General features: G+C 39.3%; 1 long non-coding RNA gene across 1 annotated transcript; it reads right to left on the bottom strand.

Moving 5' to 3' along the window:
• Positions 1 to 14,732: 14,732 nt before the first annotated feature.
• On the bottom strand, positions 14,733 to 32,052 carry LOC134484307 (uncharacterized). The gene is made up of 3 exons (XR_010061710.1): positions 31,184 to 32,052; positions 29,083 to 29,184; positions 14,733 to 18,269 (listed from the first exon to the last, which is right to left on the bottom strand). It is a non-coding gene; the product is annotated as an uncharacterized LOC134484307 (long non-coding RNA).
• Between the last annotated feature and the right edge of the window lie 40,037 nt (positions 32,053 to 72,089).

Raw genomic sequence — 72,089 nt, 5'->3', positions numbered from 1 at the left:
CACCTCTTTACTGATAAGGGGAACTCGAGCGGGAAAAGCGCTCGCCTTATGTAGAGAAGAGACTGTGGTTATGCTAATTGTCCTTCAGGGATTGGTGGATCATGAATCACCCCACTATTACTCTGCTACTTGTCCTTCATGGATTGGCAGAGCATGAATCCCTCATTAGCACATTCCTGTCCCATCCAACTGATGCCAGGTGCAAATTCCATGCATGAGCAGTATGCAAATACCGTTGTTCACCACAGCAGGGCTCTGGATTACCTCATTATCATAAGGCCGCCCTGGCAAGTGGACAAGCCTATGCATCCTCGATAAGTCATTTACTACCACACGGGACAGGATGTCTGCGCCATCTTTGTTTTACCATGCTGCTCCCCACTTCTCCCCCTTTTTTGTTTAATAATATGAATGGTCTAGATCTGGGTGTAACATCATTCTTTTCATTGCTCCTGTCTTAGGTCATTCCTGATGATGACTCAGACTTACCCATCATTGGGTTCACATACAACCACTGGGCCTCCTGTCTCAGGTTGGACCGAACTCGAGGATATTTACCCATCTCTGGATACAATGATTCCACATGACAATGACAAAAATGATCTAGGGTGAACACTTAATCTTATAAAGAGGCCATCCCTATGTTGGGAGAAGCACCATTTTCAAAGACGATCATAGCCTGGTAAACAACCGCTTTTTGTCTGACATGTTATCTTTTTAAATGGCCAATAAGCTAGAGACATACTCTGCATCCAAGGAGGAAAATATCTCCCCAGGCAAACATACCAGCCCACTCCATAATAAAGGGAGAAAGCATTGGCAATCCATGACGTAAAGTCTTCAACTGTGATAGGGTCCAACCTAGTGCTGTTAAGTCAGCAATCTACATCAGCAATTGTCTTGATAGTTGCTCTGCTTTCATGGAATAGTTCCCTTTCAGATAATTCAAGATTTCTTTGCTCTGTTGAGAATGGTGAGAAAAGTTAACTTGCAAAGGAGTAATGCATAAGCCTCTATGGGAAGAAAAGCAGGACAGCTGCGTAATATGGTAAGGTGCTTCAATTTGTCCTTGAACTAAATCTATCCTTTGATTAACTAATAGGAGGCCAGATACCAAATGGGTATATTGCTCACATTAGAGCTTATATTATATTGAATATTGAAATGTGGCTCTACGCAACCAAATGCAAGGCAGGGAAGAGTTCTTTAAATAAAACATAAGGTTGCGACAGAGAAAAGTTAATGGCTGCATAGCATTGGGGCATTTCTCCATTTGGCAAAATACAGGGAGCATCACACAAACAGGAGGCAGAGTAAAAGTTTGGCAAAACAGATGAATTGCTCTGAACTGGCATGGGTACTGGCCAGGATCTGGCAGTAGCCCACAAGATTAGTGAATCAACCTGGATTACCATTCCCAGCTATAGTAGGGTTCGTAGTCTCATCTTCAGGAGAGCAGAAGGCAATTTTTGAGTCAAGTGCTCAGGTACAAATTGGATTTTCTTAGTTCTGCGGAAAAAGACAAACAGCTCCCCTAGACCTCGAAATCACAAGATCTGGCCCACACCATTCACCAGTTAATACTTCCTTCCACTTTTCTTCTGCATTACTCATAGGTGTAGTAGCAGCATGGCAATCCGTGACAGAGCAGCCATGCACGGACAAAATTAAGAAATTTAGAGTAAAAAGAGCTAATGAATGTTCTTCTTTTGGTGTTTGGCCCCTGGCAAATCCCCCTTTTTGCTTTTTATAAGCTCTTTTAAGGTACAATGTGCTCTTTCCACAATTCCTTGCCACTAGGGAGTATATGGTAATCCTGTAGTATGACAAACCTGCATTGTCTGGCAAAATTCCTTAAAGGACTTTGCTGTGTATGCAGACCCGTTGTCTGTCTTAACACTATCAGGCTTTCCCAGGCCACCCATGTGTCTAAGCAATGACTAATGGCATTACTAGCCTTTTCACCAGTCACCAGAGTAGCATGTATAATACCAGAACAAGTATCAACAGAAAAATGAGCATATTTTAAATTTCCATATTGAAATATGTGTGTGACATCCATCTGCCATAGTTTTAGGGGGATCAGACAACAAGGGTGAATCCCCACATGACGAGGGTGGTGAAATTGAACACAATTCTGGCAACTAACACCACATCACCAACTGTAGCCCTAGAGATGTTAAACTTTTGTAAAGGCAGGAACATGAATCTTTTGATGCAATTCTCTAGTAAGATCAACTGGAGCTGCATGAAATATAAATTCTCTACGAGTACTAGCATACACCAAGTCGTTATTATTGTCCACAGGACCAGGCGAATTAGTATGAGCTCGGATATGTTGTATGAAAAACTTATTTTTTCTGACCCAAATCAATTTTTGTAATTCGAAAATAATTTGACATACAGTATTAGTCGAAGTAATTGGCCCTGAAATTTCAAGTAAGCGTAAACTACATAAGCAGAATTAGAAATTAAATTAAAAGAATCATGAAATATTTTAAGAACTTCCAATACCATTTTATATTCTGTGATTTGGGGTGTTCCTGGACTGTACTGAATCAATACTGTTTCTTGAGAATCAAACATGTAGGCACCTACACCTGTTTTGAAGCCATCTGTATAAATATCTAATGCTCTGAGGCAGTGACCTGAGGAAAGATCACTGGATGCTCAGTAAAAAATTGTAGCAAAGGATCCTTAGGATAATGATTGTCAAACTCTATATCAAAACTACAGCGTATTATGTCCCAATAATCTATCAATTCACACAGTGTTTCTACATGAGTTGCTGTATATGGTATAATAATTTTCTTTGGTAAAATACCAAAATGCTGAAATCAAGACTTAACACCTGACATAGCAAGATGTGCAAGAGCAGAAGGATAATATTCAAGGGTCTGATTAGGAGAATATTGGGATAAATCCACAGAAGTGGTCCTTGTTGCCATAGCACTCCTGTAGGCTGACGAAAGGTTTTCAGTATACACAAAAAGAGATCTTCCTTTTCCTTGTACCTTCTTAGCAATGCCTTTTCCAGTCTTTACTCTACTTTCCTTAAAGATAATCGTGCTACCTTGGTTAAAGCACGGGGTGAAGTAAGCGGTGAATCCTCTTTCAGTATCTCATAGAATGCTTGTAAATCTACATTAGCCATTTTAATATAGGGTCGATTCCAGTATATACTTCCTAGTAATTTTTGAAAGTCATTTAATGTTTATAAATGATCTTTTCGTAAAGTGGCTGACAAAAGAATTGTAACCAGTTCACCTGGGACTTTCAGGACCTCAGTAGCAGCCCTTTATCAAAACGCCTCAGGGAGCTAAAGGCCCATGGAAAAGAAAACATTAGTCCTGACCTTGGCCACAGGCTCTAATGGGAATAAGCTGAAGAGACTGTGCGAAAACTTTCTCCTCTTATCATCTTAAATTAAAACCTGTTCTGTCTGAAAAAACAAAGTTATTCACAGTCTGTTGTAGACTTTTTCTGAAAAAACTTTAGGGGCTTCCCTGTCCCAAAACTTGGGCCATTTTGCCCATAGAGGCAGAAACTGGCTGCTGAGGGGATATCTTCAAAGACACTCTCCATGTAAATTAATGTTGACTAACGGGAAAAGTAATTTAATGTTGGAGACTGACTCCTCTCTTGGAATAATGCCAGCAGATAAAGCAGGCTCACTTAAAGAACTTCTCTTAATGAGCACTCTCTTTCTGTGAGCAAGTGTTGAAGGTCAGGCTACTAAAAGAAGCAACTGGAATTTTTTTTTGACCTTGTTCTTTGAGGGATGGATAAATTTCTTTCTAGTTCTTGTTTTCCTTAGAGTCTTCCCCCACCTCACTCTCAGCTTTTTTAGATCATTCCTCCTGTAGCATTTCCAACGCAGCCTGTCCCTTTTTTATAGCCTGTTGACAACACTTCTATTCTTCTAGGCAGCTATACACTAAGTGCCATACCTGCTGAAACTCCACCTTTAAGATTCCTTGCTCCCTAGCAAAACTTAAATCTTTTCCCAGCTTATCTCAGCTGTCCACCGTGAGATTCCCAGAGACAACGAACCCAAGGTGCAATGGCTTCACACTCACTAAAAAATCTCTCTACAGTGCTTCTTTTCATCCTAAGCCTTTTTTCTTTTAAATGGCTCCTAAAGAGCCAGAAAAATTGGGGAGACTGAGAAGTTTCCATGCTTGCTGCAGCAGCTCTGCAGCTAGTTTCGCTCCCACCTACTTTGCGGGCTGGGAGCACAAGCACAGGTAAAACACTATGCTTCAAAAATTAACTCCGGGTATCAAGCAAGACACTGCCATTAGAGTAGGTCCATAAAATTAAGTTTCCTACTCACTACATTTATCTGGAGAACTTTTATTTAAGAGCGGTTTCTTCCTCAAGGTTGTCTCTTTTCCTTTCGATTTTAAGCTTATGCTGACCAAGAAGCTCCTGAAGAGCTGTCAGGAGCGGGGTCGAGTGTGAGTTTCCCGTGCTTTTACGACCTTATTTACGATTGATTTACGAACAGGGCGAGCTGGCGTGATTATTTCCACATGATCTTGTGGCTCATCATTAGTCGGCTCTTCCCAGCAAATGCATTTGGGCCCTGGATGGTGGCACTTCAAACAGTAGCAACTCCACAACACAAAAGAGTATAAGGCAAAAGTGCTAGTCCAACCCATGAAGGATCAAATGGGAAAGACAACATTGCCGTGTTCCACAAACCTCTTTCCCTCTAAACCAAAGCTTTCATCATCTCTGCTTACTCCGGAGAACATTATTGTCCCATTAGGGAAATTTTATAATCCCTATTATACAGGAGCCTTATCCTCCCAATTCTGGGAGCCTTCTCATCCCAATTCGGGAAACCTTATCGTCCCTTATCCGGGAAACTTTTTGTCCCTTATCCAGGAACTTACTGACATCATTGCAGTCCTAAGGCTGGAAAGTCCTGAATCCAAGTCAGAACAGAGAATTTTCTCGGGTCTCCATACATGTCCACAAGTTGAAGCGCCCACCTCGAACAGCAAGGAAGACACAACACCGTTGGACTCCTTCTCAACGGCCTTTATTGCAGGAACACCTCATTCTTGATACGGGGGTACCCGGGGAACAAAGGAACTTGCCTTAAATACAAGACAGACAGTGGCTGTAAACTAATCCTCTGGGGATTGGTGGAATATGAGATACCTTATTAGCATTCGTATCACTCTGGATTGTAAATGCCAAAGAAGACTGAAGACATGGCTATAATGGTTCTAATACCACAAATGACCACTAGCGCCATCTTTAGCCGCTCCCAACACTGAAGCTCAAAGAACATATTGAACAGAAAATAATAATAGAGGAGATTTCAACACTCTCCTCTCATCACTAGACAGATCACAGAAACAGAAATTAAACAGAGACATAGACAGAATAACAGAAGTTATAAACCAAATGGACTTAGTAGATATTTTAGAACATTCTATAATAAAACAAAAGGATATAACTTCTTCTCACCACTTCATGGGACTTACTCCAAAATTGATCATATAATCAGTCAAATCCAGGCCTCAAAGGATACACAAAGATAGAAATAATCAAATAGAACCTATCAGACCACCATGGAATAAGGCTGTTCTTCAATAAAAATTAGGAAAGAACACTCACATATACATGGAAGTTGAACAATAATCTACTCAATGATAACTTGGTCAAGGAAGAAATGAAGAAAGAAATTAAAGACTTCTTAGAATTTAATGAAAATTAAGGTACAATATACCCAAACTTTTGGGACACAATGAAAGCTAAGAGGAAAACTCATATCTCAGAGTGCCTGCAGAAAGAAATAGGAGAGAGCATAAATCAGCAGCTTGACAGCACACCTAAAAGCTCTAGGACAAAAAGAAGCAAATATGCGCAGGAGTAGTAGAAGGCAGAAAATAATCAAACTCAGAGCTGAAAACAACAAAGTAAAAAAAAGGGACTAAACAAAGAATCAACACAACCAATACCTGTTTCTCTAAGAAAATCAACAGGATACATTAACCCATAACCAGACTAACCAGATGATTCAGAGAGTGTGTTCAAATTAATAAAATCAAATATTAAAAACGGAGACATAACAGCAGAATCAGAGGAAATTATAAAAAATTGTACTACAAAAGCCTATGTTCAAAAAACTTGAAAATCTGGAGAAAAGGGACAATTTTCTAGACAAATACAAGGTACCAAAAATAAATCTGGAAAAGATAAACCATTTAAACAAAACATAACTCCCAAAGAAATAAAAGCAATCATCAAAACTCTCCCAACCAAAAAGAGTCCAGGAACAGATAGGTTTAGCGCAGATATCCATCCAAAATTCATTGAAAATTTCATAACAATACTGTCCAAACTAATCCATAAATTTGAAACAGATGGAGTACTACCAAATTGCTTTCATGAAGGCACAATTACTCTTATCACTAAAACACAGAAAGACCAAACAAAGTAAGAGAACTTCAGACCAATTTCTCTCATCAATATAAATACTCAATGAAATTCTTTCAAACCTAATCCTACAACACATTAAACAGTCATCCATTATGATTAAGTAGGATTCATCCCAGGCTTGCAGGGATGCTTTAATACACAGAAAACCAACAATGTGATCTACTATACAAACAAACTCAAAGATAAAAAACACATGATCCTTTCATTTGATGCTGAGAAAGCTTTTGACAAAATTCAACATCACTTCATGATAAAAGTCATGGAAAGTACAGGAATTTAAGGCCCACACCTAAACATATACAGCAAATTCATTGCTAACATTAAACTAACTGGAGAGAAACTTAAAGCAATCACACTGAAATCAGGGACTAGTCAAGGCTGCTCACTCTCTCACAACTTATTCAATTTAGTTCTAGACATCTTACCAGAGGAAGCAGACACAGAAGGAGATCCAAGGAATATAGATTGGAAAGGAAGAAGTCATAATAGCACTGTTTGTAGATGATATGAGAGTATACTTAGTGATCACAAAAGTACCACAAGATAATTACTAAGGCTGAAAAACAATTTCAGCAAAGTGAATGTGTATAAAAATAACTCTGCACAAAAACTAAACAAGCAGAGAAAGAAACTAGGAATATGAGACCCTTCAAAATAGCCCAAATAATATAAAATATCTCAGAGTGACTTATCCAAGCAAGTAAAAGATATATGCATATGAACAGAACATCAAGTCTCTGAAGAAACTGAAGGAGATTTCAGAAGATGGATAGATCTCCCATTTCCATGGACTGGCAGTATTAATATAGTAAAAATGACCATTATACCAAAAGCAATCTACAAATTCATTTCAATCCCCATCAAAATTCCAATGCAATTCTTCATAGAGCTAGACAGAACAATTCACAAATTCATGTGGTATAACAAAAAACACAGAATAGCTAAAACTGTCCTCAACGATAAAAGGACATCCTTGGGAATCACTATCCCTGAACTCAAGCAGTATTACAGAGCAACAGTGATAAAAACTGTATGGCATTGAGACAGATACAGCCAAATAGACACGTGGAATAGAATTGAAGACTCAAAAATGAACCCACACACCCATGGTCACTTAATTTTTGAGAAAGGAGCCAAAACCATCCAATGGAGAAAAAGATAGCATTTTCAGCAAATGTGCTGGTTCAATTGGAGGTCAGCATGTAGAAGAAGGCAAATGGATCCATTCTTACTGCCCTGTAGAAACCTTAAGTCCAACTGGATCAAGGACCTCCACATCAAACCAGATACAACTAATAGAAAAAAAGTGGAGAAGCATCATAAACACATGGGCACTGGAGAAAATTTCCTTAACAAAACACCAATGGCTCATGCTCTAAGAACAAGAATCAACAAATGCGATATCAAAAACTACAAATCTTCTGTACAGCAGAGGACACTGTTGTTAGGACAAAATTACAACCAACACATTGGAAAAAGATCTTTACCAATCCTACAGCAGATAGAGGGCTAATATCCAAAATATACAAAGAAATCATGAAGTTAGACTAAAGGGGGACAAATAACCCTATTGAAATATGGCGTTCAGAGCAAAACAAAGAATTCACAGCTGAAGAATATCAAATGGCAGAGAAACACCTAAAGAAATGTTCAACATCTTTAGTCTTAAGGCAAATGCAAATCAAAACAACACTGTGATTCCACCGCACACCAGTCAGAATGTCTAAGATGTAAACTCAGATGATAAAAGATGCTGGCAAGGATGTGGAGAAAGAGGAACAGGCCTCCATTGTTTGTGGGATTGCAGACTGGTACAACCACTCTGGAAATCAGTGCAGAGCTTCCTCAGATAATTGGACATTTAACTACCTGAGGAACCAGCTATACCTCTCTTGGGCATATTCCCAAAATATGCCCCAACATGTAACAAAGACACATGCTCCACTATGTTCATAGCAGCCTGATTTATAATAGCCAGGAACTGGAAAGAACACAGATGCCTTCAACAGAGGAATGGATACAGAAAATGTGGTACATCTACACAATGTAATAATACTCAGCTATCAAAAACAATGACTTTATGAAATTCAAATGGATGGAAGTGGAAAATATCATCCTGAGTGAGTAACCCAATCACAGAAAATCACACATGGTATGCACTTATTGATAAGTGGGTATTAGACCAATTACCCTAGATGCACAGAACATGTGAAACTTAAGAAGGTTGACCAAAATGTGAATGCTTTGCTCCTTCTTTAAATGGGGAACAATAATATACTTGGGAGAGGATGGGGAGGTAAAGTTTACAACAGAGACAGAAGGAACACCCATTCACAGTCTCCCACACATGTGGCCCATACATATACAGAAACCTAAGGAGATAAGAGATGATGCAAAAAAGTGAAGGCTGACAGGATCCAGATGTAGATCTCTCTTGAGAGACACAGCCAGAATACAGCAAATAAACAGGCAAATGTCAGCAACAAACCACTGAACTGAAAACGGGACACTTGTTGAAGGAATCAGGAATCAGTTGAGCTTGAAGGGGCTCGAGACCCCATCTGAACAACAATGTCAACCAAGCAGAGCTTCCATAGACTAAGCCACTACCCAAAAACTCTACATGGACTGACCCTGGGCTCGAACTTCATAGGTAGCAATGAATATCCTATGAAGAGCACGAGTGGAAGGGGAAGACCTTGGTCCTGCCAAGACTGAATTCACCATTAAATGGGATTGTTTTGGGAGGCACTAATGAGGGAGGAAGGGGAGCTAGCACGTATATAGAAGGGGATGTGTATGGGATACGGGGATGTTGGTCCAGAAACTGGGAAAGGGAGTAACAATTGAAATGTTAAAAAACAAAATAACCAAATTAATAAATATGGAGAAAAAAAGTAATTTTCAACATGTTTAATCATAAAGAAAATGCAAATCAAAACAACCCTGACATTCCACGTCACACCAGTCTGAATGGCTACAAAAAAAAATCTCAGGTGACAGCAGATTCTGGCAAGGATATAGAGAAAAAAAAGAGCACTCCTCCATTTTTGGTGGGATTGCAGACTGGTAAAAATCATTCTGTGAGCTTCTTTAGAAAACTGGGCATTGCACTATCTATGTACCCAAGTATATCTCCCCTGAGCATATACCCAAAACATTCTCCAACATACAACAAAGACTCATGCTCCACTATATTCACAGAAGAAGATGGAAATTACCCAGATGCCCTTCAAGAGAGGAATGGATACAGAAAATGTGATAAATCTACACAAAGGAATACTACTCAACTCTCAAAAAATGACATCATATAATTCATAGGCAAGTGGATGGAACTAGAAAATATCACCCTGAGTGAGGTAACCCAATCACAGAAAAAACACTCATGGTATGTAGTCAATGATAAGCGGATATTAACCCAAATGCTCTAATTTCCCAAGATGCACAGACCACAGGAATTTCAAGAAGGATGACTGTAATGTGGATGCATCACTCCTTCTTTAATAGGGGAACAAGTATACCCATAGTAGGGCACAGGATGTCAATGTTTAGAGAAGAGAATGAAGGAACAGTCATTGGGGCCCATACATATACAGCCACCAAACTAAATAAATGGATGAAGCAGCAAAGAGAGGCAGGCTGACAGGAACTGGATGTAGATCTCTCCTGAGACACAAAGCCAGATAATGGTAAATACTTAGGCAAATGCCAGCAGCAAACCACTGAACTGAGAAACGGATCCCCGTTGAAGGAATCAGAGAAAGGCCTAAAAGAACTGAAGGGGCTTGAGACCCCATGTGAAATAACATGCCCACCAACCAGAGCTTCCAGAGACTAAGCTACTACTCAAAGACTTTACATGAACTGACCCTGGTCTCCAAAATCATAGGAATCACTGAATGCCTAGTAGGGGCACCAGTGGAAGGGGAGTCTTTGGTCCTCCCAAGACTGAACCCCCAGTGAATGGCATTGTTGGGAGAAGGGCAGTAATGTGGGGGAGAATCGGACAGTAACACCCCTGTAGAAGGGGAGTGGGATGGGCTAGGAAAATGTTAACATGGAAACCTGGAAAGAAAATAACATTTGAAATGTCAATAAGAAATTCTCAAGTTAATAAAGATTGAAGAAAAAAAAAAACACTCCTTCTGGAAGAGGAGAATGTATCATTTTCCCTTCAGTATCTGTGGGAAGAATTTTGGACACTTGGGCAAATGTGGAATAACCCTATAGAACATTGGAAACATTTGGTTATTTCCGCAAAGTCTTGGGTGGGTAGGAATATCTTGGGGTAAAATGGGAGATCAAGTTCTCCATGTCTAGATAGGGAAGGATGTTGGGAACCTGGAAAGTGTGGGGAAATTACCTGTCCAAGTTTGTCAGTAGAAGAGTCAGCAGAAGGTGGCCCAGGCACAGTGTGATCTACTTTGAATCTTTCAGTGTTCTCTCCAGTACTGTGTTTTGTAGATGTTGCAGGCACTCTGGCTACCAACTCGTCAAAGTCCATATTTTCTTCAAACCCAGTAGAAATAACCCACTTTTTTTTTTCATCTTCCCAAGAATGAGCACTAAAGATGCGGCCACTCTTTTTCTGGTAGCAGGATGTAAGCACATGTTCTGGTATCCCTGGTCAGTGGGTTACTCAGTGATCTGCTATCCTTGGTCAGTGAATTACTCATGCCCTCAGGAACCCTCAGAGGAAGTGGAACTGTCCATTTCTTCTTCTCTGTCAGTTCCGGTCTGTGGTCTAGGACCCCCTTACTGACTGAAGCCTTCATATGATCTTCGAGTTTCCGTAGCTTTTCTGTAGCACGAATATCATGTTTTTTTGAATCTCTGGTCTTCATAGGGTTTTGTGGATCTGAACTTGTACCGAGTGCGTCTAAGTAGTCCGGAAGGTACAAAGTCGCTCGGGTCTCTGCTGTTCAATTGCTTCCCACACTGGTGTAGGAAGTTATAATCCGGTTGGGGGACACTGAAGGCGGTCTCAGGTGGCGAACACTGGGAACCCTTAAAGTGCTTCCCCCATTGGAGTCCGGTGTTATAATCATCTTGGGGGAATCTAAAGGCGTTCCAAGGCCGAGGAGGCTGGGAAATCGGCGGTGCATGGTCAGAGGGTAAAGTCCGGGATGAAGCTCACTGGCCTCTCTCCACACATCTGGCCTTTTAGTCGTTAGGAAATTGAACAAGAAATGGCAAATGGGCTACTACTCGTGAAGTGGCAGTGAATGTACTTCCCAGTGGTGAGGAACATCAGTTGAGCTGTATCATTTGAGTATTGCTCTCTCTCCCGAGAACTTTGGACAAGTCCGGAAGGCAAAGCAGGGAAATCTCGAGTGACCATTGATCTCAGGAAACAACCAAAGCTCGAGAGGGCCTGTCCTCGAGTTAGCACGGGGCAGTAGCGAGGACTGCATGGTGCAGTCGCGAGGTCTGCACGGGGGGTCGTGAGGTCTGCACCGGGAAGTCGCGAGGTCTGCACGAGGCAGTCGCGAGGTCTTCACGGCCCAGTCAGGAGCTGCCTCACTTGTCAATTCTGCTTGTAGTAGCGGGCGATCATCCAAGCTTCCTGAATGGGGAGGATCCCTGTCGACTCTCCTCCTTTGAATCCAGAGTGCTATCTGCTCTTGTGCACACTGTCAGGGGCCAAGACAAGGGATTCTGGAAGGATCAACATGAACGGAAAGGGCAAGGAGTGCTTAAGACACTGTGCAGTCAAGCGACTCTTAAACCAGGGTAGTTCCCTGTAAACTGGAGGCCATCAGTGGTGCAGTCATGTGTCTTGGAGCCTCAAAACCGAATGTGAAAAGCTGATCCAGACCCTTGCTCCTCAGAGACTGCAGGGACTAGAAAATCACTGGTGGACTGTGTTAGGGAATGAACATGTGATAGGATATGAATAGAGCATAGAATGCATGTGATTCATATTAGAATTCCATGTGACTTCCAGGTGTTTCTGTGATGCTTGTGACTTGGTGTTCATTATTTTTTCTCGTCCTAAAGCTCTTAATATTATTTCCATGATGATATTTTTGAAATATTGAGTATGCTACTCAATGGAATGTATTTTCTCTAGTCACATATATTGAAATTCTAAATGTCTCTTGTTATCGTACACAGTTGCCTGGCTAGAAATCCTGGGATGCATTCAATACTAGTAAGTTTATTGAACACATACTGTTCGTGTTACAAATTTTGCTTGTTATTAATTCTTTTGGTGACCCCCAATTAGATTGTAGAAATGGCTCCTGCCTTTTACAGACATACCTACAATCACCCTTGCTTGGAGAAAGGAATTAAGTGTTATGCCTTCTTTGAATGAAGAGAAAGACCTAAGGCTACACTCCTCAGAAAACAAGAAATCAGAAACTGTAGGAAGAAATATGCATCTAGGCAACAATAAATGTTCCAAGCTAACCTGTGCAGTAAAATAATGTATGGAAAATGCCACTCCTTTATTATTAGTATTATTAATCATTGTTTTTGTTTTCATTGCAAATATTAACCACTTTCCAGTCCCTGTTAATAAACCACCCCACAGTATACTCCTCCACTTTGTCTCTAAGAGGGTGCCTCCCCAAATCTCCCACTCATTCTTGCCTCACCCCTCTAGAATCACTCTTCTCTGGGACATCAAGCATCTAAAGGCCAAGTGCTTCCCCTTCCACTGATGTGAGATGAGGCAGTCCTCAGCTACATATGTAGGGTACCAGACCATATACATTCTATGGTTGGTTGTTAGGGCCATGGGAGCTCTGAGGTGTCTGCTTAATTGATATCGTTATTCGACCTCTAATTACAATCCCCTTCAGCTCCTTCAGGCCTTCCCCTACATCTTCCATTGGGATCTCTAGGCTCAGTTCAATGGTTGGCTGTGCTGGCAGAGCCTCTCAGAGGTTAGGCATACCAGACTCCAGTTTGCAAGCAGATCTCAAGATCAGCAACAGTGTCCAGTTTGGTGTTTGCAGATCTCTGGATGTCCTTTCCTTCAGCCTCTGCTGCATTTTTGCCCTGCATTTCCACTAGACAGGGATAACTGTGATTTAATAAGAGATGGGTGATTTGTCCCATTCTTGCACTGTGTACCGTGTCTATCTACTGCAGGTGGTGTCTTCAGGTTCAATATCACTGTTGTTGTGTATGTTGGCTAATGTCATCAATGTTAGGTCCAGGGAACCTGTCACATCCTTAGTATCTGAGAAATTCGAGAGATTACCCCCTTACCAGTGAGTGAATGCCATGTGCCTTTATTTGTGTTAGGGTTACTTCACTCAGGATGATATTTTCTAGTTTCATCCATTTGCCTATGAATTGCCTGAAGTCATTCTATTTAATACCTCAGTACCACACCATTGTGTAAATGTACCACCTTATCTGTTTCTCTTTTGAGGGACATGTGGGCTCTTTCCAGCTTCGGTCCTTTATAAATAAGGCTGTTATAAACATAGTGGTGTATGTGAACTTGTTGTAGGTTGGAGCAAGTTTTGGATATATGCCATCGAATGGTACAGCTGGGTCCTCAAGTAGTAAATACTACGTTCAATTTTCTGAGGAACCTCCAGCCGGTTTCCAGAGTGGTTTAAAGAGCTTGCAATTTCAACAGTGACAGAGTGTTCCTTTCTCTCCACATCCTTGCCAGCCTCTTTTATCACCTGACATTTTTATCTTAGCCATTCTGAGTGGTATGAGGTAGAATCTCAGGATTGTTTTGATTTGCTTTTCCCCAAGGACAAAGGATGTTGAAAATATCTTTAGGTGCTTCTCAGCCATTCAATATTCATCAGTTGAGAATTTTTGTGTTTAGAACTGTAGTCCACTATTAAATAGTGTTATTTGGTTCTCTGAAGGATAGCTTATTGAATTTTTTGTATATATTGTAGATTAGTGCTCCATCGGATATAGGATTTTTAAATATCTTTTCCCAAGATGTTAGTTGCTGTATGGAAGTAATGACAGTGTCCTTTGCCTTACAGAAACTTTGAAATTTTATGAAGTTTCATTTTTCAATTTTTGATCTTAGAACAAAAGACGTTGGTGTTGTATTCAGGAAATTTTCCCCAATTCTAAAGTGTTCAAGGCTTTTCCCTGCTTTTTCATCAGTTAGTTTCAGTGTATCTGGTTTTATTTGGAGGTCTTTTTTTAAATTTTTTTTATTAACTTGAGTATTTCTTATTTACATTACCAGTGTTATTCCCTTTCCAGTTTTCCAGGCAAACATCCCACTAAGCCCTCCCCCTCCCCTTTATGGGTGTTCCCATCCCCACCCTCCCTCCATTGACACCCTCCCCCAACAATCACATTCACTGGGGTTTCAGTCTTACCAGGACCAAGTGCTTCCTGTTCCACTGGTGATCTTTATGTGGAGGACTTTAATCCACATTTACTTAAACTTTGTACAAGGAGATAAGAATGGATTAATTTGCATTCTTCTACATTCTGCCCTTCAGGTGAAACAGCACAATTTTTTAAAAAATGCTATCGTTTTTTCCACTGAATGGTTTTAGATCTTTTATCAATTTCCAAGTGGCCATAGCTGTGTGGGTTCATTTCTGCATCTTCAATTCTATTCCATTTATTTACCTGCCTGTCTCAATACCAATACATTACAGTTTTTCATCACCATTGCTCTGTAACACAACATGAGCTCAGGGATGGTGATTTCCCCAAAATGCTTTTATTTTTGAGAATAGTTTTCTCTATCCTGGGATTTATTTTATTCCAAATAAATTGGCAAACTGTCATTTTTATGTCTGTGAAGAATTCACTTGTAATATTGATGGGGATTGAATTGAATCTGTAAATTGCTTTTGGCAAAATGGACATTTTCACAACATTTGTCCTGTCAATACACAAGCATGGGAGATCTTTCTAATTTCTGAGACCTTCAATTTAATTCTTCAGAGACATATGTTCTTGTCATATATATCTTTCACTTGCTTGGTTAGAGTCACACTGAAGTATTTCATATGCTTTTTGACTGTTGTCAAGTGTGTCATTTCTGTAATTTCTTTCTCAGTCTATTTCTCTTTTGAGTAGAGTACTGATTTGTTTGAATCAATTTTTTACCCTGCCACTTTGCTAAAGTTGTTTATTAGGCTTATAAATTCACTGGTGGAAATTTTGGGGCCAATTAAATATACTACCACATCATCTGCACATAGTGACATTTTGAATACTTCATTTGGAATATTAGTCTGTTTACCTACATTTGTTGTCTAATTACTCTGGCTAGGACTTCGAATACTATATTGAAAAGGTAGGGAAAGAGTGGGTGTCCTTGTCTAGTTCCTGATTTTAGTGGGATTGCATTAAATTTCTCTCCATTTAGTTTGATGCTGGCTACTGGTTTGCTGTATATTGCTTTTACTGTGCTTCAGTATGGTCCTTGAATTTAAGATATTTCCAAGACTTTTAACTGTAAAATGCTTTCTCAGCATCTAATGAGATAATTAATTGTTTTCTTTTCTTTGAATTTGTTTTTATAGTGGGATTAGTTTGATTAGTGATCAGGTTCTGTATATTAAACAATCCCAGTATCTCCAGGATGAAGCCTACTTGATCATGATGGATGATTGTTTTGATGTGTTCTTGGATTTGGTTTGAAAGAAATTTACTGAGAATATTTGCAGGGATATTCATGAATAAATTGGTCTGAAATTCTCTTTTTTTGATGGGTCTTTGTTTGCTTTAGTTATAAGCATAACTATGGCATCAGAGAAAGAATTGTGTAGTGTTTCTTCTATTTCTAGTTTGTTGAATAGTTTGGAGAATATTGGTATTAGGTATTCTGTGAAGGTCTGAGAGAATTCTGTACTAAACCTTTCCAGTCCTGGGATCTTTGGTTGGGAGATATTTAATGACTGCTTCTACTACTTTATGAGTTATGGGAGTATTTAGATGGTTTATCTGATCCTGATTCAACTTTGGTAACTTGTATCTGAATAGAAAATTATCCATTTATTCCTTACTTTCCCGTTTTTTTAAGCATAGGCTTTTATAGTAGGATCTGATAATTTTTCGAGTTTTCTCATTTTCAATGGTTATATCTCTATTTCAATTCTGATTTTGTTATTTTTAATTTGAATACTAAGGATTTACCTATTTCTGGATTTTTCAAAGAACCAGCTCCTGGTTTTGTTGATTCTTTATATAATTCCTTTTGTTTCTACTTGGTTGATTTCAGTCTGGAGTTTGATTATTTCCTGCTGTATAGTCCTCTTGGTGTATTTGGATTTGTATTGGTTCTGAGATTTCAGGTGTTCTGTCAAACTACTAGTGGATCATAGCAATTGTTTCTTTGTGGAGGCTCTCAGAGCTATGAGTTTTCCTCTTAGAATTTCTTTTTTGTGTTCCCAAGTTATGCCTTCATTTTCATTAAATTCAAAAGTGTCTTTAATTTTTTCTTTATTTCTTCCTTGAACAAGTTCTCCTCGAGTAAATCATTCCTGAGCTACCATGTATATGTGGGTTTTTGGTTGTTCTTGTTGTTATTGAAGACCATTCTTAGTGTTTAGTGATCTCATAGGATGCAAGGGATTAATTCAGTCTTCTTGTATTTGTTGAGGCCTGTTTTGTGATGGATCATATTGTCAGTTTTGGAGAAGGTACTATGTGGGACTGAGAAGAAAGTGTCAGGAGCCATGACTGGACAAGCTAATAACTGGCAGGTGATCATCCTCAGATGAACAGCATCGGATTACTTTATAATCCACAACTGGTACACCCTTATTAAGCAAGGCTGTAATGGATTCATTTTGGGAAAGTTTCCTGCTATTAAAATGCTATTCCTGTTGTTATTATTAGACATATATAACAATAATTGAGTTATAGCACCTTTGGAGCACATCTCTGCAGGCCTATGAAGTTGTACTGTCCCGTAGTGTTAGTATACAGACAAGTAGATGAATTCTTTAGTCTTAATAACGATCCTACAATAATTCTTAAAATTATATCAATGGTTATTAAGCTCTTTTATAGTGGGACTGCTATAAGTCTCTTTCTATTAGTCAAAATTCCAGTGACAACTCTGCCAGTCTCCCAGGTGTCACCATTTAATTGTTCTGAGAGGGTAAACAGACTTAATCCTACTCAGAACACATTCCAAGAGGTTCCAAAACAGTTATCAAGAGTCAAACAAAGAGATCAAACGATTTGGTACAGGTGAAAGGACACAAGATAAGATATTGACTGTGTTTTTCAATATATAACTTCACTAACAACTATGGTTTAGGATCTTCAGTGAGCCTGTGGAGCTGACACTCGTGATGAATGTTTAGCCAGATAATTACTTCTGATGGATAATCGTGATGTCATGCCCCACCACCATGATGTCATGTCCCACACCCATGATGTCCCGCCCCCTTCCCAGTGATGTCATGCCTGAGTCCCTTGCTAGAATGGTTGCATCTATTCACCAGGTAGCATTCTGAATGCTGCCCTGGAACCACACTCCTCCAGGCTCCTACCATTTATACTCCCTCCTTCTATCCTCTCCCCTTCTTATCTGAGAGAGTGGAGGACCCCTCTGGGTCACCCTCTCCCCTGGCACATCAAGTCTCTACTCAACTAGATTCATCGTCTCCCACCAGGTCCTGAAAACGCAGCCCGGGTAGGAGAACAGGATCCACAGACAAGCGACTGGTTTAGTGACCCCACCTGAAGATCATTGTGCTCCTCTTTCTCTGTCTGCCCTTCCCTCAGCCCTTCAGTGAGACTCACTGAGCTCCATTCGATATTTGGCCGTATGTCTGTGCACCTGTGTCAGTCGGCTGCTCCGTTGAGTCTTGCAGAGGACAATAATGCTACCCTCCTGTCTGCAAACATAAGAAAGGACCATTAATAATGTCAGGGTTTGCCGTTTGCCCATAGGATAAGTCTCACATCCGGCCACTTACCTTGTCGCCATTCCCTCATTTCCTCTTCCATCTCTGTACTTGTGTTTCTTATAGAGAGGACAAATTCTGGGTCAAAATTTTGGGAGTGTGTTTGGGTTATTATCCTTCCACCTTGGGTCCTCTGTGGCTATGGAAAGTGACCATTTCAGTACCCGTATCCCCACTGCTACGAATCTCAGCTAAAGTCACCCTCATGGATGCTGGGGTAGCCTCACACATCCCATATTGCAGGCAAATAATACAGATATCACCCACCCTGGACAGTCACTGATTTCAGTTTATTCTCTTGGCCCTCTGTCCCTCTTGCCCGTCTCTCCCAAGAAATGATTCTCAAACCCCATTTCCCTTCCCATCCTCTCACCACCCAATCCTTTCCTTCCATCTGCCTACTCTCATTATTTTATTCATCTTTCTGAGTGAAATTTAAGCATTTTCTTAGGCCTTTCTTCTTGTTTAGCTTCTTTGGTTCCGTAGATCGTAGCTTGTGAATTCTGTACTTTATGGCTAATACCTTCTTTTAAGTGAATATGTACATGTTATTTTGTGTCTCAATTACCTCATTCAGAACAATACTTTCTCATTCCATCTACTTGACTACATCCTCACAATGTACTTATTTTCATAGCTGCATAGTATTCCATACTATAAATGAACCACATTTTCTGTAGCCATTCTTTGGTTGAGGGGCATCTGGGTTATTTCTATTTCCTTCTTATTATGAAGAAAGCAGTAAGGAAACTTATGGAGCACATGTCCTTGAGGTATGGCAGAGGTCTTTTCAGTTATAAGGCCAGGAGTAGTATAGCTAGGTATATATATATATATATATATATATATATATATATATATATATATATATATATAGGTTTATATGCAACTTAAACAAAGTTTAACTCCATGTGTAGCTCACAAGTTAATGTGAAATGCTGAGGGCAGAAATTTTTACACTTCAGTTTGCTTATATGGTGAATCACTTTGATCGATTTTCATAGACTGGACCACTCCTGCAGCTACAGGAGGAAGCCTACTAGATGGCACTGGATGGAATATTCATGTGTCCTTGGATTTTGTTTTCTATAATTTTACCTAGTATTTTTTCCACCTATGTTCTTAAGGGAAGTTCGTCTGAAATTCTTGCTGTGTTAAGTCCTTTTGTGATTTAGGTGTCAGGGTGACTGTGCTGTCAAGGAATAAGTTTGGCAATTTTCCTCCTGTTTCTGTTTTTTGGAGTGTGTTGAGAATTCTTTGAAAATCTGGTAGGACTCTGTGCTCAAACAATCTGGCCTTGTGGCTCTTTCAGTGGGGAAACTTTTAATTACTCTTTTGTCTCTTTAGGTGTTGTAGAGCTATTTACATAGTTTATCTTACCTCAGTTTACATGTGGTCAGTGTTATCCATCTACAAAATCATCCATTTCATTCAGAGCTTCAAATTGTGTAACCACCAGGTTTCTGAAGTGAGACCTAAGGATTTTGTGACTTTCATCAGTGTCCATCGATGTGGCTCCCTGATCATTTCTGATTTGGATGCTATTTCTCCTCCTAGTACATTATCTGTCTTAGGGTTTGTCTGTCTTGTTGATGTTCCCAAGGAACCAGCTATTTTTTTTTTTGTTGATCTTTGTATTCTTTGTTTCTGATGTACCACTTTCACCCCGAGTCTGATTATTTCTTGCTGTCTCCTCCTTTAATATGTATTTGCTTCTTTTTATTTTAGAGACTTAGGGTGTGCTGGGAAGTTGCTAGTGTTGGTTCTCTCTGGTTTCTTTATGAAAGCGCCTTGTGCTGCATATGCATGTTCCTCTTAGCAATGCTTTCCTTATTTCCCTTAAGTTTGGAGAAGCTGTGCCTTCATTTTCTTTGAATTCTAGGAATGCTTTTTTATATGTCTTCTCTGAACGGATGGTTCTTCAGTTGCGAGTTATTGAATTTCAATGAGTTTATACACTTTTTCTTATTGTTGAAGTCCAGTTTTAATCCATTGTCATCTGAGAAAATACAATGGTTAGCACAGTCTTTCTGTATCCCTTGTGGCTTTCTTAGAGTGTGAGAACATGGTCAGTTTAGGATAAGGTTCCATGAGGTACTGAAAGGAGAGTGTTTACTTTTGTATTCAGGTGAATTATTATGTAGATATCAGTGAGGTCAACTTAATTGAACCCGTGTTAGTTACATCATTTTTTTTTTAATTTCTGTCTCAATGGCCTGCCCTTGGTAAGAGTAGGACATTGATATTCCCTACTACTCATTTGTGAGGTTCGATTTGATATTTAAGCTTCAGCAATATTGCTGCCTTTGTCTTTGGCATATAGACATCTAGAATCGAGATGGCATTTTGGTGGATTTTTCTTCTGATGCATATGAATTGTCCTTCCCCAACTCTATTGATTACTTTTGGTTGCATGTCTGATTTGCTGGATGTTAGAATATCTACGCCATTTGTTTCTTGTGTCTATTTGCTTGGAAAAGCTTTTCAAACACCTTTGTATGAGGTTGTGTCTATCTCAGTTGCTGTATTGTGTTTCTTGAGTGCAACAGAAGGATAGATCCTGTTTATAAATCCATTGTGATAGCCTGTGTTCTTTTACTATTGAGTAGAGGCCATTAATGCTTAAAGGCATTAATGATAAGTGATATTTAGTTCATTCTATTTTGATGTTGTCGAAGCATGGTTATTTTTTTTTGATTGCATATTTTTTGGTTTTTGTTTTTTCGATTGGGATGTTTGAGTGTGTATGTGAGTATTAGATATGTTCTGTAGGGTGCATGGCTTTTTTTGTTAACATGTTTCGTTTTTGTTTTTTGGAGGAGCTGTTAGAGTATGTGTGTGAATATGAGAACACTTCTGTAGGTTATGCTGTGCAATTATTAATTTCTAGTGGGAGGCAGGGATGGTTCAATTTCTGAAAATCCATCAATATAATGCACTACCTAATGAAAATAAAAGAAAAAAATCACATGATAATCTGATTAGATGCTGAAAAGGCTTGCAAAAATATTCGAAACCCTTTTCATGTTAAAAGGATAAGAGCGAGCAGGGATACCAGTCCTATGCAGAAACATAATAGAAGCAATGAGCTGCAAGTCGGTACCCAACATCAACCTAAATGGAGAGAAACATAAAGCAATTCCATTAAAGTCAAGGACAACGTAAGGATGCCCACTATCAGTAGAGTATTTGAAATTCTATCCATGGTAAAAGAATGGTTCAAATTTGGTTCTGACATGGAGTATGGCCAAGGCCTGAGAAGGAGAAATGGCATAGAGATTTAGAACTCCTGGGTTATGGCCCACTCTTCAGCACAGCCTCATTGGACCTTGGTGAGTAATGAACCCAACGAGGACTTCATGCAGAGTGTTGCTCAGTTATACCACTCATATCTCTCTTAATCTAAGAAGTGCATGAAAATCCTCATGGAGATTCCCACCACTCAAAAGGCAGCACCATTGGTATTGGCAATAACAGTGGTCAAGGTCATTTAGGGATTGCCTCTGGGGCAGATCAGTGCTTCCATCATTGCCTGAAGAAATGTACAATGGTCAGAGACGACCACAACCCTTAAAAAGCTTTTGGGAAAATAAAATTGTTCGTGAAGCTGGCTAAGATGTTTTCACTACTGTCTCTGATGTAAAATATATATATATATATATATATATATATATATATATATATATATAGAACAATTTGAAGTTCGGAAAGGCTGGGACCTTTTAAGGTCAGGGATCAAGAACAATGGTGGTACAGGTAATGGTGTGACTGTCACAGAAGCTGGACTGTTGATGACTCATTTCTGACCCAGTTTTACCCTCAGCTTCCTGATAAGATTTAATAAGGATTTCCAAACACAGACGTATATTCTGATCATTTAAAGCAGATATGACGTTTTTATACAGATGTTTAGATTTCTTTTTTTTTTTAAGATTCTTATTAGGGTACTTTTAATGATAAATAATACAATACTTAACCATTGCTCTAGAAATTCAAATTGCTGCCTACAGTGAAGGGAAACCAACTGAAAAAAGTACTTTGTTTGTTCTTTGTTACTTTATAACAAATTGCTTACTTATGAAGTTACTTTGGCCTTGGGAGTAATTTGTTTTCTCTACATGTATTATGTAATACTAGGTCTCATACAGTGTTGGGTACCACTTTTTTCACCATCAAGCAGGAGAAGAAAATTAGTACATGTTCACATTTGCAATTTTTAACGGCTTGAAAGATTTCACTAGGATATCAAAGCTACTTGTTGTGGTTTGCCCTGAAGTTATCTGTATTTTGATGCTAAATCCACTGGCCCAAGGATAGTTGCCTAGTCTTGTACTCAGAACTCAGGTGACTTCACAAGAACCACCTCCCATTGAATTTGTAAAGTACATGTGAGGGGCAGGAACAGGATAGAAGGAATCCTGTCATTGGAGGAGAAGGATGGATGGGCGGGAGAGATGTTTGAAAGGAGAGGAGGAGACTAGAGGAAAAGGGAGAGACAGGAAGAGGAGAGGGTGAGAAGCCATTGAAGGTGAAGTCAAGATTCTGCTCTCTGTATTTACAGGTTGGTATTAATGTTCCTAAGGGATAGATGGTAAAGTGCTTTGTTTGTTTAAGTGGGCAATTATATCTTATTAATTGGGTCAAAATTATTGTGTTGTGTGTTCTTTTACATGAGGGTTTGAGGATAGGAAAGTGTGTAGCCGCAAGAGACACTGGGCAGCCAAGGAGTGGGGATGTGTTTTCCCAAAGATATCTACCAGATATCATGGGACAATATGGTGCCAGTGCTAGCGGTGTAAAAGGCAACATTACTTTTTTCTTTTCTCTTTTTACAACAGATCATGAACCAAGGTGATGATCAAGAATCCAATAGCATTCCTTAGAGTTTACTGAAAAGTTTTATTTTCTAAGTAAGAGGACACAGGCTCTATGTTAAGGCATGTGATAACTTAAGGCCAGGAATTCAAATAATGAAAAAGTGAAGCAGCCTGTACTGACAGGCTGTAGGTCCGCTGCTCTGTGATAAGTAAGGGCAGCTCAGAGAGTTAAGAGATTAAAGCTGCTTTTTAAAGAAAGTTGTTTAGAAAGTTTTTCAGGATACTCATATTCTTTTTAAGGTGGGCTCCAAGTGAATTTTGGGATTAAATCCTAGCTACACAAGGTACTTCATTATTAAAGGTATTATTAAAAAGTGATAAAATTTGGTTTTAGAAAGAAGAGTGTAGGGACATTTCCTGAAACAGGGGGGATTTTCATAAAAGCTTCAGAACTTAGATAAGGAAAAATTAGTCACTACCGCCAAGTTGAGAGTTGTGATAAATGTCTGTAACAGCAGGCAGAGTGAATGCAGACATATATTGTAGAAGTTATTAAGGTTAAAGAAAAATCTGTGGCTCCGGGTAGAGAGCTTAAGTGATGGATATATTTTGGGCTAAAGCCCTGAGTTTTAAGTTGCATATTGATTTTAGAATTGATAGAATGTTGTGGTTTGCCTTGAAATTTTCTCTGAATTTGTTAAATAAAGGCAAGAGCGTGAGATTTGGACAGAGGGAAATGTCAGGAGCAAGAGGGGGATTAGATTCAGAGAATAGGGTTAGAGAGAACAGTTGCTGACAGTTGAGCCAGTGGAACCTGAGCAGGAGGGGGAGAGGATGGCACAGTTGGGAGTGTGAAGGGAGGAGAAGGAAGCAAGGAGGAGAAGGGAATGGTTTAGAGATAGGATGGGGAACTGAGAAGTGTTAGAAGAGACCGGAGATGGAGATAGGGGGGGAGAAGGAAGCTAGGAGGAGAAGGGAACGGTTTAGAGACAGGATGGGGAACTGAGAAGAGTTAGAATTGACAGGCGATGGAGAGAGGGGAGAAGCTAGGAGTCTTTGTAAGAGAAAGAGAAACTAAAGCATGAAAGGGTTGATATATTTGGGAGAGTGAGTAAAGAAAGAGAGAGAGAGAGGAGAAGCAAGGAGTCGTTGTGGGAGAAGCTGGAGACTTGGTAAATATAAGGTGCAAGGGATAGATGGTACCGGGCTTTGTATGTTTAAGTGGGCAATTATATCTTACCAATTGGAAATAAGATTATTGTGTGGTGTGTTTTTATATGTAAGAGTCTCACTGTAAGAAAGTGTGTGGCTGGGCTGTGTTTCTGCCAAGATATCCAGCAGATATCTGGGGCACTGAGGTGTGGAACCCAAGCAGGGTAAACCAACCAGAGAAAAACATTTACTGTTTCATTTTTATTTTTTATTTTTTATTTTTATTAATTTTTACAACAACAATAGAAGGTGCTTAAGTTTGTTTTAAGGAGAGTAAAGAGACTACCTGAATCACGTGGTGATTTTCATCTGTGGTTTGAAACTTAGGGAAAAATTGGTCTTATTTTGCAGTTTGTGTCTGACACTGATATCTGGGAGATAGAATTGTTTCTAGTTGAGACTTCATCATCTCAGTCTTTTCACTAGTAATAATCTGAGTTCCATTCCTTGACAGTGACCTTTTAGATTTCTGAATCAGTAGGTGTGATTAGGTGGCAGATTTCTTTACTTTAATTTCTTTTATTTTTTTTAGCAAATTTTATTCCTTTTTTCAATTGGATAATTCTATATTTACAATTCAAATGTTATTTCCTCCCCAATTTCCGGCCCATAAGATCCCTAAACTGTCCCTCTCCCCATTTCTACAATGTCCCTTACTGCTCCTTGACATTCCCTTGAACTGGGAGTCAAACCCAGGGAGGATGAAGGGCTTCTCCTGTTGATGCACAAAAAAGCCATCCTTTGCTACATATCCAGTTGGAGCCATAGGTCTGTCCATTTAGTCTTTGAATATTGGTTTAGACCCAGAAAGCTCTGGTTCATTGGCATTGTTGTTCTTATGGGGTTGAAAACCACTTCAGCTCCTTTAATTCTTTCTCAAAATATACCAACAAGAGGTCTGTTTTCAGTTCACTGGTTTGCCACTTGCATTCACTTCTCTGCTTGACAGGTTCTTCCTGTGTCTCTCAGGGAAGATCTATATCAGCTTCCTTGCAGAATGCACTGCTTAGCTTTATCAACATTATCTAGTTTTTGTGGCTAGTAAATATACATTTTTTGGCTCGTACAGCTGGTTAGGTGCAATTTCAAAATGGATTCTGCACAACTATGTCAAGATTTTATAATCCACAAATGAATATGACCAATAGACTCCCTCCTGTTCATATGAACATATTGGTTTTGAGGTTTTACTGGACCTAAAGCCATTCCTCTCACTGCCCATCCTCCTGAATATTATGTTTTGCCTGTAGAAATAATCATGGTAGAACATCCAAAACCCTCAAGACAGGGACTGGGAACACAGGAAGGTAGATATATGAGAACTGATATCTAATGGGACAAGAGAACTGCATTCTACACTCCATGGTGTTTTTTGCATTACTGATGTCTGGTAATTTTTGGATAAAATAAGGTTTAGGGAGTTTATCCTTTGAAGTAGGTACATAATATTTAAATTATTATACTCTATAGCTGAGTCCCCTTTGTTGAAAAAAATCATTTAAAAAATTGGAATTGGAAAACAGAAGTTTTGAGTACACATTCAGGAATATATTTATAAAGTCCCCTATCAAGGAATGTAAAATAAGAAAATGTAATGTGAAATTCATTCAATTAAAGGTCTGTAGAAAAAATACTGGCTTGTGGAAAACATAGAAAACCTAGGAAATTGAATTGTATGTCAGAGGAATGGAATTGGGAATAAAATGATTGTCCAGAAGAATCTACTTCACCCCATGTTCCTAGATCCTTTCTCTGTATGCCCAGTGCCTGACCTTCTACATTTACAGCATGTATACACTAATGAAGCAAGAAATAGTTTCTAACTTTAGGGAGATGTAGTATGTAAAGGTGTCCATTGTATAACCAATTCTATATGGGTGATCCCCTTCCCATCCTCCCCCCATTACCTCCAGCCCCCCAACAATCACGTTCACTGGGGATTTAGTCTTAGAAGGACAAAGGGCTTCCCCTTCCACTGGTGCTCTTACTAGGATATTCATAGATGCCTATGAGATTGGAGCCCAGGGTCAGTCCATGTATAGTCTTTGGGTAGTGGCTTACTCCCTGGAAGCACTGGTTGGTTGGTATTGTTGTTCATATGTGGTCTCGAACCCCTTCAGGGTCATCCAGTCCTTTTTCTGATTCTTACAACGCAGGTCCCTTTCTCAGATCATTGGTTTGCTGCTGGCATTCGCCTGTGTATTTGCTGTATTCTGACTGTGCCTCTCAGGAGAGATTTACATGTGGTAACTGTCAGTCTGCATTTCTTTGCTTCATCGATCTTTTCTAATTGGGTGACTGTATATGTATAGGCCCTATGTGGGGCAGGCTCTGAATGGGTGTTCCTTCTGCCGCTCATTTTATCTTTGCCTCCCTATTCCATGCCAAGTGTATTCTGGTTCCACTTTTAAAGAAGGAGTGAAGCATTCGCATTTTGATCATCCGTCTTGAGTATCACGTGTTCTGTGCATCTAGGATATTTCATGCATTTGGGTTAATAGACACTTATCAATGAGTGCATACCATGTGTGTTTTTCTGTGATTGGGTTACGTCACTCAGGATGATATTTTGCAGTTTGATCAATTTGCCTATGAATTTCATAAAGGCGATGTTTTTGATAGCTGTGTAATATTCCATTGTGTAGATGTACCACATTTTCTGTATCCATTCCTCCCTTAAAGGGCATCTGGGTTCTTTCCAGCTTCTGGCTATTATAAATAAGGCTGCTATGAACATAGTAGAACACGTGTCTTTTTTTTATATGTTTGGGCATCTTTTGAGTATATCCCCAAGAGAGTTATAGCTGGATACTAAGGTAGTTCAATGTCCAATTTTCTGAGGAACCTCCAGACTGATTTCCAGAAGGGTTGTACAAGTCTGCAATCCCACCAACAATGGAGGAGTGTTCCCCTTTCTCCACAACCTTGCCAGCACTTGCTGTCACCTGAGATTTTGATCTTAGCCATTCTCACTGGTGTGAGGTGAAATCTCAGGGTTGCTTTGATTTTTATTTCCCTTATGACTAAAGATGTTGAACATTTCTTTAGGTGTTTCTCTGCCATTCCGTGTTCATCAGCTGTGAATTCTTTGTTTAGCTCTGAACCCCATTTTTTAATAGGGTTATTTGACTCCCTGCGGCTGTCTAACTTCTTGAGTTTGGAGATATATTGCGCCCTCTATCTGTTGTAGGATCGGTAAAGATCTTTTCCCAATATGTTGGTTGCTGTTTTTTCCTAACCACAGTATCCTTTGCCTTCAAAAGCTTTTCAGTTTTATGAGATCCCATTTGTTGATTCTTGATCTTAGATCATAGGCCATGGTTTCTTCAGGAATTTTTCTCCAGTGCCCTTGTTTTCCACACAGCATGCACTTCTTAGCATCATCAATCTTATCTAATTTTGGTGTCTGAAATATATATAGAAAATGTATGCGCACACACACACACACACACACACACACACACATTTTGCTGGCTCCTACAGCTAGGATGTTGGGTGGAATTTTAACATGTTTTCTGGGAAACTAGGTCATGAATGTAGAATCACCAAATGACAATGTCAAATAGACTCCCTCCTGTTCTTATGAAACTATTGAAGTTGAGGTTTATCTTGACCTCAAGTGATTTTTCTCCCTGCCCATCCTCCTGAATCTTATGTTTTACCAGAAGAAAGAATCGGGGTAATTTATTTAAAACCCTCAAGTCCGTCCCTGTGAACTCAGGAATTCAGATATTAGAGTACTGATATCTAATGGGACTACAAGAAACATAATCTGTACTTCATTTTGTCCTTTGCTTTACTGATGTCTGGTAATATTGGGATAAAATTATGATTTGGGAGTTTATCCTTTGAATTAGGTACACTATATTTAAAGTCTTAGATTTACTCTATAACTCGACCCTCTTTGTTGCCAAAATCAGTGCAAAAAATGAATTGAAAAATACAGTTTTTGAGTACACAAATATATATATATATATATATATATATATATATATATATATATATATATATACAAAGGAATATATACAAAGTCTCCAATAAAAGAAGTACAATAAGAAAGTGTAATACAATATTCAGTCAAAATACTGTAGGGCAAATTCTGTCCTTTAGGAAACAGAGAAAACCTAGGAAATTGCACTGTATGTCACAGGAATTGAACTGGGAATAAAATTATTATCCAGAAGTATCTCCTCTACTCTGTGTGTCTAGATCATTTCTACCCCTGCCAAGACCCTGACTAACTTTGTCCATTCAGAACATGTAAACAGTAATGAAGCAAAGGGAAGTCTCTAGATTTAGAGAGACAGAGTACATAAAGGATTCTCCTGTGTTACAGGGCACATACCTGGAAACGGCACTCTCGAAACTGCTCAATGTAAAGAAAGCTGTTTAGAGGTAGGCCATGGAAATTCTCAGTTACATCATCATTAGGCCCTCCATGAAAAAATCTCTTGTATCTTGGAGATCCCTAGTTTCTCCTGTGATATCATGTTGTCATGTCTGCAATGCCTCTCGTATATTCCTTCAGTACCTATAGGTTTTACTAATTGGCCTCTATTTCAGAGGAAACATCAATGTGGGAGTAAGAATAAAGAGGATGAAAAGCTCAGAGATGGGGAGAATGAAGATGGACTTCTGTCTTGGTATAAAAAAAGGAAGAAATATGTCCACCCAGAGAAATCTCACTGAGTCCTTGGTAGGAGTTGAGTAGTTACCTTGAAGAGATAGAATTGATCTGAGCCTTCCACACATGGGATCAGGAGCTCGGAGCTTGGAGCATGTCAGAAGCATCTGGACTTCCCTGCTTCTAGTGGTTCCTGTTAGTCAGAGAGTTTATATCATTAATATCTTTATCCCAAAAACCAGGCGTTGTGAAGGGCACTGTTCTTTTCCTTAGAGCTGATGGCTTTTATTTTTTTTTTTTTTTGCTCAGAAGAAAAAGGTCCTAAGGAAGAAGTGAAAGACAAGTATTGTGTCTTCAGCTCAGAGTAAACTCCTCGATTATTTGGATACCTATAGTGCAGTTTGACTCTGATACTGGTATTCGGGAGAGAGACATGTTTATAGTTCATCCTATCATTTTTCCACTAATATTACTCTGTCTCCCATTGCCTGGTTGTGACCCTTCAGATTTCTCAGTCAATATGTCTGATTAGATGGCAGTTTTCTTATCTTTAACATATTTAATTCTTTTTATTTTTAGCAATTTTTTTGCTTTTTTATTTGATTTTTCCATATTTACATTTCAAATATTTTTGCCTTTCCCAGTTTCCTGTCTATACGATCCCTCCCCGTCCCCCCACACTTCTTATATAATTCCCCTTACTGCCCTTTGAAATTCCCTTGAATTGGTAATAAAACCTAGGTTAGACCCAGGGCATCTCTTTCTATTGGTGCCCAGCAAGGCCATTCTCTGCTACATATGAAGTTGGGGCCATAGGTCTATCCATGTACTATATTTGAATATTCATATATTACAAGAAAACTCCGGTTCATTGGCATTGTCTTTTTTATTGGACTGAAAGCTCCTTCAGCTCCTGTAATCCTTCCTCAAAAATCTACCAACAAGAGATGTGCTTTCAGTTCACTTTTTTGCTACTACAATTCACTTTTGTATTTGACATGTTCTAGCTGTGTCTCTCAGGAAAGACCTATATCCATATCTTCTGATCATGCAATTTTAAGTTTCATCAATCTTATTTAGTTTTGGTGGCTGATATATATATATATATATATATATATATATATATATATATATATATGTATATATATATCTGTATATCTATATCTACATCTGCATCTCCATCTCTCTCTCTCTCTCTATATATATATATATATCCATATACATATATATGTATATATATATATCTGTATATATATATATATCTGTATATCTATATCTACATCTGCATCTCCATCTCTCTCTCTCTCTCTCTCTCTCTATATATATATATATATATATATATATATATATATACATATGTAACCTACAGATATGAAATTAGATGGAATTTTAACATGGATTCTGGGGAATAATGTCAAGAAAGTAGAATCTAAAAAGGACAGTGCAAAGTAGACTCTCTCTTGTTCTTATGAACCTAATGAAACTGAGGACCTCAAGCCATTCCTCACTCTTCCAAACCTCGTGAATCTTATGTTTGGCCTTAAGAAAGAATCATAGTCAAGTATCCACAACACTCTAGTCTTGCCACGGGAATACAGTAAGGTAGATAATGCAGGACTGGTATCAAATTGGAATAGAGAACCGAATTCTACAGTCCATGTTTTTTTTTTTTTTTTTTTTTTTTTTTGCTTTACTGATGTCTGGTAATTTTGGGATAAAATTAGGATTTATGAGTTTATCATTTCAAGTAGGTATACAATATATACAATGTTATACTCATTCTAGAGCTGGGCCACATTTGTTTCCAAAATCATTGCAGAAAAAGGAATTGGAATACCGAATTTTTTAGTACACATTCAGAAATATTTATTAAGTCCCATATCGAGGAATGTACAGTAAGAAAGTGAAATACAATATTAATTCAATTGAAGGTCCGTAGTGAAAATACTGGCCTTTGGGAAGCAGAGAAAAGATACAAAATTGAACTGTATTTCACGAAATGTACCTGGGAATAACATTAATATCCAAAAGAATCCCATTCATTCTATGTTAAAAGACCTTTTCTACCCATTCCAAGCCCTTGACTAATTTTTTCTGTTCAGAGCATGTAATCTCATATAAAGCAAAGCGAAATCTATAGTTTTACAGAGATGGAGGATATAAAGGTTTCCACTGTGTCACAGGAGACATACCAGGAAAGGACACCCTCAAATATGGTCAATGTAAGGAAAGCTGTTCAGCACGTAGGCCATGGCAGTTCTCAGTGATATCATCATTAGGCCTTGCCTGAAAAATCTCTTGTAACCTGGAGAGATTTTTCTTCTGTGATGTCACAATTGTTGTCATGACTTCATCTGCATCTCAGGTATTCCTTCAGTACCTCTAGGGTTCAGTAATAGGCATCTAATTCAGAATAAACATCCATTTTGGAGTAAGAACAAAGAGGATGAAAAGATCAGAAATGGGTAGAAGGAAACTGCCATTCTGCCTTTGTCTAAAAAAGGGAAGTAATATGTGTGCTTGGGAAAACTCAGTGACTCCTTGGTAGGGGATGACTGGCATTGCTGAACAGATAGCCTTGATCTGAGCCATCCACATATGCAAATCAGGAGCTGGGACCCTCTCAGAAGCATCTGGACTTCTCTTTTCTTATGGTTCCTGTAAATCAGAGTTTTTATATAATCAATTTCTTCATTCCAAAAGCTAGTTGTTGGGAAGGGCACAGTTGTTCTCCTCAGAGCTCATGGCTTTTACTCTTTTTGCCCTGAAGAAAAATGTCCAAAGAAACAAAGAAAAGACATGTATTGTGTCCTCAACTCAGTGTAAATGCCTCCATGCTTTGTATACCTGTAGAGCAATTTGTGTCTGACACTGATATCTGGAAGGGATATAGTTGAGACTTCAACATCTCAGTCTTTCCATTAGTATTACACTGAATACCATTTCCAGACAGTGACTGTTTGGATTTCTCTGTCAATAGGTTTGATTATCTGGCAGGTTTCTTTTCTTTCTTTCATTTTTTTTTATTTTTAATACAATTTTATTGCTTTTTTTATTTGGATATTTCTACATTTGCATTTCAAATGTTATTTCCTTTCCCAGTTTCTTTTCCATAATTGCCCTATCTAAATCCGCTAACCTTCTTATATAACCCACCTTACTGCCCCCTGACTTTCCCTTGAACTTGGAGTCAAACCCAGGCAGTACCAAGAACTTCTCCTTCCATTGGACTTCTCCTTCCATTGGTGACCAACAACGCTATCCTTTGCCACAGATGCCGTTGGAGCCATAGTTCTATCCATATATAGTCTTTGAATATTGGTTTAGTACCAGAAATCTCTGGTTCATTATCATTGTTGTTCTGATAGGGTTGAAAGCACCTTTAGCTCTTTTAATCCTTTCTCAAACTCTACCAAAAAGATGTCCGTTTTCAGTTCACTGGCAGCATAGACTCCTTAGCTTCATCAGTCTTATCTACATTTGGTTGCTGAGTGTGTGTGTGTGTCTGTGTGTGTGTGTGTGTGTCTGTGTGTGTGTATGTGTGTGTGTGTGTGTGTGTGTAGAGCTGAACAATGAATTCTCAACTGAGGAATATCCACATTCTTAGCCACTAGGTAAATGGAAATAAAAAAAAATCCTGAGGTTCCACAGCACACCAATCAGAATGGCTAAGATATATTTGGTGCCTCATACAGCTAGGGTGTTTCGTTGATTTTTAACAAGGATTCTGTGAAACTAGGTCAAGAATTTAGAATCCACAAATGACTAAGCCAAAGAGACTCCATCCTATTCTTATGAACCTATTGAAGTAGAAGATTCACTGGACCTCAAGCCCCTCATCCCTCAGCCCATGACATGAACCTTATTTTTGGACTGCAGAAAGAATCATGGTAAAGCATCCAAAACCCTCAAGTCTGGCCCTTGAAACACAGGAAGATAGATATTAGAGAACTGCTATCTAATGCGACTACAGAAATGCATCATATAGTCTATGCTGTCGTTTCTTTTACTAATATCTGGTAATTTTTGGATAAAATAAGGATTTGGGAGTTTATCATTTAAGTAAATACAAGATATTCAGAACTATAGAGCTGGTCCCCTTTGTTTCAAAATCATAACAAAAAAATGGAATAGGATAATAGAACATTTGAGTACACATTCAGCAATATATATATTCCACTATCAAGGAATGTACAAAAAATTTTAATAAAATATTCACTAAACTAAAGGTCTGTAGGGAAAATACTGGCCTTTAGAAAAGAGAGATATCTGAGGAAATTGTACTATAAGCCAGAGGAATGGAACTAGGGATAAAATTATTATCCAGTAGAATCTCCTGCACTCCATATTCTTAGATCTTTGGGACACATGCCAAGGCCCTGACTAACTTTCTCCATCAGAGCATGTAACCACTAGTGATGCAGAGAGAATTCTGTAGCTTTAGAGAGATGGAGTACATAAAGGTTTCCACTGTGCCAAAGGAGACAGACCTAGAAAGGACACCCTTGAATCTGGTCAATGTAAGGAAAGCTGTTCAGTAGGTAGGCCCTGCCAGTTATCAGTGACATAATAAATAGGCACCACCTGAAAAATCTGTTGTAACTGGAGAGCCCTAACTTCTTCTGTGATGTAACAAGTATTGTCCTGACAGGAACTGCCTCTCAGATATTCCTTCAGTACCTCTCCAGTTTACTAATAGGCCACTTATTCAGAGTAAACAGCCATTTGGGAGGGAGTACAAACAGGATGAAGAGATCAGAGAAGAGAGGAAGGAAGCTTGCCTTCTGTCTTACTATTAAAAAATGAAGAAATAAGTGGTACTGGGAAAGTTCAGAGAGCCCTTGGTAGGGGTTGAGTGGTATCACTGAAGAGATAGACTTGATCTGAGCCTTACTCATATGGGAATCAAGAGCTGGAAGCTTCACTGAAGCATCTGGACTTCCCTGTTCTAATGGTTCCTGGATGTCAGAGGATTTATCTCATTCATTTCTTTATTGCAAAGCCAAGAGTTTGAGAGGGCACAGTTGTTTCTCTGAGAGCTATGGCCTTTATTATTTTTGTCCTAAGAAAAAGGTCCTAAAGAAGAAGGATGGACAAGTATTATGTCCACAGCTCAGAGGAAACTCCTCCAAGATTTGGATACCTATAGTGCAGTTTGTGTCTGACATTGATATCTGGGAGAGAGAAGTTCTTCTAATTGAGACTTCCATCATCTTTGTCTTTCCACTAGTATTACTCTGAATACCACTATAGATTTCTGAGTGAATAACTGTGATTAGTTGGCAGTTTTCTTTATTTTTATATCTTTCTTTCTTATTTTTTATAAAATTTTAGTGTTTTTAAAGTGGATGAGTCTATATTTACATTTAAAATATTATTTCCTTTCTTAGTTTCCTGCCCATAAGATCACTACCTGTCACAATCCTTTCTTATCTAACCATACTTCTACCCCTTGACATTTCCTTGAACTGGGTGACAAACCAACGTAGGACCAAGGACTTCTCCTTCCATTGGTGCCAGCAAAGCCATCCTCTGCCAAATATACATTTGGAGCCATAGGTCTGTCCATGTTCATTCTTTAAATATTGGTCTATTACCAGAAAGCTCTGTTTCATTGACATTGTTTTTCTTTTGGGGTTAACAGCACCTTCAACTCTTGTAATCCTTTCTCAAAACCTACCAACAAGAGGTCCGTTTTCCGTTCACTGGTTTGCCACTAACATTCACTTCTGTATTTGACATGCTCCAGCTCTCTCTCAGGCAAGACCTATATCCAGTTCCTGGTAGAATGCACTTAGCTTCCTAAATCTTATCTAGTTTTGGTGGCTGATTTTATATATATATATAAAAGTATATATATATATATATAAATATATATATAAAAGTATATATATATATACTTTTGTTGGATCCTACTGTATGAAGTTAGGGGGAATTTTATCAGAGATTCAATGCAACTGGGTCAAGAATGTAGAATCCACAAATGGAATTGGCAAATAGATTCCCTCCTGTTCTTATGAAACTATTGAAGTTGAGGTTTCCCTGGTCCTGAAGCCATTCTTATCACTTCCCATCCTTCTCTATCTTATGTTTGGCCTCAAGAAAGAATCATGGTAAAACATCCAAAAACCTCAAATCTAACCCTGAGACACTGGAAAAGAGATATTGAAGAACCGAGATCAAACGGGACCTGAGATCCAAATTCTATACTCCATGTGGTCCTATGGTTTACTGATATCTGGAAATTTTTGGATGAAATAGGAATTTGGAGATTGCCATTTGAAGTAGGTACACCCTATTTACACTGTTATAATCACTCTATAGCTGGGCGCCTTTGTTGCTAAAGTCATTGCAGAAAATGGAAGTGGAAAAGCAAATTTTTGAGTACAAATTCAGGAATATATATAAAGTCACCTATCAAGGAATATTCAATAAAAATTGAAATACACATGCATTCAATTAAAGGTCTGTAGGGAAAATACTGGCCTTTGGGAAACAGAGAAAATGAAGAAAATTGAACTGTGTGTCACAGGAATGAACCTGAAAAAGAAAATATTATCTAGAAGAATCTTCTAAACTCAAATTCCTAAATCTTATCGACTCGTGCCAAGACCCTGACTACCTTTGTCCATTCAGAGCATTTAACCACTAATGAAGCAAAGAGAAGTCACTAGCTTTAGAGAGATGGAGTACGCAAACATTTCCACTGTGTAATAGGAGATATATGTGGAAAGAGCACCCTCAAATCTGGTCAATTTAAGGAAAGCTCTTTAGCAGATAGGCCATGGCAGGTCTTAGAGACATCATAGTTAGTTCATTCATGAAAAATCTCTTGTATCCTGGAGAGCATTAGCTTCTTCTGTGATGTCACATGAGCTGTCGTGACTGCAACTGTCTCTCAGATATTCCTTCAGTAACTCTAGGTTTTACTAATTGGCCTCTAAATTCAGAGCAAATTGGGGAGTGATAACAAAAAGGATGAAGAGATCAGAAATAGGGAGAAAGAAGCTGGTCCTCTGTCTTTGTACAAAATACAAGGAACAAACATATGGTCCTACGGAAAGCTCAGTGAGACATATATAGGGGTTGAATGCTATGGGTGAAGAGATAGCCTTGATCTGAGCCTCCCACATAAGGGAATCAGGAGCTGGGAGACCCTCAGAAGAATCTGGACTTCCCTGTTCTTACTGTTCCTGGAGAGTTTATATCCTTCATTTCTTACTTCCAAAAGCCAAGTGTTGTGAAGGGCACAGTTGTTTTCCTAAGAGCTCATGGCCTTTACTCAATTTGTTAAGAAGAGAAGGTCATAAGGAAGAAGTGAAAAACAAGTATTGTGTCCCTAGGTCTGAGTAAACTCCTCCATGCTTTGGATATCTATAGTGCAGTTTCTGTCTGACACTGATATTTGGAATAAAGAAGTGCTACTAGTTGAGATTTCATCATCCCAGATTTTCCACGAGTATTACTCTGACTTCTTTACTATTTAATTACTTCACTATTTCACTTTACTATTACACTTCGGATTTCTGAGTTAATATGTGTGATTACTTGGCAGGTTTCTTTTCCTTTATATCATTCATTTTTTTTTTATTTTTTAGCGAAATTTATTGATTTTTTAATTGGATGTCTCTATATTTACATTTAAAATATTCTTTCCTATCCCAGTTTTCTGTCCACAAAATCCCTAACCATTCCATTTCTTTCTTCTCTAACCAGCCTTTCTGCTGCATGACATTCCCTTAAACTGGGAGACAAACTAGGGAAGACAAGTGCTTCCTTTCCAATGTTGCTCAATATCTCATCTTCTGCCACATATTCATTTGGACCCATAGGTTCAATGTACGTTCTTTGTATATTGGTCTAGTATGAGAAAGTGGTGGTTCATTGGCATTGTTGTTCCTATGGGGTTGAAAGCACCTTCATCTCTTCTAATCTTTTTTTTTTTCAAAAATTACTTACAAGTGGTCCGTTTTCAGTTCACTAGTTTGCTACTAGCATTCACTTCTGTACTTGACTTGTTGTATCTCTGTCTCTCAGGAAATATCTATATCCAGTTCATGGAAGAATGCACTTCTTACCTTCATCAATCTTATCTAGTTTTGTTGGCTGATGTAAACATATATACTTTTGGTGGATCCTACACCTATGTAGTTAAGAGGAATGTTAACATGGATTCTGCACAACTATTTCAAGAATGGAGGATTCACAAATGACAATTTTTAAAAGAATCCCTCCTGTTTTTATAATCTATTGAAGTAGACCTTTAAAAGGTACTCAAACCATTCTTCTCCCTGCCCATCATCCGGTATCTTACTTTTGGCCTTCACAACACAGGAAGCTAGAGAGTGTAGTACTGATATCAAATGGGACAAGAAACTTAACTCAATAGTCCATATTGTCCTTTGCTTTCCTGATGTCTGGTAATTTTTCAAGAAAATAAAAATTTGGGAGTTTAGCATTTGTAGTAGGTACACAGTATTTACACTTTTATATTCACCCTTTAGTTGGGCCCCCTTTGTGACCAAAATCATTGCAGAAAATGGAATTGGAAAACAGAATTTTTGAGTACACATTGAGGAATATTTACAAAGTCCCCTATCAATGAATTTTCAATAAGAAATTGAAATACAATATTCATTCAATTAAATGTCTGTAGGGAAAATACTGGCCTTTGGGAAACAGAGAATACCTAGAATATTGAAGTGAGTCACAGGAATGAACCTGGGAATATAAGTATTATCTAGAAGAATCTCCTAACTCCATGTTCCTAAATCTTTTCTACCCATGCCAAGACCCTGACTAACTTTCTCCACACAGAACATGTAACCTTTATTGAAGTAGACAGAAATCTCTAGCTTTAGAGAGATGGTGTACGTAAAGGTTTCCTCTGCATCAATGGAGACGGACCTGGAAAGGGCACCCTCGAACCTGTCAATGTAAGGAAAGCTGTTCAGGATGTAGGCCATGGCAGTTCTCAGTGACATCACCATTAGGCCTTCCCGAAAACACTCTTGTAACCTGGAGAGTCATACCTTCTTCTGTGATTTCACAACTGTTCTCATAACTGCAACTGCTTCTCAGATATCCTTCAGGAACTCTAGGATTTAATAATTGGCCCCTAATTCAGAGAAAATTGGAGAGTGATAACAAAGTGGATGATGAGATTGGAAATAGGGGAAAGGAAACTGGCCTTCTGTCTTGGTATAAAAACAAGGAAGAAATACGTGGTCGTTTGGAAAGCTCAGTGAGTTCTGGGTGGTGGTTGAGTGGTATCGCTGAAGAGATAGCCTTGATCTGAGCCTTCCACATAAGGAAATCAAGAGCTGGGAGACTCTCAGAAACATCTGGACTTCCCTGTTTTTATGGTTCCTGGATGACAGAGGGATTATATCATTCATTTTTTTATTCCAAAACCAAGTTTTATGAAGTGCACAGTAGATTTCCTGAGAGCTCATGACCTTTACTATTTTTGTCAAGAAGAAAAGGTCCTACGGAAGAAGAAAAAACAAGTATTGTGTCCCTAACTCAAGTTAAACTCCTCAATGCTTTGGAAACTTATAGTGCACCTTGTATCTGACACTGATATATGGGAGAGAGAAGTGCTTCTATTTGAGACCTCATCATCTCAGTCTTTATACTAGTATTAACCTGACTCCCACTTCTGAGTCAATATGTTAGAATATTTGGCAGCTTTCTTCTCTTTTATATCATTCATGTTTTTTTTTTATTTTTCAGCAATTTTTTTCTTTTTTACTAGATGTTTTATATATACATTTAAAATATTATTTCCTTTCCCAGTTTCCTGACCATTAGTTCCCTACCAGTTCTATTTCCTTCTTTTCTAACCAGCCTTTCTAGCACATGACATTCCCTTGAACTGGGAGACAAACTAGGGAAGACAAGGGCTTCTCTTTCCAATGTTGCCCAAAAAGGCTATCCTCAGCCACATATGCATTTGGAGCCATAGGTCAGTCCATGTACTTTCGTTTTATATTGGTCTAGTATAAAAAAATCTCTGGGTCATTGGCAACGTTGTTCTTATGGGTTTGTTAGCACCTTCAGCTCTTCTAATTCTTTTTTCAAAATTTACCAACAAGAGGTCCATTTTAAATTCACTGGTTTGCTACCAGCACGCACTTCTGTATTAGACATGCTATATCTGTGTCTCTCAGTAAATATTTATATCTGGTTCCTGGCAGAATGCACCTCTTACCTTCATCAATTTTATCTAGTTTTTTTGACAGATGTATACATATATACATTTGGTGTCTCCTACACCTAAGTGGTTAAGTGGAATGTTACCATGGATTCTGCCTAAATATGTCAATAATGTAGAATTCACAAATGACTATTTCAAATAGACTCTCCTGTTTTTATGAACCTATTGAAGTAGATGTTTAACTGGTCCTCAAAACCTTTTTTGCCCTACCGATCATCGGGTATTTTATGTTTGGCCTTAAGAATAATCATGGTAAATTATCCTTTACTCAAGTCTGGGCATGCAAACACTGGATTTTAGATAGAGTGTATTGTTATCAAATGGGACTAGTGAACTGAATTCAATAGTCCGTGTTGTCCTTTGCTTTCCTGATGTCTGGTAATTTTTTGTTAAATAAGGATTTGGGAGTTTATCATTTGAAGTAGGATTACAGTATTTACACTGTTATACTCACTCTGCAGCTGGGCACGCTTTGTGACCAAAATCATTGCAGAAAATGGAATTGGAAAACCGAATTATTGAGTACACATTGAGGAATATTTACAAAATCCGCTATCAAGGAATTTACAATAAGAAATTGAAATACAGTATTCATTCAATTAAATGTGTGTAGTGAAAATACTGGCTTTGGGAAACATAAAAAACCTAAAAAATTGAACTGTATGTCACAGGAATGACCTGTCAATAAAAATATTATCTAGAAGTATCCCCTACACTCCATGCTCATAAATATTTTCCACCCATGCCAATACCCTGACTAACTTTCTCCATTCAGAGCATGTAACCAATAGTCAAGCTGAGAGAAGTCTCGAGCTTCAGGGAGATGGAGTACCTAAAGGTTCCCACTGTGTTACAGGAGATGGACCTGGAAAGGGCACTCTCGAATCTGGTCAGCGTAAGGAAAATTGTTTAGCAGGTAGGCCATGGCATTTCTCACTAACATCACCATTAGGCCTTCCCTGAAAACTCTCTTGTAACCTGGAGAGCCATAACTTCTTCTGTGATGTCACAACTGTTGTCCTGACTGCAACTGCCTCTCAGAAATACTTCAGTATTTCTAGTGTTTACTAATTGGTCTCTAATTTAGAGCAAATAGGGGAGTGAAAACAAAGAGGATGAAGAGATTGGAAATGGAGAGAAGGAAGCTGGTCTTCTGTCTTGGTATAAAAAACAAGGAAGAAATATGTGGTTTTTAGGAAAGCTCAGTGAGTCTTTGGTAGGTGTTGAGTGATATCACTGAAGAGATAGCCTTATCTGAGCCTTTCAGATATGGGAATCAGAAGCTGGGAGCCTGTCAGATACATCTGTGCTTCCCTGTTCTTATGGTTTCTGGAAATCAGTAGGATTATATCATTCATTTCTCTATTCCAAAAGGCAAGTGTTGTGAAGGGCATATTTGTTTTCCTGAGAGGTTATGACCTTTACTCTTTTTGTCAGAAGAAAAGGTCCTAAGGAAGTAGTGAAAAACAAGTATTGAGTACTGAGTTCCGAGTAAACTCCTCCATGTTTTGCATATCTATACTGCAGTTTGTGTCTGACACTGATATCTCGGAGAGAGAAGTACTTGTAGTTGAGACTTCATCATCTCAGTCTCTCCAATAATATTACTCTGAATACCACTTCATATTTCTGAGTCAATATGTGCGATTACTTGGCAACTTTCTTCTCTTTGATATGTTTCTCATTTTAGCAAATTTTATTGCTTTTAATAACTGGATGTTTCTATATTTACATTTAAAATATAATTTTCTTTCCAAGTTTCTTGCCCTTCAGATCCCACTTGTTCTCTTTTCCTACTTCTCTAACCAGTCTTTCTGTTTGTTGACATTCCCTTGAACTGGGAGACAAACTAGGGAGGACCAAGGGCTTCATGTCCATTGTTGCCCAAAAAGGCCGTCCTCAGCAACGTATGCATTTGGAACCATAGGTCAGTCCATGTACTTTCTTTGTATATTGGTCTTGTAAGCAAAAGCTCTGGTTCACTGGCTTAGTTGTTCTTATGGGGTTGAAAGCACCCTCAGATCTTCTAATCCTTTTTCTAAATTTACCAAAAAGAGGTATGTTTTCAGTTCAATGGTTTGCTACCAGCATTCACTTCTGTATTCGACATGCTGTATCTGTGTCTCTCACTAAATATCTATATCCAATTACTGGCAGGATGTATTTCTTACCTTCATCAATTTTATCGAGTTTTGTTGGCTGATGTATACATATATACATTTGGTGGCTCCTACACCTAAATGGTTCAATGGAAAGTTAACATGGATTCTGCCCAACTATGTCAAGAATGTAGGATTCACAAATGACAATGCAAATAGACTCCTTCCTGTTTTTATGAACCTATTGAAGAAGATGTTTCATTGGTCCTCAAGACATTCTTCTCCCCGCCCATCATCTGGTAGATTACATTTGTTCTTAAGAAAGAATTATGGTAAAAAGTCCTGAATAATCAAGTCTGGCCATGGGAACACTGGAAGGTACAAAGGGTTGTACTGATATCAAATGGGACTAGAGGACTGAATTCAAACTTCATATTGTCCTTTGCTTTCCTGATTACTGGTAATTTTTTGATAAAATAAGGATTTGGGAATTCATCATTTGAAGTAGGTACACAGTATTCACACTCTTATACTCACTCTATAGCTGGGCCCCCTCTCTGACCAATATCATTTCAGAAAATGTAATTGGCAAATGGAATTTTTGATTCCACATTGAGGAACATTTACAAAATCCCCTATCAAGGAATTACAGTAAGAAATTGAAATACAATATTCATTCAATTAAAGGTTTTAGAGAAAATATGGCCTTTGGGAAAGAGAGAAAACCCAGAAAATTGAACTGTATGTCACAGGAATTACCTGTCAATAAAACTAATATCTGCAAGAATCTCCTACACTCCATGTTCCTAAACCGTTTTTACCCATGCTATGCCCCTTAATAACTTTCTGCATTATGAGCATGTAACCACTGGTGAAGCATAGAGAAGTCTCTATTTTAGAGTGATGTAGTACATACAGGTGTCCTGTGCCACATGAGACATACCTGGTAAGGGCACTCTCGAATCTGGTCAATGTAAGGAAAAGTGTTCAGCAAGTAGACCAAGGTAGTTCTCAGTGACAGCATCATTAGGACCTCCATGAAAACTCTCTTATAACCTGGTGAGCCCTACCTCCTTCTGTTGTCATGACTGCAACTGCCTCTCAGATTTTCCTTCAATAACTCTAGTGTTTACTAATTGGCCTCTAATTCAGAGACAATTTGGGAGTTAGAACAAAGAGGATGAAGAGATATGATATGGGGAGAAGGAAGCTGGACTTACGTCTTGGTATAAAAAACAAGGAAGAAATATGAGGTGCTTGGGAAAGCTTAGTGTGTCCTTGTTAGGGGTTGAGTGGGATCACTGAAGAGATAGCCTTTTTCTGTGCCTTCCACATAAGGGAAACAGGAACTGGGAGACTCTCAGATGCATCTGCACTTCCCTGATCTTTTGCTTCCTGGTAGTCAGAGACTTTATATCATTCATTTCTATATTCCAAAAGTCATGTGTTGTAAAGGACACAGTTGTATTCCTGACAGATCATGGACTTTATACATTTTGTCAAAAAGAGAAAGTTACTAAGGAAGATGGGATGGACAAGTATTGTGTCCTCAGCTCAGGGTAAACTCTACAGTGCTTTGGATACCTATTGTCCAGTTTCTCTCTGTCTGAGACTTCTATCTTGGAGAGAGAAGTGCTCTATTTCAGACTACATCATCTCAGTCTTTCCACTAGTATTACTCTGTCTATCATTTTAGATTTCCAAGTCAATACTTATGATTAGTTGGCAGGTTTTTTTTCTTTTATATCTCTCAATTTTTAGCAAATTTTATTGGTTTTTTTAACTGGATGTTCCTTTATTTACATTTAAATTGTTATGTCCTTTCCAATTTTCTGGCCCATAACATCCCTATCTGGTCCCCCTGCCCGTCTTCTATAATCCTTCTTACTACCCCTTAACATTCCCTGGAACTTGGAGTTAAACCTAGGGAGGACCAAGGACTTCTCCTTCCATTAGTACTCACCAAGTCCATCCTCTTCCACATATGCAGTTGGAGCCATAACTCTGTCCATGTACACTCTTGAACATAGGTCTAGTATCAGAAAGCTCTGGTTCATTAGCATTGTCGTTCTTATGGTGTTAAAGCCCCTTCAGCTCTTGTAATCTTTCCTGAAAATCTACAAACAAGAAGTCCATTTTCAGTTCACTGGTTTGCCACTAGCATTCACTTCTGTATTTGGCATAATCTAGTTGTGTCTCTCAGGAAATATCTATATCTGATTCCTGGAAGAATGCACTTACCTTCATCAATCTTGTCTAGTTTTGGTGGCTGATGTATATATGTACTTTTGGGGGCTCCTACAGCTCTGAGTTTAGCTGGAATTTTGACATGGGTTCTGCATATCTAGGTCAAGACTGTAGAATCCACAAATGGCAACACCAAATAGACTCCATCCTGTTTTTTGAAACTTCTGAAATTGAGGCGTCACTGGTCCTCAAGTCATTCCTCTAGATGCCCAGCCTCCTATATCTTATGTTTGGCCTTAATAACTAATCATGGTAAAATACTCAAAACCCTCAAGTATGGGAATGAAACTCAGGAAGGTAGATATTGCAGAACTGATATCAAATGGGACTAGAGAACCGAATTCAATAGTCCATGTTGTGCTTTGCTTTTCTGATATCTGGTAATTTTTTGTTAAAATAAGGATTTGGGAATTTATAATTTGAATTAGGTATACAGTATTTACAGTGTTATGCTTACTCTATAGTTGGGCCTCCTTTGTTGCCAAAACCTTTGCAGAAAATGGAATTGGAAAACAGAATTTTTGAGTACACATTGAGGAATATTTTCAAAGTCCCCTATCAACGAATTTTCAATAAGAAATTGAAATACAATATTAATTCAATTAAACGTCTGTAGGGAAAATACTGGCCTTTGGGAAACAGAATACTTAGAATGTTGAACTGAGTCACAGGTATGAACCTGGGGATATAAGTATTATCTAGAAGATCTCCTATATTCCATGTTCCTAAATATTTCTACCCATGCCAAGACCCTGACTAACTATCTCCATTCAGAGCTTTCAACTACTAGTGAAGCAGAGAGAAGTCTCTAGGTTTAGAGAGATGGAATATGTAAAGGTTTCAACTGTGCAATAGGAGACTCTCCTGGAAAGGACACCCTCGAATCTGGTCAATGAAAGGAACGCTGCTCAGCAGCTAAGGACATGGCAGTTCTCAGTGACATCATCATTAGGCCTCCCTGTAAAATCTTTTGTATCCTGGAGATCCCTAGCTTCTTCTGTGATGTAACAAGTATTGTCCTGACAGGAACTGCCTCTCCGATATTTCTTCAGTACCTCTCTGGTTTACTAATTGGCCACTAATTCAGAGTAAACAGCCATGTGGGAGTGAGAACAAACAGGATGAAGAGATCAGAAATGGGCAGAAGTAAGCTGGCCTTCTGTCTTAGTATTAAAAAAAAGAAAAAAAAATAAGTGGTATTTGGAAAAGCTCAGAGAGCCCTTGGTAGGGGTTGAGTGGTATTGATGAAGAAATAGACTTGATCTGAGCCTTCCACATATGGGAATCAAGAGCTGGAGCATCTGGACTTCCCTGTTCTTCTGGTTCCTGGATGTCAGAGGGTTTATATCATTTATTTCTTTATTCCAATACCAAGGGTTATGAACGGCACAGTTGATTTCCTGAGAGCTCATGACCTTTACTCTTTTTTGTCAAGAAGAAAAGGTCCTAAGGAAGAAGGGAAAAACAAGTATTGTGTCCCTAACTCAAGTTAAACTCCTCAAGGCTTTGAATCCCTATAGTGCAGTTTGTGTCTGACACTGATATCTAGGAGAGAGAAGTGCTTCTAGTTGAGACTTCATCATCTCAGTCTTTATACTAATATTAACCTGACTACCAGTTCAGATTTCTGAGTCAATATGTTAGATTACTTGGCAGCTTTCTTCTCTTTTATATCATATTTTTTTTTATTTTTTAGCAATTTGTTTTCTTTTCAAACTACATGTTTCTATATATACATTGAAAATATGATTTCCTTTCCCAGTTTCCTGCCCATAAGATCCCTACCAGTTTCATTTCCTTCCTCTCTAACCAGCCTTTCTGCTGCATGACATTCCCTTGAACTGAGAGACAAACTGTGGAGGACAAGGCCTCTCTTTCCAATGTTGCCTAAAAAAGGCCATCCTCTGCCACATATGCATTTGGAGCCATAGGTCTGTCCTTGTACTATTTTGTATGTTGGTATAGTATGAGAAAGTTCTGGTTCATTGGCATTGTTGTTTGTATGGGTTTGAAAACACCCTCAGCTCCTCTATCCTTTTTCAAAATTTACGAACAATAGGTCCGTTTTCAGTTCAATGGTTTACTACTAGCATTCACTTCTGTATTTGACATGCTGTATCTGAGTATCTCAGGTAATATTGATATCCGGTTCCTGGCAAAATGCATTTCTTACCTTCATCAATCTTATATAGTTTTGTTGGCTGATGTATACATATATACTTTTGGTGGCTCCTACACTTATGTGGTGAAGTGGAATGATAACATGGATTTTACCCAACTATGTCAAGAATGTAGAACTCACAAATGACCATTTCAAAAATACTCCTTCCTATTTTTATAAACCTAATGAAGTAGATGTTTAACTGGTCCTCAAGCCATTCTTCTCCTTTCCCATCATCCAGTATCTTATGTTTGGCCTTAAGATAGAATCACGTTAAAACATCCTAAAACCTCAAGTCTGGCCATTGGAATATTGGAAGCTCAATAGTGTAGTTCTGATATCAAATTGTACAAGAAACCGAAATCAATAGTCCATGTTGTCCTTTGCTTTCCTGATGTCTGGTAATTTTTCAATAAAATAAGAATTTGGGAATTTATCACTTGAAGTAGGTACACAGTTTTACACTTTTTATACTCACTCTATACCTGGGCCCACTTTGTGACCAAAATCATTGCAGAGAATGGAATTGGAAAACAAAATTTTTGAGTACACATTGAGGAATATTTACCAAGTCCCTTGTCATGCCCAACCTCGACCAGCAAAAAAGATATGACCAATGAAGATCTTCTTCAAGCAGTTTTACTCAGGAAACTTGAAACAATCTTCTGACCCCGGGGAACCCCCGGAGAACACTTAAATAGCTAGTGCTGGCTAATCCCAGCAAGCTATCTGGGTCATGCAGACAGGCTATCACTATGTGCAAGCTAGCAAGCCAGGCAGGTATAGCCAAATAAGGACTTGCTTACTACAAGGAGCGCACACTGTTCGGAGGGTGGAAAGTGGAACCAGCACGATCTTTGACGCCTGTCACGTCACAGCCGCCTATAGTTCCACCTTTTTGTTTAATTAACCAAGCAGGCAAAGGCACCACTGAGTGTGGTGACCCCCACTGTCTTAGGATCATCCCTTCATTATACCAGTCTTATGACACCTCTTTGCCCACCAAGTTCCTTAGCTAGAAGAGAGGTTGCCCATAACTGGGGAGGGTCACTCACACATACTCATGCCTGAGGTACAACAAGGTCTTCTGAATAACCTTAAGCCAGGCTTGAGGGGACTGTCCTGCTTCAATTGCTGCAAATACCTGTACCACCATAACAGCGTGCCGCCTCTGAACAAACCTCATTCTACAGAGACAACACAGGCACACTAGGCAGACCAGCAGCAAGAATCCAACTAGGGTTCCCATACCCTCCCACTCCCTCAGATGATTCATAGCAGCCTCAATCCAAAATGACAATCCCGTAGCCAGTCTAGCATATGCACGTGTGGAGTTCACCGTCACGATGGCTGCACATAGCTGAACCATTAAGAAATCGAATTCTCCTGTCCAATTTCCTAGAAGATAACTTGACAACTTTTTAGAAAAATTAGATGAGTGGATTTAAAAGTCATGACGTATCGGCATGAGTCTCCGGAACACCAATAGTATCCCCCACAGGGGTTCCATTTGGACCACCATTTGGGTCACACCAAGAAGTGTCAGCAGCAGCAGGATCTTCATTCTTGTTGTACCTCCTGGTCAATCTTTCAGCGACCCACAACGGATCTTGCCGGTCCTGAGGAAACACACAAAGAGACCCTCTTGCCCATGACAACACGGGATCTGGCCAATGTCATAAGCCAGTGATCACGTCTTTCCATTTCACGTAACCTTTCAACATGCCCACACGACACTGATGTCTGTCAGTGGCAGATAGGCCATCATAATCCAATATTAAGAAAATTAAGAGTAAAAGGGGCTAAGGATATCTGTTCCCTGGTGGTTCTACCATGGCCTATTCCCCCTATTTGTTTAATCACACATTCCTTCAAGGTACGATATGCTTGCTCAACAATACCTTGACATTGGAGATTATAAGGCAGGCCATGGGTCAACTGCATATCCATCTGTTTACAAAAGGATTTGAAAGATATAGCAGTTTAAGCTGGGTCATTATCAGTTTTTAAGTGTTAAGGCTTTTTCCAAACAGCCCAGGCTTATAGGAAGTGTCCAATAACATTGCGTGGCTTTTCTCTACTAATAGGGGTAGCATGAATGACACCTGAACAAGTATCCACAGAAACATGAATGCATTTTAGAGTCCCAAATCCAGATATGTGAGTTACATCCATTTGCCAAATCTTTAGGGGCAAAAGGCCTCTAGGATTAACCCCTACACCTGGGGAATCGTGAAAAGTGATACACTGTTGACATCCTAAAACTATCTGTCGAGCACCTGCTCAAGACAGATGAAATTTCTGTTCTAAGGTCTTAGTAGGCACATGAAATTGTTGATGAAACTGTCCAGCTTGATCCTATGATGAGCTTAAGAAGATGAACTCCATTTGGGTCCATCTATCCACAAGATCATTTCATTGTTAGACAAAAATCTTGACCTCTTTTCAGATCAATTCCTGAAGTTCCCTCAGCAGCTGGCATACCGTGCTGCTAATTTTAATAGGGCTAACCACTTCTAAAATCTTAACTGCATTAACAAATATGATGAATCAGAGAGCAAATTAAAGGCAAAGGAACAATTTTTATACACTTCCTGCAAAATCTTGAGTTCAATTATTTGTGGAGAGCTGGGATGATATTGACACAAAATTGGCTCTTGATGGTTAATCATATAAGCTCCACAGCCATTTTTGGATCCATCTGTAAAAATGTTTGGCGCCCCCTGTATAGAAGTACTGGAAGTAACCTTAGAAAGAATATGGGATGTTCTTTAAAGAAGGATAGCAAAGAATGTTTTGGATAATGATTATCTATCTCTCCATGGAATCCACAGCATAATATAGCACAATCACCCACAGTGCCACACAAGATCTTCATCTGCTGACCTGTATAGGGCACTATGATCGAGATTAGGGAAACACCAAAAAATTGTATGCACTTTTGGATCCCATACAGGCCTAATTCTGTAACTGCTGTAGGATAATACTCTACTGATCTAGCTGGAGACGCCTTGGGATAAAAACAAAGCAGAGGGCCATCTTGGCACAACAATTCTGTGGGCTGCATGTAGGTGGCTAGAATTCATAGCACAATGTCTGCACCCTCCTTCCATCGATGTAAAATTGTGCCTTGTAATCCTTTTTCAACCTTCTTTAAAGCTCTCCTTGCTTCATCTGTCAATTGTCTATGAGAATCCAAGGCCGAATCCCCAACTAAAGTATTATAAAATGGTTTTAATTCATAATTTGGTAAATTTAAATAACATCTGACCCAAATAATACCTCCTAATAATTTTTTAAAATCATTAAGTATTAAGATTATCTTTCCTCCATTCATCCTCCTGGGGAATAATGATAAAAGGACTTAATTTTGCTCTTAAATAATTTACAAGATTGCCCTTTTGTACCTTTTCCGGGGCAATAATCAATCCCCTACCTTCTAGCAATTTAACTAAATTTCCATATGATAAATCTAAAATCTCTTCATTCTTTGCAGTTAAAAGGATATCATCCATAATATGAGGTGCATGAAACTTCTGTCTTATTGGGGTGATGGCATTGCCAGAAAAAGTTGACATATAGAATGGCTATTTGGCATACCCTGTAGTATAACTACTGATTCATATTTTTGATCAGGTTCTTCATGTTTGCATGATGGAACAGTAAAAGCAAATCTTTCACTATCCCTTGGACAAAGAGGTATGGAGAAAAAGCAATCTTTTATATCAATCAGTACAGCAGGTCAACAGGCTGGCAGAGAGGATAAAAGAGGAAGCCCACGTTGCACTGGGCTCATGATTTGCAACTGTTGATTATTAACTTGTAAATCATGCATCATCATTCCCTGACTTCTTATATCACATATATTGGGGTATTCCAATATGATACTGATGGTTTTATATGCTTCATAGTCAGCTTTAGCTGTGGCAAGCTTCTCAGAAGAAAGCAGTCACTGAAGAACCCACACTGGCTCCTCTGTTTTCCAGGTAATGGAAACCCTTCCTCAGCAGCCCCAAGGAAAAACCCAAGTCCTGATCCTTTTCTCTCTTTTGGGCAGTTATAGGGTTAGTCCTACCCTGCAAGTATTTCCCTATTCCTTTACTGGGAATATAACCCATATGTTTCATAATCTTTTGTGAAGTTTCAGAATACTCAGTGTTCAATTTGAAACCCATATATTTCAGCAAATCTCTCCCTCAAAGGGAAATGGGCAAATCAAACACATAGGGTTGCATAACTCCCGAATGCCCTTCCTGATCTCTCCAACTCAATTGTCTTTCGCTCATATCAGGAGCTCATGCTTAATGGAGACATTGTAATGTTTGATATGAGACCTGTACTGGCCATCCAGAGGGCCAATCTTTCTTAGCTATTATACTTCTATTGGGCACTGTATCCAACAGTCCTAGGATCCTTTTTCCTTCTACCCTTAACTCCATTACTGGGCATTGGTTTAAACCCAAGGCTAGAAATGTAAGGTCGGAGCTGAAACCATTCTCTCCTCTCCCTCTAGACTGGGCTGCAAAACTTCCATGAAGCCTAGGCAAAGTAATAGTTTGGCTATTCTGTCCCCAGGGGAAATGGCAGTAATCTCTTTCAGTGATTCTACCATGTTTTTGACTACCCCAGTATAATCTGGGTCAATAACTCCTGGATGGACATGTAGTCCTGTTAAAGCCGTAGATGATTTCCCTATAAGTAACCATACTGTGCCAAGTTCAAGGGGACGTTTAAATCAGTTTCTATCAACTGTACACCCATCCAAGGAGTTAGTACGAGTCTGGCAGTGGACCAGATGTCCAGTCCTGCAGAGCCTTTAGTGGCTCTCCTTGGCCCCTCAGATGGCGAAGGGATGACCATCTCTCGTGACTCGGTTCTACATCCTAATTCTCGACTGGCACATATATTTGTGGGCCCAAGGGTCGTGGACGTGGCTCTCCATTTTTTGGACCTGCTCCACCAAAACCCAACCTAAGAGGCTGCCCATTGATGTCTTTTATCGAGTGGCACTCATGAGTGCAATGGTTCCCCTTTTTGCACTTGGGGCACGACCCTTTTTGCCTTGGTCGTTGGCCACTTCTTGTACTGAAGAGACTTCTCCTTTCTGGACATTGCCTTTTGAGGTGCCCCTGTTGATCACACTTAACACACATTCCTGAGCGTCCTCCTTTTCTCTGCATCATCTGCATAACAGCAGCTGCAAGTCCAGCATTAGTCAAAGATCCCCCTATATCTCTACAGACCTTGTTCCAAGCTTCAAGTCCCTTATTCTTGTAAGGAGTGATAGTGGCTCGACATTCCTTTGTGCAAAGCTCATAGGCCAATTGTTTAATTAAGGGCATAATCATAATGGGGTCGCCAAAGTCTCTACCTGCTGCTACCACTAATTGGGCTACAAAGTCAGAGAATGGCTCCATAGGTCCTTGAAGGATCTTGATGAGGTTTCTACTTACTTCTCCCTTACTAGGTAAGGATTTCAATGCATTTGTTGCAACCTCATTAATCTGCTGGTAAACCTGTCCTGGATAACCTGTCTGAGCATTTGCAGAGTGTCCCTGACCTAGCAGCATATCTCTATCCGAGGCAGCCTCCCCCCCCCTCGCTACCAAGTTAGCAGCAGCCTGTTCATTGGCAAACTCAATAAGAAAAGCTCTCCAGTTCAAATACTGTCCCAGACTAAGACAGGCCTAAGGAAGTTTACTCCAATCACTAGGAGTCATGCAAAATCTGTATAAGACCTCAACCTGAGTTATGGTAAATGAGGCCATAATGCAATATGTCCTGACTGATTTTACAGGGACTTGATCACCTTAAAGTCTAAAGGCTCATGATACCTTTGTTGATTATCATCCACATAAACAGGATAGACCAGATGCAGTTCTGTGTGGATTGGCTTCCACACTTCTGGGCAGAATTTACTACCCATTTGTCATGCGCCCAATTTCTCACCAGCAAGAACGACGTGTGGCAACAGGATTCTTCTGCGAACAAGCCTTTACTGTACAGCTCTCTTGAACAGGGACAGGGAGACCTCAAGCAGCAAGAATGCTCGCCTTATATAGACAGCAGCTGAGACTTTGCTAATTGTACTTCGGGGATTGGCGGAGCATGAATACCTCATTAGCATGGTGCTGCTCCCTCATTAGCATATTACTGGCCAACTGATGCCTGGGGCAAAGCCTGCACATGCACAGTACTGTTGTTCACCACAGGAGGGCTCCCTGCACGGGAAACTCTACTTCCTCCCTCTACAACATTGCAGGGAGGAGCAGCTGAGGGGAACCACACAGGAAGTTCCTCCACCATTTTAGGCTTTTTCCTTTTCTTGTTCTGTCTATTCCTTAGAGACTGTTTCCGCATTTGATCTATCAACTCTTGTAACTCTTCTTCTGAATCTGTTTTGTCTGTTTCTTCCTCTGTATCTGTCTTTTCTGAGTCTGTCTCCTTTACGCTTCCCTGCTTTTCTGTCCTCTCATTTTGATGCATTTCTTGGGCAGCTTGCCCCTTCTCCATAGTTGCCTGACAACATTTTTGATCCTCAAGACAACTACGCACTAAGGGCCACACTGGATGGACCCCAGGTCTTTTCATCCCCTGTTCCCATGCAAAATCAAGGTCTTTCCCTAATTTTTCGCAACTTCCACAGTAAGATTACCAGAGACTGCGAACCAGGGGGCAATGACATCCCATTCAGGCAAAAATCTCTCTACTAATGCTCCTTTTTATTTTTAGTTTCTTATGCTCAAACAGCTCTTGAAGAGCCAGAAAAATTGGATGAGACTGTGAGGTCCTCATGACAAAATCTTTCTACCCTGCTATGGCTAAATTCACCAAGTGTCTTCCTAATTTCGGTTCGCTGCTACCGAGAACTTTCTTGGTAACTACACTGAATATTTATAGCCACTTATATCCCAGGGTCGTTATGGTCCCATCTTACCTTGGGAACTTTCCAGCGCTGCCCTGACTGCATGAAGTTCTGATATCAGGAGGTCCCGTACGGGCCACCACTTGCTGTGTCCAACCTCGACCTGCAAGGAAGACACGAATAGTGAAGATCTTCTTCAAGCAGTTTTACTTAGGAACTTTGATACAATCTTCTGACCCCAGGGAACCCACACACCACACTTAAATAGCTAGCACTGCCCAATCCTAATAAGCCACGTGCGTCATGCAGATATGCTGTCACTATGCAGAAGCCAGCAGGCCAGGCAGGCATATAGCCAAATAAGGAATAGTTTAGTGAAAGGAGAGCTCACCATTGGGAGGGTGGAATGCAGAAACAACTGCCAACTTTGAGCCTGGGCACATCACAGCTGCCTACAGTCGCTTTTCAAGGAATTTACAATAAGAACTAGAAATACAATATTCATTAAATTAAAGGTCTGTAGGGAAAATACTAGAGTTTGGGAAACAGAGAAAACCTAGAAAATTGAACTGTATGTCACAGGAAAAAACCTGTGACATAGAGAATAAAAATATTCTCTTGAGGAATCTACTACACTCCATATTCCAAAATCTTTACTACCCATGCCAAGCCCCTGTCTAAATTTCTCCATTCAGAACATGTAACCACAAGTGAAGCAGAGAGAAGTCTCTAGATTTAGAGAAATGGGGTACATAAATTTTTCCACTGTATCACAGGAGACACTCCTGGAAAAGGCACTCTCGAATCTGGTCAATGTAAGGAAAGGTGCTCAGAAGTTAGGCCATGGCAGCTCTCAGTTACATCATCATTAGCCCATGCCTGAAAAATCTCTTGTAACCTGGAGAGCCCTAGCCTCATCTGTGATGTCACAAGTTTTGTCCTGACAGCAACTGCCTCTCAGATATTCCTTCAGTAATTCTATGGTTTACTAAATGTCCTCTAATACAGAGCAAATAGCCATTAGGGAGTGAGAAGAAAGAGGGTAAAAAGAACAGTGATGGGGAGAAAGAAGTTGGTCTTCTGTATTTGTATAAAAAAGGAAGAAATACTTGGTCCATTGGAAAACTGAGTGAGCCCTGATTAGGGTTGAGTGGGTTTACTGAAAAATAGCCTTTATCTGAGCTCTCTACACATGGGACTGAGAGCCTCCCAGAAGCATCTGGACATACCTGCTTGCTATGGTTCCTTGAATTCAGAGAGTTTAAATCATTAATTTCTTTATTCCAAAAGCCAGGTATTGGAAAACGCCCAGTTGTTTCCTGAGAGCTCATGGGTTTTATAATTTTTCTCAGAAGAGAAAGGTCCTAAGGAAGAAGGGAAAGACAAGTATGGTGTCCTCAGTTCAGAGTACACTCCTCCTTTTTTGGATTCCTGTAGTACAGTTTGGGTCTGTCACTGGTATCTGGGAGAGAGAAGTGTTTCCAGTTGAGTCTTCATCATCTCAGTCTTTCCACTAGTATTATTCAGACAATATTCCCTGACAATTACACCTTTAGATTTCTGAGTCAATAGGTGTGATTAGCAGGCAGTTAACTTTTCTTTTTTTCTCTCATTTTTTTAGCAATTTTTATTGCTTTTTCTAATTGGATATTTTTATATTTACATTTCAAATATTATTTCCCTGGTTCCTGTCCATGAGATCCCTAAACAGTCCCACTAACCTTCTTCCATAACCCCTCTTACTTCCCTTTGACATTCCCTTGAACTGGGAGGCAAACCTAAGGAGGAGCAAGGGTTTCTCCTTCCATTGGGGCCCAACAAGGCCATCCTCTTCTACCTATGCATTTGGAGCCATAGGCCTGTTCATACACAGTCTTTGAATATTGGTTTAGTACCAGAAAGCTCTGCTTAGTTGAATTGTTGTTCGTATGGGAGTTGAAAGTCCATTCAGCTCTTGTAATCTTTTCTAAACATCTACAAACATGAGGTTCATTTTCAGTTCCCTGGTTTGCCACTAGCATTCACTTCTGTATTTGACATGCTCTGGCTGTGTTTCTCATGAAAGATCTATGTCCAGTTCCTGGCAGCATGAGCTTCTTAGCTTCAACAATCCTATCTAGTTTTGGTGCTTGATATATATATGCTTTGGTAGCTCCTACTACTAAGAATTTTGATGGAATATTTACTTGTATTCTGTGTAACTAGGTCAAGAATATAGGATCCACAAATGACAAGGCCAAATAGAGTCCTTCCTGTTCTTATAACCTATGGAAGTTGAGGTTTCACTGGACCTCAAGCCATTCTTCTAGCTGACCATCACCCAGAAACTGATGTTTGTCCTGGTAAAGAATCATGATAAAACATCCAAAAACCTCAAGTGTTTCCCTGGGAACACAGGAAGGTTGATATTAGAGAACTGATATATAATAGAACTACAAACTGCATTATATAGTCCATGTTATCCTTTGCTTAACTAATGTCTGGTTATTTATGGATAAAATAAGGATTTGGGAGTTCATCATTTGAAGGACATACACAATATTTACACTATTATATTCACTCTATAGCTGGTCCCCTTTTGTATCCAAATTTATTGCATAAAATGGAATTGGAAAAATAAAAATTTTTAGTACACATGCAGGATCATATGTAATGTCCCCTATCAATGAATGTACAATCAGAAAATGTAGTACAATATTCACTCAATTAAAGGTCTGTAGGGAAAATACTGGAACTTGGAAAATGAGGACACTTAGGGAATTTAACTTTATGTCAGAGGAATATACCTGGGAATAAAATTAATCTCCAGAAGGAACTCCTCTTCTCCATGTTCCTAGATCTTTTCTACCCATGCCCAGCCCCTGACTAACTTTGTTCATTCAGAGCATGTAATCACTAATGAAGCAGAGAGAAGTCTGTAGCTTTAGAGTGATGTAGGATAAAAAGATTTCTACTGTATCACAGGAGACACTCCTGGACACGGCACCCCTGAATCTGGTCATTGTAAGGAGATCTGTTCAGCAGGTAGGCCATAGCAGTTCTCAGTGACATCATCATTAGGCCCTCTCTGAAAAATCTGTTGTATCCTGGAGAGGCGTAGCTTCTTCTGTGATGTCACAAGTGTTGTCTTGACAGCCACTGCCTCTCAGATATTCCTTCCTTATATCTATGGTTTACTAATTGGCCTCTTATTCAGAGTAAAGATCCATTTGGGAGGGAGAACAAATAGGATGAAGACATCAGAGATGGGGAGAAGGAAGCTGGCCCTCTTTCTTGGTATAACATAAAAGAAGAAATATGTGGTTCTTGGGAAAATTCCCTGTGAAGATGACTTTAGTTCTTTTGTTTTCTAGGTGTACCGAGCTCTTGGAGAAGTTGCTTAAAATCCTAAAGAAATTTGGGCAGATGGTAAAGTTTCTAGGTACCCCTTTTTAGATTCAATTGTCCTGGGGATTGTATGTCTTATGGTACATGTTTACCAGGAAGAGTGATAGAGCCAGATTGATTTTTAGATGTTTTAGAAGACATGGAATTTTTCTGATATACTTGGCCTAATGATTGCATAAGGTCCAAAGGATTTTTTTTCGATGTGGACTTTCCCTCAGACCTTTGGAAATATAAAAAAAAAATAGTTTTGCATTTTTAAGTCTAATTTGCACAATGAAAAATCACTTTGAGCATCTTTGGACGACATGGGATGTCCAGCATTCCCTTGAAAGCATTGTTAACTTTACACATTTCCTTCGTCATTTTTTGAATATTCCAAGGCCCTTTGGACAGAGAAGGTGTGGGACTCACCTAAGGAGTAGTTGTAGCTTTTGGTGTCTCTTTTGCAGAAGAAGTCACAAGATCCCTTTTGGCAGAAGGGGGAAGGTTGAAACTGTCTTCCTTAGAGGAGAAATTTCTCAAGACTCCAACAGAAGGATCAAATCTTAACCCTTTGTTTCTAGAAACTGGATGCCTTTGGCACATTTTTGTAGAGGGAGAATGTCGACTATTTCTCTCCAGAGAGGACATGTGAAAGAAATCTACTTGGGTACATGGGATAGTTATAAAGCATGCTGTTCAGATGTAGTAGATCCTAAGATATCCTTCTCAGGTGAGGAAGGTCTTAATGTACCATGTATATGTTTAGAAATCCTGACTGACGTCAGAATGGGGCTTAGGTATTAGAGATACCTCTGAAGATGTGACCTCTCCTAGAGCATCATGGATATATGTGAGATGGCTGAGAGCCTCATGAACAGATAAGGATGTTTCTAGATATAGTTGTGTAATTGAGGAAGTTCCAAGAAAAATTTCTTCTGCTGGAGAAGAAGAAACAGACTTTCATATAGAAGTGTGAGGTTCCCTAGCCTCCTTGATAGGCAAAACAGGTTCGAAGGCCCCTTCAGAAGTTTAGATAAAATCCAGAGCCTTTGAGGTATTAGGTAAAATCAGAGCCTGTGACTGATTGTGGGTATAAAGTAGGACTGGAAACCCTTTGTGCATACTTGGAAGAGTGTACCATCTTCTGTAGTTGGGGAAGATGGCTGATCTTGAGGCGATAAGGAAGTTCCCATAGCCTCCTGTGAAATTTGCGGAGGTCGTATGCATTCTTTTACACAAATGTAATCCAAGGAATCACTTTCCTCAGATGTCGAGGATGGTACAGACACTGGTGTTTGCATATCATGTTCCCCTACTCCACGTTCACATACGCTTGGATCCATAACCTTCTCTACAGAAGGAATATGTCCTAGAACATCTTTTGTACATGTGTCACATCCACAAGACGTTTCTCTAGATGTGGCTGTGGGTAGAACTCCTTTAGTAGATATTTCTCGTTCCACAGACTCTTTATGAGATAGAGTACTACTCAGAGAATCCTGCTCAGTTTTGGGAAATTCTAGCATCTCTGATGTATATCTGGAAAATTTTGGAGCCTCTCCTTTTTTGAAAGAATGACCTAGAATCCCTTGAGTAGGTAGGAGATGATTTATCTCCTCTGCACATTGTATTAATACGGAGTTTGCATGGCTCATTGACTGTGTGTTGTGATAAACTTGGCTCTTTTGTGCCTGATGAAAACCAACATTTGTGCTCCAACTGTACTGCCTGATGGACTCAGGACACAAAAAGACCGTATTTCCATTGGGACCAGGCAGTTCCAGTTTCCAGTTTGTTGATCCTAACCCAGAACTCCCTGCTCCTAGATGCTGTGGGAGAGAGAGCTGATCACCCAGGACTGTAGGCTATACTGAGACTACAGGGCAGGAGAGACTGAAATTTTTGCCCAACATTGCCCACATCTCTGGCCCAAGAGGATCCTTCATAGTGCCTCTGGACACCTGGACACCGGAATATAGGAGGAGTAAAGCTGCAGGACCACCATGTTACAGACTGTGCCAGGATCTGAACTGAACTGTTCAAACAGCTCTTTCATCCAAATCCTGAGGGTGGGGGAACTAGAATTTCAGAGGAGCAGACACTCCTGGGAAACCAGAGGAGACTATTCTCTGCCCAGATTCCTGACTCAACAGGAAAACCCCTTGGGCCATCTGTGCAACACCCCCACAGAGGAATCTAAGAGAAATAGGTGAAGGTCCTGCTTGTTCCTAACCACAGGGATGACTGAAAGCCAGTGGACAGGAGAAACTACTCGACTGAGAGCAGAATACTATGTTCCCATAACTGGCTAAAAGAAAACAGGAAACAAGTCTACAGCAGTCCTGACAAATGAGACTACAGGATGGTCAAGCCCCTGTCAGAAAGAATTAGGCAAGCTAACTCCAGAGACAACCTGATGGTGAGAGGAGAGCACAGGAAAGCAAGCAACAGAAATGAAGAATGCTTTGGCTCATCAGAGACCAATTCTCCCACCAAGGCAAACACTGGATATTCAAACACCCCAGAAAATGAAGATCTAGATTTAAAATCTCATTTTATCATGACAATTTAGGATGATAAGAAGGTCATAAATAAATCCTTTAATAAAATACAGGACAACAGAAGTAAACAACTAGAATCTCTTAAAGAGGAAACACAAAAATACCTTAAAGAACTACTGGAAAAACAACAAAACAGGAGAAGGAAATAAACAAAACCATCCAGGAGTAAAAATGGAAATAGAAACAATAAAGAAAGCAGGAAGGGAGACAACCCTGAGAATGAAAACCAAGGGTAGAGACCAGTAGTCATAGATGCATGAATCACAAACAGGATACAAAAGATAGAAGACAGAATCTCAGGAGCAGAAGATTCCATAGAAAACATACACACAACTGTCAAAGAAAATATAAAACAGAAAAAGGTCCTAGCCCAAAACATACAGGAAATCCAGGAAACAATAAGAAGCTCAAACCTAAGGATCACAGGTATAGAAGAGAGTGAAGACTGCCAGCATCTAGGGACAGTAATATCTTCAACAAAATCATAGTAGAAAACTCCCTAACCTAAAGAAAGAGATGCCCATGAACAGATAAGAAGCCTAAAGAACTCTAAATAGATTGGACCAGAAAATAAAATCCTCCCGTCACATAATAGAGAAAAAAACCCAATGCAAAAAACAAACAAAAATATTAAAAGCAGTAAAGGAAAAGGTCAAATAACATATAAAGGCAAACCTATCAGAATTACACCAGACTTCTCATCAGAGTCTATGAAAGCTAGAACAGCCTTGACAGATGTCACACAGATCCTAAAAGAAACAAATGCCAGCCCATGTTACTGTGTCCTGAAAAACTGTCAATTAAAATAGATAGAGAAACCAAGATATTCCATGACAAAACCAAATATACATAATATCGTTCTACGTATCCAGTCCTACAAAGGATAATAAATGGCAAAGTCCAACACATGATGGCAAGTAAAACCATAGATAAGGAAAGAAATTAAACTTTTCACAACAAATCAGAGAAGAGAAGCACACAAACACAAACTAACCTCAAATTACGAAAATAACAGAAAGCAACCATCACTATTCCTAAATAACTCTAAATATCAAGGAACTCTATTCCCCACTAAAAAGACACAGATTAACAAACTGGATATTGAATGAGGACCCAGCATTTTGCACTACAGGGAACACTACTCAGAGAAAAAGACCGACATTACCTCGAGTGAAAAGCTGGAAAACAACTTTCCAAGCAAATGGTCTGAAGAAGCAAACTGGAGTAGTCTTTCTAATATCAAATAAAATCGACTTTCAGCCAAAAGTGATCTAAAAAGATAAGGAAGGAGACCTCATATTCATCAAAGCAATAATTCACCAAGATGAACTCTAAATCATAAATATCTATGCTCCAAATAAAAGGGAATCAGCATAAATAAAAGAAACCTTACTAAATCTCAAAGCATACATTGCACCTCATACAATAAGAGTAGGTGATTTCTACAGCCCACTCTCATCAATGGAAAGATAATGGAAACAGAAATTAAACAGAGACATAGACAAACTAAAAGAAGTCATGAATCAAATGGATTTAACAGATAATTACAGAAAATTTTATCCTAAAGCAAAAGGTACTCACCACCTCATTGCACTTTCTCCAAATTTGACCGTAATTGGTCATAAAAAAGGCCTCAGCAGATACAGAAAGGTAGAAATAATCCCATGCATCATATCAGTCCACCACGGGCTAAAGCTTGTCTTTAATGACAATAAGGAAAGAATGCCCACATATACGTGGAAGTTAAACAATGCTTTACTCAATGATAACCGGGTCAAGGAAGAAATAAGGAAAGAAATGAAAGACTTCTTAGAATTTAATGAAAATGAAGTTACAACATACCCAAACTTATGGGACACAATGAAAGCTGTGCTTATAGGAAAACACATAGCTCTGAGTGCCTGCAGAAAGAAACAGGAGAGAGCATAAATCAGGAGCTTGACAGCACACTTAAAAGTTCTACAACAAAAAGGAAGGTAATACACCCAGGAAGAGTAGAAGGCAAGAAATAATCAAACTCAGAACTGAAATCAACCAAGTAGAATCAAAGAGGACCATAGAAAGAATCAAAAGAACCAAAAGGTGGTTCTTTGAAAAATCAACAAGATAGATAAACCCTTGGGCAGGATAACGAGAGGACACAGGGAGTGTGTCCAAATTAACAAACTCAGAAATGAAAAGGGAGACATAACTACAAAATCAGAGGAAATTCAAAAAAACCTCAGGTCCTACTACAAAAGTCTATATTCAACAATACTTAAAAATCTGCAGGAAATGACAATTTCTAGACAGATACCAGTTGACAAAGTTAAATCAGGAACAGGTAAACTATTTAAACAACCCCATAACTCCTAAGGAAATACAAGCAGTCATTAAAGGTCTCCCAACCGAAAAGAGTCTGGGTAGAGATGTGTTTAGTGAAGAATTCCTTATTTATAATAGCCAGAAGCTTGAAAGAACCAAATGCCCTTCAACTGAGGAATGGATGCAGAAAATGTGGTACATCTGCACAATGGAATATTACTCAGCAACCAAAAGCAATGACTTTATGAAGTTCTTAAGCAAATGGATGGACTGGAAAATATCATCCTGAGTGAGGTAAACCAATCACAGAAATACACATAATGTATGCACTCATAGATAAGTGGCTGTTAGCCCAAATGCTTGAATTACCCTAGATGCACAGAACACATGAAAGTCAAGAAGGATGACCAAAATGCGAATGTTTCACTCCTTCTTTAATTGGGTACAAGAATACCCTTGGTAGGGAATAGAGGCTAAGATTAAAACAGAGACAGATGGAACACCCAATCAGAGCCTACCCCACATGTGGCCCATACATATACAGCCACCTATTTAGACAAGATGGATGAAGCAAAGAAGTGCAGGCTGACAGGAGCTGGATGTAGATCTCTCCAGATTGACAGAGCCAGAATACAGCAAATACAGAGGTGAATGCCAGCAGCAAACCACTGACCTGAGATCAGGACCCACGATGAAGGAATCAGAGAAAGAACTGGAAGAGCTTGAAGGGGCTCGAGACCACATATGAACAACAATGTCAAGCAACCAGAGCTTCCAGGGACTAAGCCACTACCCCTAAGGACTATACATGGACTGACCCTGGACTCTGACCTCATAGGTAGCAATGAATATCCTATTAAGAGCACTAGTATAAGGGGAAGCGCTTGGTCCTGTCAAGGTTGAACCCCCAGTGAACATGATTGTTGGGGCGGGGGCTGAAATTGGGGGGGATGGGGCGGGGAACACCCATATAGAAGAGGGGGATTAGGGGGATGTTGGTATGGAAACCAGGTAGGGGAATAACATTCAAAATGTAAATAAGAAATACTCAAGTTAATAAAGATAAAAAAAATTAATGTGAACAGATAAACAGATACCGGTTTTCAGTTCTTCATAATTTCAAGAAGAACCTGAAAGAGAATATATAATGTTCCAGAGATAAAATAGGGGAATTTAAATTAGCCGGCATAAATATGTTGTTAAAATTTTCTCCCTTCTGTTATCTATTAATTCTGACTATTCGTGCTATGAATGAAAATATGGTTGTAAAATGTCTATCAATCCCCAAAGCCTGAAACGTTGTGAAAAAGTTTCGTATTTCTCCCTACCGTGGGTCTTTGGTCACCATCCTTTTCATTGCCCATCTAAATTCTCTGTAAATCATGTAGATCAGAGGACTACGTGAGGATGTCACTCTCATGTAGAAGACCAATAAACTGTCTGTACTTGCATGTATTTGCTCTTGGGAGCATGTAAATAAAACTTTCAGTTCCAAGAACAAAACATGGCCATCCAATGGGACCCCCGTTAACCAAAATCTTTCTTTCTGCCATCAGTGAACTTTAGCACACTGGTAACAATGCAGACAATAATATAAAGGAATAATCCTGTAATAATAATAATAATAGTAATAGTAATAATAATAATAATAATAATAATAATAATAATAATAATAATAATAACAACAACAACGGAATAATGCCCTGAGGGATCACGGACTAAGGAAATAACATGTTGAGCCGTGTTTTTCTAGGGATATTGTATCCATGAAAGCAAATTTCCTCACACATGAAAATCACTCACCCTGTCACGGCTTCACAGAGAGAGTTGGGAACCAGAGTGGTCTTTTCTTAGGACAAGAGAATCTTCGCCAACCTTCCAAATGGAAAACCAATCCAGACAGTCTGTGTGAGGATGGTTAACTTATGCATGACTAACACACACACACACACACACACACACACACACACACACACAGCACACACACACACACACACACATCCCACACACACACACATGCACACACACACATGCACACAAACACACATGCACACACACACACACACACACATACACACACACACATCTCTGATGTATGCTTCTTAGAGTGTCCAGGTGCACACCAGGTATGAAAGGATGAAGTGGACCCAGGAACCAGTCGGTCAGCAGAATCTTGGTCTGCCTGCAAGTAAGTTAGGGTTCCTCCAAGGAATTCAGGAACTCTTTTAGAAGTTATTCGGGGAAGCGCTGTGTGCATATATTTTACTCAGGGTGAACAAGGGCTACACAAAACTTTGAGAGCATGAAGGGGTATTCGGGTGCATTTACATTGATGGAGGCCTCATTTGGTTGAGCTTTTTAATCTCTGTCCCATCCTCAGTCTGTTGTTCAGGGATCTCCATTTGACCTCCTCAGACACAGATTCCACTGAATGTGCCCCATCCCCACCCCTGAGGTCTTGCTTGCTTGATATCAAAGGATTTCAGGTTCCGACTCTGCATTCTCCATCAGATTAAATCCTCAGGAAGGTGGCCTTCTAGATGCCATGAATTAACCAGTGCATCGAGTTTCTGCATTAACCCGTATGTCCCCTAATTTTGGCAGGTTCTCTCTGCACAGCGCTATCCCTCCATCTTCCCCACCGAACCTCTGCTTCTGTCCTCAGACGCCCTCACTCACCCACAGAATCTGTTCGAGTTTTCCTTTCAGAGAGGTCGATGCTTTCCCCCTCACCGGCCTTCTCCTTTCCTATGTCCTCTCTCCATTTGAGGATTGTAGATAAAATACGATTTAACTCACAGCTGATACTGATACCATCCGTAGGTAAACGCCAGCCATGTTTGTGTCTCTATGTCTCAGCTCCATCTCGGGCTTTTTTTTTTTTTTTTTCTAGTTTCATCTATTTTCCCTGAAGTTTGATGATATCATGCCCCATCACTATGACATCATTCCCCCACCCCCATGATGTCATGCCCCACTCCATGATATCATGCCCCACCCGTACGATGTCATGCCCCACCTCCATGATGTCATGCCTGCGCCCCTTGCTAGAATGGTTGCATCTATTCACCAGGTAACATTCTGAATGCTGCCCTTTCACCACACTCCTCCCCGCTCCCAGCATTTACAGTCCCTCTTTCTATCCTCTCCCCTTCTTCTCTGAGAGAGTGGAGCACCCCTCTCAGTGCACCCTCTCCCCTGGCACATCAAGTCTCTGCACGACATGGTTCATCATCTCCCACCAGGTCCTGAAAACCCAGCCCGGGTAGGAGGACAGGATCCACAGACAGGCGACGGGTTTAGTGAACCCACGTGAAGACCATTGTGCTCCTCTGCCTCTCTCAGTCCTTCCCTCAGCTCTTCAGTGAGACTCACTGAGCTCCATCTGATATTTGTCCGTGCGCCTCTGCTTCTGTGTCAGTCGGCTGCTCGGTGGATCCTTGCAGAGAACAATAATGCTACCTCCCGTCTGCAGACACAAGAAAGAACCATTAATAATGTAAGTGTTTCCCATTTGCCCGTAGGATAAGTCTCTGATCCGGCCACTTATCCTTTGGCTATTCGCTCATTTCCTCTTACATCTCTGTCCCTTTGTCTATAATAGAGAGAGCAATTTCTGGGTCAAAATTTTGGGGGTGGGTTTGTGTCCTTATCCTTCCACCTTGGGTCCTCCGTGGCTACGGAAAGAGACCATTTCAGTATCCGTATCCCCACTGCTACAAATCTCAGCTAAAGTCAACCTCATGGACCCCAGGGTAGCCTCACCCATCCCAGATTGCAGGCAAATCAAAGAGATAGCACCCATCCTGGACAGTCACTGATTTCAGTTTATTCTCTTGGCCCTCTGTCCCTCTTGCCTGTCTCTCCCAAGAAATGATTCTGAAACCCCATTTCCCTTCCCATCCCCACAGCCACCCAATCCTTTCCTTCCATCTGCCTCCTCTCATTATTTTATTCCTCCATCTTAGTGAAATTCAAGCATTTTTCTTGGGTTTTTCTTCATGTTTAGCCTTTTTTGGTTCCATAGATTGTAATGTGTGAATTCTGTACTTTATGGCTAATACCCTCTTTTAAGTGAGCATGTACATGTTATTTTAGGTCTCAGTTACCTCATTCAGAACAATACTTTCTAATTCCATGTATTTGACCACATCTTCACAATGTCCTTATTTTCAAAGATTCATAGTATTCCATAGTGTAATTGAACCACATTTTCCGTAGCCATTCTTTGGTTGAGGTGCTTCTGGGTTATTTCTATTTTCTGCTCATTATGAAGAAAGCGGTTAGAAATCTTATGGAGCACATGACCTTGCGGTATGGCAGATGTCTTTTCAGATATAAGGCCAGGAGTAGTATAGCTGGGTCTTTAGAAAGAATATCACTCATTTTCTCAGAATCCACTGGATAGATTTGCAAAGACATTATTCGGATTTGATCTTCCCACAGCAAATGTTATTTGTATCCTGATTTTTATCTGCTTCCTAAAAGGATGTTGCCCCTGACTAGACCTCTGTCATGGAATAAGGAGATCACATATGAACCTTCTGTACATTTTAATTGTTCCGTAAATGCTAGAGCCTATAACGGGGGCAAGAGGGGAAAGTTTATACTAGAGGGTTGAGGATGGGGTTGGGTAGAGAGGCAGAAGAGGATAAGAGAGGCATAGTATTATTACCATATAATAATATAATATACTAACCTAATATATTAATGTTATTTATATTTTATCATGATATTTATATATAATAATTTAATATATTAATATAATATATTAATATTTATTTTATATTATCATAAAGTTGATATATAACAATTTAATATGTTAATATAGTATATTAATATTAATTATATTATTATAATGTTAGTATATAATAATTTAATATTAACTTATTAGAATATTTTATATATGTACATACACACACACACACACACACACACACACACACATATATATATATATATATTGAATGATCTGTAACTTCCACTAAGTTAACTCCAAGTGGACCTCACACATTAATGGGAAATGCTGAGGGCAGAATATTTTTTTTCAGTTCGGTTTGCTTATATGGTAGATCACTTTGATGGGTTTTCATAGATTGATCCACTCCTGAAGCCTCAGGAGAAAGCCTACATGATCGCAGTAAATGGCGGTTATGATATGCCCTTGCATATTATTTTCGAGCATTTTCCCTAGTATTTTTTACACCAATGTTCATAAGGGCAATTCGTCTGAAATTCTATCTTTGTTGAGTCGATTTAGGTGTCAGGGCGACAGTGCTGTCATGGAATCAGTTTGGCATTTTCCTCCTTTTTCTGTTTTTTTGGAGTAGGTTGAGAATTCTTTGAAAATCTTGTAGGAGTCTGCACTCAAGCAATCGGGACCTGGGGCTCTTGCTTGGGGGGGGTTACTTAATTAATGTTTGTGTCTCTTTAGGTGTTGTAGAGCTATTTGCATAGTTTATCTTACCTGAATTTACCTGTGGTCAGTGTAATCAGTCTACACAATCATCTACTTCATTCAGAGCTTCTAATTTGGAGACAGAGGGTTTTTGAAGTGAGACCTAATGATTCTGTGACATTCATCAGTGTCCATTGATACAGCTCCCTGTTCATTTCTGATTTTGTTATTTGGATGCTGTCTCTCCACCTATTACATTATCTGTCTGAGGATTTGTCTGCCGGGTCGATGTTCCCAAGGAACCAGCTCTAATTTTTTTTTTTTATCTTTGTATTCACTTTGTTTCTGATGGATCACTTTCACCCCGAGTCTGATCATTTCTTGCTGTCTCCTCCTTTAATATGTATTTGCTACTTTTATTTTAGAGATTTAGTGTGTGCTGAGTAGTTGCTTGTGTCAAATCTCTGGTTTCTTTATGAAATTGCCCTGTGCTGCATATGCATGTTCCTCTTAGCACTGCTTTTACGTCCCTTAAGTTTGGAGAAGCTGTGCCTTCATTTTCATTAAATTCTAGGAACCCTTTTTGTTTTTCATGTCTTCTCTGAGCTGGGGATTCTTCAGTTGCGAGCTATTGAATTTCAATGTGTTTATACATTTTTTCTTATTGTTGAAGTCCAGTTTTAATACATGGAGATCTGAGAAGATCCAATGGTTAGCACAGTCTTTCTGTATCTGTTATGGCTTGTTTAGCGAGGGAAAACATGGTCAGTTTAGGATAAAGTTCCATGAGGTACTAAAAAGAGAGTGTGTACTATTGTGTTCGTGTGAACTATTCTGTAGATATCAGTGAGGTCAGTTTAATTGAACCCCGTGTTAGTTATGTTATTTATTTTTTTTTAAATTTCTGTTTCAAAGGCCTACCCTTGGTGAGAGTGGGACATTGATGTTCCCCACTATTAATATGTGAGGTTCGATGTGATATTTAAGTTTCAGCAATATTTCTCTCACCAATATTGCTGCTTTTTCTTTGGCATATAGATGTCCAAAATCGAGATGCCATTTTGGTGGATTATTCCTCTGATGCATATGAAGTGTCCTTCCACATCTCTTTTGATTACTTTTGGTTGAAAGTCTGATTTGCTGCATGTTAGAATGGTTACATCATCTTTTTTCTTATGTCCATTTGCTTGGAAAACTTTTTCCAACTACTTAGTCTGAGGTTGTGTCTATCTCGGTTGTTGGATTGTGTTTCTTGAGTGCAACAGAAGGATGGTCCTGTTTTTAAATCTATTGTGTTAGCCTGTGTCCTTTTACTGTTGAGTAGAGGCCATTAATGCTTAAAGGTATTAATGAGAAGTGATATTTATTTTATGCAATTTTGATGTTGTGGAAGCAGGGTTTTATTGCTTGCATCCTTTTTGTTTTTTGTTTTTTTGATTGGGATGTTTGAGTGTGTATGTGAGTATTAGATATGTTCTGTAGGGTGCATGGTTTTTTTGTTTGCATGTTTTTTTTTGTTTTTTGTTTTTTGTTTTGTTTTTTGGTAGCTGTTAGAATATTCATGTGAATATGAGATCCCTTCTGTAGGTTATGCTGTGTAATTATTAATATCTAGTGGGAGGCAGGGATGGTTCAATTTCTGAAAATGCGTCAGTATAATCCAGGATATAATGAAACTGAAAGAAAAAAATCACATGATAATCTCATTAGATGCTGAAAAAGCTTGCAAAAATATTCCAACCCCCCTTCATGTTAAAAAATGAGAGCGATCAGGGATACCAGTTCTATGCAGAAACATAATAGAGGCAACGGACAGCAAGCCGGTACCCAACATCAACCTAAATGGAAAGAAATGTAAAGCAATTCCATTAAAGTCAAGGACAATGTAAAATGCCCACACTCCCTACTCTGTATAGTACTTGAAATTCTATCCAGGGTGAAAGCATGGTTCAAATTTTGTTCTGACATGGAGTATGGCCAAGGCCTGTGAAGGAGGAATGACACAGAGCTTTAGAAATCCTGGGGTATGGCACACTCTTCAGCACAGTCTCGTTGGACCTTGGTGAGGCAGGAACCCAAGGAGGACTTCATGCAGAGTGTCGGTCGGTTATTGCACTCATATCTCTCTTATTCTAAGAAGTGCATGAAAATCCTCATGTAGTTTCCCACCACTCAGAGGGCAGCGCCATTGGAATTTGCAATAACATTGGTCAAGGTCTTTTAGGAATTGCCTCTGGGGCAGATCAGTGCTTCCATCATTGCCCGAGGAAATGTAGTATGGTCAGCGACGACCACCAACCTTAAAACGCATTTGGAAAAGTAAATAGTTTGTGAAGCTGGTTAAGATGTTGTCCCTACTGACTCTGATGTAAAACACAATTTATGTAACAATTTGATGTTTGGAAAGACTGGGACCTTTTAAGGTCAGGGATCAAGAACAATGGCGGGATAGGCTAATGGTGTGACTGTCACAAAGGCTGGACTGTTGATAACTGATTTCTGATTGAGTTTTACCCTCAGCTTCCTGATTGATTTAATAGATTGCCACAGATGTGCATTCTGATCATTAAAAGCAGATATGACATTTTTATGCAGATGTTTAGATTTCTATTTTTAAGACTATTATAAGAGTACTCTTAAAGATAAATAATACAATACTTAGCCATTTCTCTGTAAATTCAAATTGCTTACTTTTGAAGTTACGTTGGCCTTGAGAATAATTTCTTTTCTTTAGGTGTACTATAAAATATTTGTTCTAATACATTATTGGGTATCACCTTATTTCAGCACTAAGCTAGAGAAGAAAACAAGAACATGACCACATTTGTGTAATACAATATTCAATAAATTAATGGTCTAGAAGGAAAATATTGCCTGTTGGGAAACAGAGAAAACCTCGAAAATTGAACTATATGTCACAGCAATGAACCTGGGAAGAAAAATATTATCTAGAAGAATCTCATATACTCCATGTTTCTAAATCTTTCTACCCATGCCGAGCCCCTGACCATCTTTGTCCATTCAGAGCATGTAACCACTAATGAAGCAAAGAGAAGTCTCTAGATTTAGAGAGATGGAGTATGTGAAGGTTACCACTGTGTCACAAGAGACACTCCTGGAAAAGGCCCTCTCAAATCTGGTCAATGTAAGGAAGGCTGTTCAGCAGGTAGGCCATGGCATTTCTCAGTCATCATCATTAGGCCCTGGCTGTAAAATCTCTTGTATCCTGGAGAGCCCTAGCTCCTTCTGTGAGGTCACAAGTGTTGTTGTAACTGCATCTGCCTCTCAGATATTCCTTCAGTACCTCTAAGGCTTACTAATTGGCCTTTAATTCAGAGTGAACAGCCATTTTTGAGGGAGAAAAGGAGGATGAAGAGGTCAGAGATGGAGAGAAGGAAGATGCCCTTCTATCTTGGTGTAAAAAAAGGAAGAAATACGTGGTCCATTGGAGAGCTAAATTAGTCCTGGGTAGGTTTTTAGTGGGTTCCTTGAAGAGACAGCCTTGATCTGAGTCTTCCACATATGGGAATCAGGAGCTGGGAGCCTCTCAGAAGCATCTGGACTTCCCTGTTCATATGGCTCCTGGAAATCAGAGAGTTTATATCATTCATTTCTTTATTCCAAAAGCAAAGTGTTGGAAAGGGCACAGTTGTTTCCTGAGAGCCCATGGCCTTTATTCTTTTTGTCAAGAAGAAAAATGTCCTAAGGGAGAAGGGATGGGCAAGTATCTTGTCTTCAGCTCAGAGTAAACTCCTCCAGGATTATGATCCCTATAGGGCAGTTTGAGTCTGACACTGACATCTGGGAGAGAGAAGTACTTCTAGTTGAGATTTCATCATCTCAGTCTTTCACTAGTATTACTCTAACTACCATTCCCTGACTGTGACCCTTGAGATTTCTGAGTAAATAGTTGAGATTAGCTAGCAGTTTCTTTTCTTTTATTTCTTCCATTTTTTTATTTTTACCAAATTTTATTGCTTTCTTAACTGGATATTTCTATGTTTACATTTCAAATGTTATCTTCTTTCAAAGTTTCCTGTCAATAAGTACCCTAACTGATCCCCCTACTCTACTTCTATAACCTCCCTTACTTCACCTTGACATTCCCTTAAACTGGGAGTCAGACCTGGGAAGGACCAGTGGCTTCTCCTTCCATTAGTGCCCAACAGGGCCATCCTATGTTACATATGCAGTTGGAGCCATAGTTCTTTCGATGCACAGAATATTGGCTTAGTACCAGAAATATCTGGTTCTTTGGCACTGCTTTTCTTGTGAAGATGAAAGCCCCTTCAGTTCTTTTGGAGCAATGCCCTTGACGCCCTCCATTGTTGATGTTATTATTATAGTTAGAATTAAGTAGGATTATTTTCATGGAAAATCCCCAGCCAGCTTTATAATACTAATACAAATCTGGTGGTCAAGAAAAATAATAACATTTTAAAGTTGTCCTGCTGACTAATAATATGACAAACCTTTTACATTTCTGATATTATGTCAACATCAGCTGATTCCATGACGACACCAATATTGTATCTTTGGACTGAGTAAATGTTTCTTACTTCTCCCCACCCTATGTTACCACTGTTATGGTGTAAATTCAGCCTTGGAGGAAAATAAAATTGTCACCTTGATCAGAGTCTTATCTAACAACCTAAGTTGTTACCCTTTTACCCAGTTCTATTCCAGGCACCCTCAGACCTCTCACTTACAAATGGCACCCAAGGAGAGGCTCTTTGAAGGTGTCCTAGAGGAGAAAGTCATTCCCTGTAAATAGGCTGGTCTGTCTTCTTTGTTTTTGAAAGCCTTTGCTCCCCCTTGGAGTTTTTGCTCCCACCCACCACCACCTCCCAGAGCTTCTGCTGAGAGATGGCACAAGCATTCTACAGTAATCTTTTGTGACATGACTCAGGGAGTCACTCAGGACACAATGAATATGGTTAAAAATTTTAAAAAAAATCTTAGATTTTGTTAAAATATTGTCCATAGTTCCCCCAGGAAGGAGCAATTGATTCAAAAGATAGTATAGAGTTTTTGATAGTTTAATCAATGAGCTAACACTTTTACTGAAGTCTACAATCTGTAGGGAATAAAATTTATGTGCATTTTGGGTACAAGGTTGCCTCTCCTTGTGTGGATGAGCAACCCCACATATGTGGATTAGAAACCTTATACACTCATGCTACTGCTCCGGTCACTTTGTCAATCTATGCTCCGTGGTTGCACTCCAGAAGTGGTTCACTATGGGGTTTTGGTGCATCACAGGGAACTGTACTCCCTCCAAACCACAATTGGTGAAGAGATCACAGGTAATCTCAAACAAGTCAGTCTTTTCTGTTCTGTGTTACTTTCTGTTTTATCTCCATGTCATGTCTCGTCTTTGTTTCATGTTGACTTGTGTTGTCTGCCTCTGCTGTCTGAAGGGTTTGAGTCCCCACTGGAAAAGGTTTAGAGTCCACTCGGTTGTCACTATTGGTCCTGTAAGGGGCTTATGGTTGTGACAGGGTGACTTGCTAGTTTTCACAAGCCATAGGGCCTAGAGGATGCTCTAGGAGGAAAAAGGAATCTAGGGGACACTCTAGAATCCCATTGGGAGGTGGGATCAGATGGTCTTCCTCTTCCCAGAAGCAGCTAAGGTTAAGCTTCATTTTGGGCCAGGTACTGAAGGTAACAGGCATCTGTGGAATTCACTTATAGAATGATTTTTCTTGGTCCTGTTTTTCTATTTTGTTTTCTTTGGTATTGTTGAGTGTCCTTTTTTGGCTTTTGTTTAATTTTTGGGCTTGGGCTGATGATAGTGTTTGAAATCATGGAACTGTTTGCTGTGTTTCTCAAGAAGTTTTACTTGGTCCTCTTGGTGCTTAACTTGGAAATAATT

This window comes from Rattus norvegicus, chromosome Y (genome assembly GCF_036323735.1).
Source record: "Rattus norvegicus strain BN/NHsdMcwi chromosome Y, GRCr8, whole genome shotgun sequence".
In the NCBI taxonomy this organism is placed as follows: domain Eukaryota; kingdom Metazoa; phylum Chordata; class Mammalia; order Rodentia; family Muridae; genus Rattus; species Rattus norvegicus.
Note: the sequence above shows the minus strand (reverse complement) of the source record. Positions and strands in the feature narration are given on the sequence as shown.